This window comes from Aquarana catesbeiana, linkage group LG01 (genome assembly GCF_042186555.1).
Source record: "Aquarana catesbeiana isolate 2022-GZ linkage group LG01, ASM4218655v1, whole genome shotgun sequence".
NCBI lineage: Eukaryota > Metazoa > Chordata > Amphibia > Anura > Ranidae > Aquarana > Aquarana catesbeiana.
In genome coordinates, this window is record NC_133324.1 from 64,589,363 (window position 1) to 64,661,451 (window position 72,089).

The following is a 72,089-nucleotide window of genomic DNA, read 5'->3' on the forward strand; positions in this document are numbered from 1 at the left end:
TATAGCCCTTCATAGCCGGCCTTACCCAAAAATCCTTAGCAAAGTCCACCTGTCCTTGTAATTTAAACAGAAAAGCCAAACCCGCAACCGTCTTATTTACCACTTATTTAACAATCCTTAGCAAAGTCCACCTGTCCTTGTAATTTAAACAGAAAAGCCAAACCCGCAACCGTCTTATTTACCACGACGCAGACACGCCTTCCTACATTTTTCTGGCAATGTAATAAATCAACAACAACCTCACTTCTCGCCCCACCGGCTCCTCCCCTATTCCTTGAACAAACCCCATCCATTCGTTCCATACTTTAGAGTACGCTGCCCATGTAGACCCACTCACCGACTTCCTTATCCATCCCGCGATGAGGCCAATGCTATCCCCCACAGCCATTCGGGACAAGGTACTCCTTGCTGCTCCGCCTCCGGCGCCAACTCCCGAAACCTGTCCCACTGAAAGTGATACAACGCATCAGCTATCACATTTTCCACCCCTGGTAAGTGTACCGCATGAATGAAAACATTCAACTGCAGACAGCGCAATACTAAGTGTTGCAATAACCTGATCACTGGCGTGGATGATGCCGTAATCCCGTTGATAACTTGCACCACCCCCAAATTGTCCCCATGGAAACGCACCTTCAGATCCCTGAATGATGTTCCCCACAGCTCCACTGCCAGCACTACCGGAAACAACTCCAGCAGCACCAGATTCTTCGTGAATCCTGCCTCCACCCATGCTTGGGGCCATGGTCCTGCACTCCATTGTCCCTGAAAAATTGCCCCAAAACCTGTGGAACCTGCGGCATCCGTGAATAGTTCCAGGTCAAAGTTGCTGACTGGACCAGACATCCACAGTGCCCTACCGTTAAAAGCTTCCAAAAACATATACCACACTCTCAAATCTGCCCTGTGCGTTTCTCTTAATCGCACGAAATGTCTCGGTGATTTTATTCCACTCGTGCTAGACGCAAGCCTGCGACTAAACACCCTCCCCATCGGTAATATGCGGCATACAAAATTCAGCTTGCCCAATACTGACTGTAGTGTCCTTAACTGCACTTTCTTTAAACCTAAAAGCCCTGCAATTTCTCTCTTCAGATCTTCCAGCTTATCGTCCGGCAGCCTGCATTCCATTGCGTCCAAATCTATGACAATGCCCAAAAAACTGGATGACCGTTCACGGTCCCTCCGTCTTATCAGCAGCCAATGGAATGCCAAATCTATCTGCGATGTGCTCCAGCGTGGCTAACAGCACCACGCAAATCCTGGAGGCCGCCGGACCTATACAAAGAAAAATCGTCTAGGTAATGAATAACAGAATTCACCCCCGACACATCCCGCACAACCCATTCCACGAAGGAGCTAAAGTGTTCAAATATCACGCACGATATTGAGCAGCCCATGGGTAAGCAATTGTCCACGTAGAATTCATTGTTCCAATGACAACCTAGTAGCCTAAAACTATCCGGGTGCACCGGCAGTAGTCTGAAAGCAGATTCCACATCCGCTTTCGCCATCAGGGCCCCCTAACCGTAACGACGGACCCATCCCACTGCCGCGTCGAATGAAGTATAGGTCACGGAGCACACCCCCTGATCTATAGCATCGTTCACTGACCCCCCTTTTGGGAAAGATAGGTGATGAATTAGCCTAAATTTACCTGGTTCCTTTTTTGGTACCACCCCCAGCGGCGAGACCACCAGATCGTCAAACGGCGCCGCTGGAAATGGGCCACCCATCCGCCCCAATGCAACTTCCTTCCTTAGCTTCTCCAAAAACACATCCGGATGTTGCATTGCTGACCGCAAATTGCGTGGAACCGGTGGAATCACCGTCAACTCGCATGGGATCTTAAAGCCAACCGAAAAAAAAAAAACCTACCTCCAACAATTGAGCTGCTGCCCTGTCCGGATACCTACCTAGAAACGGTCGCATCCTTTCCACCTTCACTGGGGTCCTCCCTTTTGTTTGCACTTTCTCCTGTACGTGCTTTTCCCTGCTTGGAACCTCTGGACCCGGGGTGAGATCCCCCGCACCCTGAACACTCGTGTTTATACTTACATGCGACTCCAAACCTGCATGTCCCGGTGTTGTATTGCCAACAAACCCCTTTTCTATTTCCGACCGAATGTCCCTGGGACGAAGGTCCACCGCCCCCCCCCTGAAAAAACTGATTGGGGGCCCTCGCCGTCGTCATCAATTTCATCCAGAGGCTGATGTCCTTGTGATCCCAACGCAGAGCCGGCCTGACCGCCCTCCGTTGTCGGAATTGTTCGTCATACCTCAACCATGCTGTTCCCCCATAAACTCTGTACGCCTCACCAAATAGCATCTTGATAACAAAACAGTGCCGAACAATGCTCGGGTTGTTTTTCCCCTATCACACTTGCCATAATCGCAAACGCTTGCAACCAGTTAGCAAACGTTCTAGGGATCAAACGATATCTCCTCTTCTCCTCATCCTCCTTCTTAGAGCCATCCGGCTTAACTCTATCAAGATTAAATTTTTCCAATGGTAGCAGTGAAAAAATTTCCACCTACTCACCTTTTCACAGTTTTTTACGCACTTCTTGTTTTAAGTGCGACCCTAACGGTCCCTCATAGCAAACATAGACCTCGCATTTTGCCGCGTCAGCCAACCTTGTTATGTCCTGCCTGCCAGCTGCCTCCGCTGATTTTTCCGTCCCTTCCGCGGCCCCACTCACTGTCACCGCTGGGCTGGGCAATGCAACTGCGGCCTGCACCACCGGCCCTACACTTTTTTCTGCTCCACCTGTTGCCCCTACCGCCCCTGCAACCCCCGGCGGAACCCATGCCGCCACCGGACCCGTGCGACCCTTTTCTGCCTCTTCAAAACGCTGTAAGAGCTCTTTTATGCCTGCCAAGAAAACCCCCTAAGCCAAAGGCCCCCCCGTTTGTGTCATTCACTCTGCCAGCTTCACTCACACCTGCAACCCCCAGCCCCCCACTACTCGGCAGACCTGCAACAGAAATCATGACATTAGACTCACCAGGCTGCACAGGCGTAGCCTCATCAGCCGGACTTCTGTTCTCCACCGCTGTTGTCCTCCTGGAGGGGGGGGCCGCCTCTTCCTCTGACCCGGACCGCTCATCCTCCCCAATGCACTCTCCTTCTTCCTCCTCAGCCGATGAATGCCCACCCGGCCTGGACACCAAGGTTGCCGTGGAAACCGCGGCCGTACACCCCCGCCTCCACGTATCCCATCTGCCTGTCGTTTTTTGCTGTACCTTGCCCGGACCGGTGTTGGGAACCACAGTCCTGCCGTCAGGTACTATCGCTGCTCTACCCGGCCGTCCTCTCTCGCTTCCTCTGCGATCCCCTGCCGTGGAACCAGAAGGCCCAGGGATCTCTCTTCGTGCACCGCTGCGCACATCCGACTCCCTCACTCTGGGGGCAGGGCTAACGCTTCTCTCCACTCTGGCTGTGCTAGGCCACTGCGCCGCTCCCGCTCCATCCCGCTGACCGCCATTTGGTCCACCCTCGGTTCTCCCCTGTCCCTCCCGTTCGCTTGCCACTCTCTTTGGCGGCGGGCCCGCTGAGGGACCTGAGTGAGTCCCAGGCTGCCGCTGTTCAGGGGAAAACCTCTCTGGGGGCCGCGACCGCCGAGTCCTAGTGTCGCTCGTTACCCCCCTGCTAGATGCAGGCTCTGTTCCCCTCACTGCTTCCTCTAAGGTGTCCTGGAGCCAGGCTGCCCCTCTCACCATTGCTTCTACTCTCATCTGCTCCATCAGGCGCTCCAGGTCAGCCATGCTGCTCTTCAGGGAACTTTCTTCAGGAAAACTGTTACTCCCCCCAGGGCGGGATGAACTTATAAAGACCCTCCTAGTGCCTCCCCCTCGGTTAACTAATATACACTCCCCCTCTGTGTTAACTCCACTGCTGCCACAGTCATGTACTCCCTCCACCTATGCATTACATGCTGTGTTCCGGTCCTTTCTTTCCCCCGTTCCCAATCATCCTCAGATTTTTGCGGAGACTCCAAGAGGAAGCAGTCGAGGTGGTGGTGATACCGCCTTACTGGCCAAACAGGCCATGGTTTCCCCTCCTGTCCCAGCTCAGCTTCCGGGACCCCGTTTCTCTCAGACCGCACCTTCTCTCTCAGGGAGCAGTTCTGCACCTTTGCCCGGCGTTACTGAGACTGATGGTCTGGTTCTCGAAAAGGAGAGGCTGGAAACTCTCATGTGCGCGTCAAGAGTGATTTCCACCCTGAGCTCGAGAAAGGCAAGCACAAATAAGGTCTACGGGAGAATTTGTGCCAAGTTTGTTGAATTCTCATCCTCTATGGGTAGATCGTTCAGGGATCCAGGAATCCAAGATATCCTTGGCTTCCTTCAATTCGGCCTAGGTCTGTCTCTATCCATCAGCTCTCCCAGGGTCCAAGTCTCAGCCCTGTCGGCCTTCTCTGGAACATCATGGGCTATTCACCCTCTAATCCGGAAGTTCTTCCATGGGGCGGCAAGACTCAGGCCCCAAAGAAGGCCAAGATTCCCCAAAAGGGATCTTCTTCTTGTTCTTGAATCACTGACTGGACTCAGTACTGTGGGATCCGCTTCGCTTTCTATCAAAGACATTTCTGCAAAAGTCACCTTCCTAATAGCCATCACTTCGGCTGAAAGGGTTTCTGAGATCGGGTCCTTGGATCATGAAGAACCATTCCTGACTTTTTTCCCAGACCGGGTGGTCATCATCCCTATGCTCGGCTCAAATCCGAAAGTTACCTCAGTGTTCCATGAGAACCAAGAAATTGTCCTACCTACATTCAGGGCCCCAGGGTCCACTGAAGTTCACCCTCTGGATGTAGGGGAAATACTGAAGGAATTCCTGCAAGCTACTTCCTCCTTTAGACGTTCTGACTACCTGTTTATCCTGAAATCATCTTCCTTTCCTGATGGACTCCATGGCAGGCGGAGTTCCCACCCATTGATCAAGAGTTGGCTAGTTACGGAACGCAGTCTCTGGCTGTGAGCTCAAATTTATGGGAGGCGGGGTTAACCCACACGACATGTAGACTGCCATGGAGTCCATCAGGAAAGGAAAATTACAGTAAGTATTTAATAATAAATTTTTCATTTTTCAATCGCCGTAGTTCTGGGGTTTTTTACAGACTGAAACACCCCTGCCAAAAAATGCTGATAGCAGCCTATGTTTTGACTGGCTGCAGACAAAAAATGCCTGATGCCCAAAAAATGCCCAGTGTGCATGAGGCCTTATTGTTTCAATGCATGTACACCTGACTGCTAACCAGAAGTACTTACTTGCTTGAAACCCATCACCAGTGATGACCATTAGTGAAAGCTGGCAAATTCGCAACCGTACTGATTCCACCATCCTTGTTCTCTTTATTTATTGCACTTTTTTTTTTTCAGAATAAATTTGCACAGTAATTTAAAGCTTATTAGGAAGTGAAAATACATATTTACTGGGAAGGAGATCACTTCTTTCTTCTAAAAACTCTACAGGGCAACCTTTTGTAATATTTATTTATAATGTTTGGGTCAATTTTCTTTACTACAAGTTCACTAACTAATCTTTTTCATCATTTTTTAAAAATAAAACCTTTATCTGTTGAATACCCTTCTAATACAGAACCTCTTCATGATGCTCATGAAATGCCCAGTACAGCCTCTGTATATTGGATTACACCAGACAGACCAGTCTCTGTGTGGAGAAGGATGGTGTCCTCAATTCTCGACATTTTGGCTAAGATCTTTCTGTATCTGTTCTTACCAGTGTCCACTAAGGGTGCTCCTCCATCATTCTGGCCATCTGGCTGGGATAGCTAGCTGTATAGTACCCTTGCTGGCATGATGTGGGTACCTGTGGGAAAGAAACTAAATTCAGTGCCCACTGGGTAAGGTGGAGGTCAAGAGCAGTGGCGGCTGTTACAACTTTTGGGGGGGCGCAAACGAACTAAAAAATTCTGAAAAATACTCAAACAAAAACATCAATTGCAGCCAACTGTGCCATCCAATACAGCCACTGTGCCGATCATATGCAGCCAACTGTGCCCATCATATGCAGCCAATTGTGCCCAGCAAATGCAGCCAACTGTGCCCATCATATTCAGCAACTGTCCCCATCATATGCAGCTAACTGTGCCCATCATATGCACCCAACCGTGCCCAGCAAATGCAGCCAATTGTACACATCATATGCAGCCAACTGTGCCCATAATATGCAGCCAACTGTGACCATAATATGAAGCCAACTGTGCCCATCATATGCAGCCTCTGTGCCCATCATATTCAGCCACTGTGCCCAGCAAATGCAGCCAACTGTGCCCAGCAAATGCAGCCAACTGTGCCTATCATACGCAGCCTCTGTGCCCAAAATATGCAGCCACTGTGCCCCCCCGCCATCCAATGCACTGTGCCATCCAATGCAGCCACTGTGCCGATCATATGCAGCCAACTGTGCCCATCATATGCAGTCAATTGTGCCCAGCAAATGCCGCCAACTGAGCCCATCATAAACAGCCACTCTGCCCATCATGTGCAGCCAACTGTGCCCATCATATGCAGCCACTGTTCCCATAATATGCAGCAACTGTGCCCATCATATGCAGCCAACCGTGCCCAGCAAATGCAGCCAACTGTGCCCATAAAATGCAGCCAACTGTGCCCATAATATGAAGCCAACTGTGCCCATCATATGCAGCCTCTGTGCCCATCATATTCAGCCACTGTGCCCAGCAAATGCAGCCAACTGTGCCCAGAAAATGCAGCCAACTGTGCCTAACATACGCAGCCTCTGTGCCCAAAATATGCAGCCACTGTGCCCCCCCGCCACCCGCTGACTGCCCGGTGCTTACGCCATTGTGGTGGCGGGTCAGGCAGTGGGTGACATCGGCGAGCTGTGGGACGGGTAGGGCGGGTCAGGCGATGGCTCCTGTGTCCTCCCTGCTTCTCTTTTTCCTGTTTTGCTAGGTGGCCAATGGGATCGACTCTGCCTTCAGCCAATCAGGTGACCGGTATTAGATTTGCACCTCCTGATTGGCGGTTCAGTGTTAGAAAAGCAAATATTCATTTGCTTTGCTAACTCACCTGGGTGGACTGCGAGCGCAATGCTTTGCGCTCGCAGTTCACCTTTTTTGAAGCCTATTAGACCCTATGGCTCTAATCAGGTGCTTCAAAAAAACACCCCCGCCGCTGTAATTCAGGCGCCCAGCGTCCGAAAAGGGGCCGGATGCCTGAATAGGGGGAGGCAGCGACGGCCATGGATAGAATCATGCACTGCATGAATCTATCCATTTTACATAGAGGGGGTGGCTGGAGAGAGGGGGCGGCGCCCGTGCGCCCCAAATGAACGCACCTCCACTAGTCAAGAGTATTTCCCTGTTGTGGAGGATTCTGAGGAGCACAGTGCCTCCATATTTGAGCGATACTACCTTGCCTGCCTGAGGGCCATTGTCAAGCACCCCCTGGCATTGGCAACCCACAGGGTGCCTGAATAACACTATGGGTTTTAGACCTCACTGTGTGAAAGTGCACTAGGCCATGATAACTGTTTCATCTGAACATCCACTCAAGTGCTAGGCATTTTGGATGAAACCGAAGCAATTTTTATCACCAGGCCACAAGGCTTAGCCATTGTATATTTGCGCTGTATATGCACTGGCATGTTTTTTACTTTTTATTTATTTCTCTCCATGTGTGTTTGGCCTGCAATTTACTTGTGTGTTTTTGACTCACAAGATGGTAAGGTATGGGTCTTCAGGCCAATCCTGAAGTCTAGAGGAGGATGTGGAGCCCTCAGATTTCTTCCTCCCCTGACTTTTCTTGGGAGAGGCCCCCAGCTAGTACTCACTTGTCGGATTTGGCTGATCATAAGGAGAAGGGTCAGTCTGACTTTTTGGTTAGGTGGACCTAATGCCGCGTACACACGGGCGTACTTTTCGACGGACTAGGTCTGGCGGACTTTTCGACGGACTTTCCAAATGAACGGACTTGCCTACACACGATCAACCAAAGTCCGACGGATTCGTACGTGATGACGTACGACCGGACTAAAACAAGGAAGTTCGTAGCCAGTAGCCAATAGCTGCCCTAGCGTCGGTTTTTGTCCGTCGGACTAGCATACAGACGAGCGGACTTTTCGACCGGACGAGCGGACTTTTCGTCCATCGGAAAGATTTGAAACATGTTTCATTTCTAGGTCCATCGAACTTTTGGGAAAAAAAAGTCAGATGGAGCTCACACACAATTATCCGACGGACTCTGGTCCACCGGACCAAGTCTGCCGTAAAGTCCGCTCGTGTGTACGCGGCATGAGTGTACCTTGCCTCTGTCAAGAGTCTTGCACTCTGGGGGTTCAGAGAAGGGTCCTTCCTCTTCGGGAGGGGACCATGTGACACCCTGGTGCAATTTTTTGGTTCACCCCGGTGTTTTGTTTTTGCACACGGCACCGCTGGTTTTGAAAATAGAAGGGGTACATGGGGTGCACTGAGCATAGCTGATTGTTCAAAAAATGGTGACAAGGATGCATGAGATTGCGATGCAGTTCAGAGTATGGATGGTACATAGAGCGGTCACAGATGTCCAGGCTAGAATCGACCACATGGCCCCCTTCCCAATCAGGCAGGGGCTGGCAGGAAATGCGGCTTTAATCTTTTGAAACCACCAGCTGGGTGTACCTCAGTCTGTGTCACTAAAAAATAATGATTCAATTCCTCCCAGACAATCTAGAGTGACCCAAGAGTGGCCCGACCTAGACACTGTAGTCAAAGATGGAACAAGTATGGTCAGTTGCCTCTGTATACTTTCAGAACAGCTCACTGTGTATATTCATGCTTTAGAAGTGGGGTGCCATCTTTTCTGGGGTTTGGTAGTGTGGCATGCTGGCTTTCTTAGAGGTTTTCACCCCAATCTTTTAATGAATTTGTAATAAAAATATGTTTTTAATGATGTGAACTCACGTGGGTGTAATCATTCTGGCAGAAGTGGTCACTGCCTTTAAAATCCCATAATCTTCTCAGAAATGGTTTTCTGAGTTCCAATGATATCCAGCAAACGGGGCTGGACTCAGTGGGGTTGATTTACTTAAGGAGTAGAGCATGTTCTCTCTGCAAGGGAATTTTCACGTGTAGCTGTATGGAAAGAGTTTATTTGCAGATAGAATAAGAACAAGAACTACTCATAAATGTAGTTTAAAATCAGGCATGTACAGTAGCTCATGGCACTGTGTGGGATGGTCCACGGCAAACGCATTCCACAGGGGGTCCACAAGGGACGTTGTCAAGCTGTGCAGGTGGATTCCGCCAGAGAGAGATTTTTTGGATTTATACTATTGATTCTCTCATGCCTGGGGGCCTCAACTCCACTACTCTCCTCTACTGAAACGTCGCTCTTCCATTCTCAACAGGCCGCCATCTTACTTACACTTGCACAGTGCATGCCGGGAAGCCGAAGGAAAATTTGCACAACACAGTTTTGGTAAAGTAAGTAATCTATGGAGAGGTCATTATATTTGACCAGAGGGAAAAGGGAAAAGCCACCTGTTTGTCTTGCAGCCTATAGACACAGGCCTACTGTGCCAAACCATAAATTTGTACCTGCATAATCTACCCGTATCTACAAAGGGCATTTAGCTTAACTTATGGTAACAAGCTGTCTTATTTGCATGGGAAGGTTTTAAAATCCTGACCATGTTTGGATATTTCTCCAAATTTCAACTTTCTGTTACATAAAAGTTTCTGTTTCATGCATTCAGCAGGAATTTTGCTGAGGCCACTCATATCTGGCCATATATAATGTCTTAAAGTTTCAGAGCAGCATTGGCACTCCATTCTGAGCTATATTTTAAGCCATGGGAGTTATTGAGCTCTTCTTATTGGGTAAGTCTTCATTATTCTCTTCAAAATATGTGTTCCTAAAGCAAAACCAAAAATGTAATATATTGCAATAATAAAATAAAAAAATGGAAAGAATTCCCCAAGGGTTTTTTTAGGCAGCAAAAAGTTTGTAAGAGGGTAATTTTGTAAAAATCTTTTATCGTGTCGAAATTGCATACAGATGAACGGAATTTCCGATAGGAACTTTTTCCGACGGGAAGATAGAGAACCTGCTCTTAATCTTTTGCTGGCTGGAATTCGGCCAGCAAAAGTCCGATGGAGCATACACAAGGTCGGAATTTCTGACCAAAAGCTCACATCCGACTTTTGCTGGCGGAATTTCTAATCGTGTGTATGGGGCTTAAGGGTTAGTGGTTGATATTAGGTTTAAGGGTTGGAGTTAGGGTTTTTTATTTATTTACTATTATTATTTATTATTTTTATTTAATTATTGCATTTGAGTAGAAAAACGTGTGACAAAATGCTTGGATCAAGCGTATCCATGCATTTCTATGGAACAAAAAAACGCACCAATCTGCCCGATTCCAGCAACAAAAAAAATAATTGTTTTTTCCCCCTCCAGCTTTTTTGAGCTTTGAGCTTTAAGCTACAAAAGGCTGAGGTGTGAATGGGGCCTTAAGGTTTTACATAAACAAATAAAACTGATCGTTGTTAACACCCCTGCCAGTGCTGAATAGTTTTTCTCATTTCTGTAACTGATACATCTGGAGAGCTTGTTCTTTTGAAAAACCACAGACTTACTGGCTGGATCACCAGGTGAAAATAGAAGAAAGAAAGCCTAAAATGAAAAGAAATGCAGCCATCATCTGTAAGAATTGGTAAGCTGCAATATAATAAATGTTTGCTTTTGGGTTTAATACTGCTTTAACGCAGAAAAGTCGCTTCTATTGCTCTCAGCCTTCTCCAAATTTAAAAATCCTTTTTTCTTGTTTTTGCTGCTGTGATCTGACTTCCTGTTAGAGAGTGACTACGTTTGTTCTCCATGGTCCCACAGTATGAAGGAATGTAGCCACCCTCTTGCACGCTCCTGAGACGGACTATGGGATTTGTCGATTTGTGTAGTGCACATGACTGCAAATAACGTGCACAGCTCATTCCAAACAAATGGTAATGAGAAGGAAAAGGAGAGGTTTGTGAGCTCACAAAGTCAGAAAAAAACAGTAAAGATTTCAAGAAAAATAGAATACAGGGCTATTAATTGGTGGTTGCGTAAGGATTATTTTTGTAGAATAAGGATATTGTTTGGTGAAAATTTTTATAATACCTGCACTGGCAGCATGCATGCCGAGCTGGACAGCTGGTCAACGGTGCATCAGTCTAGGTTACCCGCAGTCCAACGCACCCCCTACCCAGTGCCATGATGAGCGGTGCACTCCTCAGTGATGTTGATTAGAGCGCTGGGCAGGAGGTATGTACGGCAGCAGGAGGCTCAGCCTGGTGCGCTCCTCAAGGAATATAAGAGCCATGGCTTAGAGCAATGGGCATTTTAAAACTTATTTCTGGGGAAAGCAAGAGTCCTCCCTTACGATGGAAAAGCCCCTGTAAGGGTAAACTGCTTGTTTAGGTCTAGATCAGGGGTCTCCAATCCTTCTAAACAAAGGGCCAGTTTACTGTCCTTCAGACTTTAGGGGGCCGGACTGTGGACAGTGGGAGTAGACCATGCCTCAAGCATGGTGGTCATTGGGTGTAAAAAAAGTTTATAGCACCTCTGTGGTTAGGTGGAAGATGAATAGTTCCCAATCACTGGTATCAGTGGGAGGAATAGTGTCCTGTTGATGGTATCAGTGGTAGGAATGGTGCCACATCATTGATATCAGTGGGAGGAATAGTGCCCTATCATTGATATCAGTGGGAGGAATAGTGTCCCATCATTGGCATCAGTTGGAGGAATAGTGTCCCGTTGTTGGTGTCAGTTGGAAGAATAGTGTCCCATCATTGGTATCAGTTGGAGGAATAGTGTCCCATCATTGGTATCAGTTGGAGGAATAGTGTCCTGTTCTTGGTATCAGTGGAAGGAATAGTTTCCCATCATTGGTATCAGTTGGAGGAATAGTGTCCTGTTGTGGTATCAGTGGAAGGAATAGTGTCCTATCATTGGTATCAGTTAGAGGAATAGTGTCTGGTTGTGGGTGTCAGTGGGAGGAATAGTTACACAGTTAGTCAGGTTGAAAAAAGAAGTCTATCTAGTTCAACCAAAAAAAATAAAATAAAATACAATCCCATATACACAATCCTTCACCCACAGTTGATCCAGAGGAAGGTGAAAAACCCCATCAGAGCATGCTCCAATTTGCTACAGCAGGGGAAAAAAATTCCTTCCTGATCCCCCGAGAGGCAATCAGATTTTCCCTGGATCAACATTACTTATAAATGTTATTATGTACATTTAGGAAAGAATCCAGGCCTTTTTTTAAAGCAATCTACTGAGTTTGCCAGAACCACCTCTGGAGGGAATCTATTCCACATTTTCACAGCTCTTACTGTGAAGAAACCTTTCCATATTTGGAGATGAAATCTTTTTTCCTCTAGACGTAAAGAGTGCCCCCTTGTCCTCTGTGATGACATTAAAGTGAATAACTCAACACCAAGTTTACTATATGGACCACTTATGTATTTTTACATGTTGATCATATCCCTCTTAATCTCCTCTTCTCAAGAGGGAAAAGATTCAGTTCCTCTAATCTTTCCTCATAGCTGAGTTCCTCAATGCCTCTTACCAGTGTCCCATCATTGGTATCAGTTGGAAGAATAATGCCCCATCAGTGGTATCATTAGGAGGAATAGTGTCCCATCATTGGTATCAGTTGGAGGAATTGTGTCCTATCATTGGTACCAGTTGGAAGAATAGTGCCCCATCATTGGTATCAGTGGGAGGAATAGTGCCCCATCATTAGTATCAGTTAGAAGAATAGTGCCCCATCATTGGTGTCAGTGGGAGGAATAGTGTCCCATCATTGGTGTCAGTGGTAGGAATAGTGTCCCATCATTGGTATCAGTCGGAGGAATAGTGTCCCATCATTGGTATCAGTGGGAGGAATAGTGTCCCATTGTTGGTGTCAGTGGGAGGAATAGTGCTCCATTATTGGTATCAGTGAGAGGAGTAGTGTCCCATCATTGGTATCAGTGGGAGGAATAGTGTCCCATCATTGGTATCAGTGGGAGGAATAGTGTCCCGTTGTTGGTATCAGTTGGAGGAATAGTGTCCCATCTTTGGTGTCAAGAGGAAGAATTTATGTTCCATCATTGGTGGCAGAGGGAAGAATAATACCCCATTGTTGATGTCAGAAAGATGAAGAATGTCCCAAGGGCCAGATAAAGGCAAGAAAAGGCCCACTGGTCTAGGGTACTGCAAAAAGCAGTTTTACTTATCAGATTCCCTGCTCCACCGGCAACTGGCGCTTTCCCCTAAAGGCAACAACCATTTCAACCAAGCAGTACAGGGACAGCTCTACTGCAAAAAGGAGCTTTTTGTTTTCCCCAGATTATAGCCTTAACCCATACTTTAGCAAATCACACTGTTTAAAAAATAAAATTAAACCCCTAATTAAAGTGTTAATAAACTCAGGATCCTGCATTCACTATATCTGGTCTCCCACAGTACACAGAACATGGAAATGCAATTATTTAAGGCAGGGCTTTTTTCTCAAAAAAATAAGTGCAGGAACTCCCCCCTTCTTGTCTCTGCCCCCTTACCACCTCTGAGCAACATCCCTTGGTTTCACCCCCTACCCACCTCCCAGTACCGCCCCTTTTAGTGAATACAGAAGCAACTTTCATTTTGTGAAGATAAGTAATTTTGTATGAAATTGGTTAATAATAAGAAAAGCAGTAATGTAGATCCCCTGCAGCCAGCAGCAATAGACCCTCCCCAGCAACAATGGTCCCCAACGATAATAGAACCCAGCAGCAACAACAGATTTTCCACCATCAGCCCAGCATCAAAATATTCTCCAGCAGCCAGCAACAGTAGACCACTCCCTCAACAGCAGATCCCTTTCGGCAACAATTCACCCCCAGCAACATAAGCCCAACCAACAACAATAGTTCCCTCACCAGTAACAATAGACTGCCACACAAAAATAGATGCCCCCCGGCAACAATAGATCCCCAACAGCCAGCAAAAAAGACCCCTCCCTCAACAGTAGATCCCTTCCAGCAGCCAACATTAATACACCCTCCAGCACACCCCAGCACCCCTTGCCATTACATACATTCATGTATGCGTTCCTGCTGGTTTTAGTAAATATAAACTACTAAACACCGCTTCTCATCAGCAGCATATAGCAGTCCTGTGACTTCTATCAATGTCTATAGGAGGAGTTTTCATTCTCCCCTGATTGTCCTATGAGGCTGCAGGACTCCTGGCCCTCTGTCTGGACAGTGCTGATTGGCCCTGTGCTGATCACATGCACCCTCCCAAGGCTCTGCTCTATCAGGAGATGGTTTGAGGACAGTGGAAAAAGGGGAGTATCAGCGAAGACCAGATCGAACAGCATTTTTACATAATGCGGAGGATTTACCCCTTAGGTTCTACAGTGAGTATAGCAAGCATGCTTTACTGCATATACAGATTGATTTTACTGTTGTGGATTTAATAACACTTTAATATTGTGCATGCAGCCTGGTTGCATTACCATTACTGATTGCCACTTTGTTCCTTGACATCTAGCCTAACTGTCCAGTACATTAAAGTGAAGAATGGATGGAACAACCACCAGTTTTATATGGCAAATGGCTTTGTGTGTTCCTCAACCACACAAAGTAAATGCATACAACTATTTTTTTTTTTCTATTTCAGGTTCCATTGTTGGATTTTCAGTTTCTGGTAAGTGTTCTTTAACACAGAGCTAACTAACTAAACAGCTGTACAAAGTCATCTGGCTCATATAAGAGGTCCGTGGCTGCCCCGACAGGGTGCCAACAGACTGACAGCATAGGAGGTTACCCTAATCCTCGTTAAAGGGAATGTATCTACAGATTTTCGTTCTTTAACCTCTTAAACGCCTCCCGGCCCTTTAAGAGGTTTGTGATGCCGGGAGGCTGGGCTTAAGAGCACGTAACCGTCGTGATTGGTCATGTCATCAGAAAACTCACAATCACAAGGAGCGATCGAGAGCTCATGGTTAGGGGCTGTGAACTGTGTCGGGACGCATGCTCTCGACACAGCTGTATGCACAGCAATTCGCGCAAATACAGTGCTGTGCATTAATGAGTACACCCCCACAGATTTGTCAGAAAACCTTTACTTCCCTTTCAAAATCAACATTTTCTATGGGACACTATACAAAATACTCCCACAAATGTGGGCCATCGATTGCAACCAAGATTTGTTAATTTGCACACACAAAAAAGTATCTTTCCTAACAAATTTATTCAAGACCATTATGCAAAAATTAATACACCCCAATAAAAGTTTTATGCCGCGTACACACAAGCGGAATGTCCGATAGAAAAAGTCAGACGGGAGTTTTTCATCGTATATTCCGATCGTGTGTATGCCCCATCAGACTTTTACGTCGAAAATTCTGATGGACCTAGAAAGAGAACATGTTCTAAATTTTTCTGACGGAACCAATTCCTATGAGGAAAACCGCTCGTCTGTATGCTTTTCCGACGTACCAAAAACGACGCATGCTCTGAAGCAAGTACGAGACGGAAGCTATTGGCTACTGGCTATTGAACTTCCATCTTCTAGTCCCGTCGTACGTGTTGTACGTCACTGCGTTCTGGACGGTCGGAATTTGGTGTGACCGTGTGTATGCAAGACCGCTTGAGCGGAATTCCGTCGAACTCCGTCGGAAAAACCTTCAGAGTTTATTCTGACGGGAAAAATGGTCGTGGGTACAGGGCATAAGTAGCAAAGCTAAATTTTAGACAACAAAATCCAAATTAACAAGAATTCAACTACAGATGAGTCTAATTATTCATTAAACAGGTGTCCATTATAAAGAAAACCCCTTCCCTTTTCATGCTGTCAAGAGAAGAGAGTCAGTTCATGCTGTCAGAAGAGAAATGTCATAAGGCCTGAGAAAGAAAATCATTTCTTTAAAAAAGAAAGGTGAAGGCTACAAGAAGATCAGCAAAGCTTTACTTATCAGTCAGAATATTGTAGCAAAGTTGATACAAAAATGTAACAAAGATGAAAATGCAACCATCTCACAGAGACATTCAGGCCGTCCACGGAGTGGGCGTCTTCTCATGAGAAGGGTTGAAGAAAATCGCCATGCAAGATCACTGCAGTTAGCTAAAGAAGTAGACAGCCAAACTGGGGTGATTGTGACACAATACGGCGTAAACTGCAGAGGAATGGCATGCATGGGTGTTGTCCACGAAGGAAGCCTCTTCTAAAGCCCATGCACAAAAAAGCCCACCTGGAATTTGCCAGGGCCCATGCTGAAAAAGAAGAAAACTACTGGGAATCTGTACTCTGGAGTGATGAGACCAAGATAAATGTTTTTGGAACTGATGGCTTCAAAACTGTACGGCGTCACAAAGGTGAGGAGTACAAAGAAAAATGCATGGTGCCTACAATGAAACATGGTGGTGGCATTGTCTTTCCGTGGGGCTGCATGAGTGCTGCTGGTGTTGGGCATTTTATTGATGGAATCATGAATTCACAGATGTACTTCTCTATATTGAAAGAGAAGATGCTACCATCACTCCGTGTCCTTGGTCCCCGTGCACTTTTCCAACATGACAATGATCCAAAAAACACATCTAAGGCCACTGTTGCATTTTTGAAGAAGAACAGGGTGAAAGTGATTCAGTGGCCAAGTATGTCTCCTGTAGGGATGGACCGAACACCCCCCTGTTCGGTTCGCATCCAGAACATGCGAACAGGCAAAAAATTTGTTCGAACACTGTTAAAGTCTATGGGACACGAACATGAAAAATCAAAAGTGCTCATTTTAAAGGTTAATATGCAAGTTATTGTCATAAAAAGTGTTTGGGGACCTGGGTCCTGCCCTAGGGGACATGTATCAATGCAAAAAAAAGTTTTAAAAACGGCCATTTTTTTGTTAGCAGTGATTTTAATAATGCTTAAAAGTGAAACAATAAAAGTGAAATATTCCTTTAAATTTTGTACCTGGGAAGTGTCTATAGTTTGCCTGTAAAGTAGCGCATGTTTCCCGTGTTTATAACAGTCCGAGAGCAAAATGACATTTCTAAAGGAAAAAAAAGTCATTTAAAAGTGCTAGCCATAGTCCCGGCTATTAATGAATTGTTGGTCTCGACAATACACATAAATGTAATTGAAAAAAAAAAAAATGCGTGGGGGTCCCCCAAAATTCCATTACCAGGCCCTTCAGGTCTGGTATGGATATTAAGGGGAACTCCCAAAATAAAAAAAAATGGCGTGGGGTTCCCCCAAAAATCCACACCAGACCCTTATCCGAGCATGCAACCTGGCAGGCCGCAGGAAAAGAGGGGGGGGCGAGAGAGCGCTCCCTCCCTCCTGAACAGTACCAGGCCACATGCCCTCAACATGGGGGCTTATCGGAATCTGGAAACCCCCTTTAACAAAGGGGACACCCAGATCCCGCCCCCCCTATGTGAATTGGTAAGGGGTACATTGTACCCCTACCATTTCACAAAAAGAAAGTGTCAAAATGTTAAAAAACCACAGGAGACAGCTTGGGACAAGTCCTTTATTAAAAAGAAAAAAAGAAAAAAGAGATTCCAGCGATGTAACCCAATAAATCCATGCTCCTACTCCAGCGATGTAATCCATCTGGGTGCCTCCGGTGGAGGCAGGATCCTGTGCGTGTTCCTCGCTGGAGTCGCTGGAGACCATCCATCGATGGAGATCGAGAATTGGATTACATCTCTGGAGTAGGAGCATGGATTTATTGGATTACATCGCTGGAATCTCTTTTTTATTTTTTATTTTTTTATTTCCTGTGGTTTTTTTACCCCTTACCAATTCACATAGGAGGGGGATCTGGGTGTCCCCTTTGTTAAAGGGGGCTTCCAGATTCCGATAAGCCCCCTGCCCGCAGACCCCCACAACCACCGGGCAAGGGTTGTGGGGATGAGGCCCTTGTCCCCATCAACATGGGGACATCCTCCCCATGTTAAGGGCATGTGGCCTGGTACGGTTCCCGGAGGGGGGGCGCTCTCTCGTCCCCCCCTCTTTTCCTGTGGCCTGCCAGGTTGCGTGCTCGGATAAGGTCTGATGTGGATTTTTGGGGGAACCCCACGCCATTTTTTTTTTAAATTTTGGCACGGAGTTCCCCTTAAAATCCATACCAGACCTGAAGGGTCTGGCATGGATTTTTGGGGGGAACCCCACGCCATTTATTTTTAATTTTGGTGCGGAGTTCCCCTTAATATCCATACCAGACCTGAAGGGCCTGGTAATGGAATTTTGGGGCACCCCCACGCATTTTTTTTTTATTTTTCAATGACTTTCAATGACTTTTATGTGTATTGTCGGGACCGACAATTCATTAATACCCGGGACTAACGGTAGCACGTTTAACCACTTGCTTACTGGGCACTTAAACCCCCCTCCTGCCAAGACCAATTTTCAGCTTTCAGTGCTGTCGCACTTTGAATGACAATTGCGCAGTCATACAACACTGTACCCAAATGATATTTTTATCATTTTTTTCCCACAAATAGAGCTTTCTTTTGGTGGTATTTAATCACAGCTGGGATTTTTATTTCTTGCTAAACAAACAAAAAAAGATGCAAAATTTTGAAAAAAAAAAAAAATCATGTTTCATAGTTTGTTATAAAATTTTGCAAACAGGTAATTTTTCTCCTTCATTGATATGCGCTGATGAGGCGGCACTGGTGGGCACTGATAGGCTGCACTGATGGGCACGGATAGGCACAGTTAAGGCGGCACTGATAGGCACAGTTAAGGAGGCACTGATAGGCACAGTTAAGGCAGCACTGATGGGGACAGATAAGGCGGCACTGATGGCCACTGATGGGTGCTGATGGGTGGCACTGATGGGTGGCACAGATGGGTGGCACGGATATGTGGCACTGATGGGCACTGATAGGTACCACTGATGGGGGGCACTGATGGGCGGCACTGATGGGTGGCACTGATGGGCAGTGATGGGCGGCACTGATGGGCACTTATGGGCACTGGTAGGTGACACTGATGGGCACTGATAGGTGGCACTGATGTGCAACACTGTTGTTGCACTGATGTGGGCGCTGATGGGTGGCACTGTGGGCGCTGATGGGTGGCACTGATGGGTGGCACTGTGGGTGCTGATGCGTGGCACTGATAGGTGGCACTGTGGGCACTGATGGGTGGCACTGTGGGCATTGATGGGTGATGCTGGTGGGCACTGGTAGGCGGCACTGCTGCCTATTGCTGTGGAAGCAGATGATCGCTGTGATCTGGACTGATGTCCCTCTCACGGCCGCCGGTGATCGGGTTTTTTTGTCCTCCTCACGCTGTCAGCGCGAGGAGGAAAAATAGCCGATTACTGACTCTGTTTACATCACATGATCAGCTGTCATTGGCTGACAGCTGATCATGTGGTAAGGGGTCGGGAACGACCCCTTACTCTGATCTGTGATCAGGCGAGTCTCATAGATTAGCTGAGCACCGAGCGCGCCGCTCGCGCCCTGCAGGGGGCGCGCAGGCCGCTCGTGCACGGGACGACGTCAATAGACGTCGTCCCGGCAATGTAGATCCGTGCTGTTGCCGTCATTTGGCAATAGCGCGGATCTGAAGAGGTTAAATGACTTTTTTCCCTTTAGAAATGTCATTTTGCTCTCGGACTGTTATAAACACGGGAAACATGCGCTACTTTACAGGCATACTATAGACACCCCCCAAGCACGAAATTTAAAGGAATATTTCACTTTTATTGTTTCACTTTAAGCATTATTAAAATCACTGCTCCTGAAAAAACTGACTTTTTTTGCATTGATACATGTCCCCTGGGGCAGGACCCAGGTCCCCAAACACTTTTTTATGACAATAACTTGCATATTAACCTTTAAAATTAGCACTTTAGATTTCTCCCATAGAATTTTAAAGGGTGTTCCGTGGCTTTTCGAATTTGCTACGAACACCCCAAATTGTTCGCTGTTTGGCGAACGGGCGAACAGCCAATGTTCGAGTCGAACTCATGTTCGACTCGAACAGATAGCCCATCCCTAGTCTTCTGGTCTGAACCCAATCAAACACATATGGGGAATTTTGAAGAAACAAGTTGAGCATCACTCTCCATCCAGTATCCAGGCTCTAGAAGAGGTTGTTCTTGTAGAATGGAAAAACATAGATGGTGCAATATGTCGCCAACTTGTTCATTCCATGCCTAGAAGTCTTGGTGTTGTCCTTACAAATCATGGAGGTCATACAAAATACTAGATGGAGTAGTTTTTTGTTGTGGGGTGTATTCATTTTTGCATCAATTAATTTGAATAAAACAGAAGATTTTGTAATCTAAGTTATATTATTAACCTTATTTTCATGTAATGGAGCTAAACAAATGTTCTAAAAAAAAAACTCTGCTTTGTCAAAATTTTGGAAATTGTTCTTGTGTTCTTTGAGATATAGAGTAAAATCTTACTTTTCAAAAGGCATGTACTCATTTATGCTGAGCCCTGTATGCAGCCCCTCTGTGCCAAGGAGCTAATATGGTCATGAAGAAAGAAAAAAAATGTGTTTCCATTTTTTGGTCTGCCAAATCTAAAATATTACATATGAATATTATATATTTTATCTAGCTAGTAGGTGAAGCTATAGGCTCCTTTTAATAATCTCTTCCTCATCCCCTACCACCCACTGAAAAACAGAAAATTGAACTTAAACACTTACCATAATTTTATTTCCTGACGAGCTCCATGGCAGCACAGCTGGGTGAGGCCCCGCCTACGCCCTACGTAATCAGGACTATAAATGTTTCACTCACCTCAGCCTCAGCGTTCCGTAGCTCGTACTACTTAACTTGTGCTGCCATGGAGCTCGTCAGGAAAGGAAAATTATGGTAAGTATTTGAATTCTATTTTCCGTTTTCAGCACAGCTGGGAAATAACTAGCCACACATGGGAGGGTAATGCTTGAGAAAAAATTGTAATCTACACTGGAGGCGGAAGCCAGAACACTCTTACCAGAATCTACAGTAGTCAGAGCCGCCGGCTCCATGCAGTAGTGTGCCATTAAGGTATGTATGGACGTCCATGTGGCTGCCTTGCAAATCGTCTCCAAGGAAACTTGTCCCACCGCTGCCCAGCAGGTAGAGACTCCCCTAGTGCAATGCGTTGTGACCCCCTCAGGCACAGACAAACCCTTCGTTGTGTAGGCCGGCGATATAGTCTTGACTAGCCACGAGGCGATCGCCCTACCAGAAACCCTCAGGCCCTTCCGAGCACCACTCGGGATGACGAAGGAATGGTCTGACTTTCTAAGTTGGGCCGTCGCGTCCACAGGCTTTCAGTGAAGATCCCACATCGAGTGGATTTGGATTCTGGGAGTTCTCTGCTAGAAACATTTGGAGCGTGATTTCTTGTGTCATATGAAAACTAGAGGCTACCTTCAGGACTAATCCCAGCATTGGCCTGAGCACCACACTATCTGGGAAGAAGGAGAGGAAGGGTTCTTTAAACCCATGCAAATTAAGGGAATCTTTTGGGGACTGCCAAGTCACCAGAACTAGTGGCCCCATTGGAAGATTTCCGCTCTAATACTTTTCTGGGGACAAGCCAAAATTTGAGATTTTCTTTTTCTTTCAATTTCAATGATATTGGTAAAAAGGACAAAAAGGAAGGATGAATTTCTATAACAGGGATTCAGACAGCAATAAAAACTGACATGGCTTCTAGTCCATCTCCCCTCTATCCAAAACAAACAAAAAACAGAAAATTGCACCATACTTACCATAATTTTCTTTACCTGCTGCCTATCCATGGCAGCATACCTATGACAAGCTCCACCTTGGCTCCCTCAGAATCAGTGAATATTATAAAAAAATTGAGTCAGAGCACCCCCAGCATTCTCCGTAATATAGAATACCAAGGGTAGGTTTGTATACTGCCATGGATAGGCACCAGGAAGCGAAAATTACGGTAAGTATGGTACAATTTTCTGTTTTCCTGGTGCCTCCATGGCAGCATACCTATGACAAATAACTATCTGAAAACGGGTGGGTTGATGCTTAGAAAGAAATTTTATTTTGAACAAAAGGTTACTCCCTCGAGTAGGTAAATGCTGACTTGATGGCCTGCCTGACGAATTCTATCAAAGAGAGAGCCCCTGGGTCTACTCTGTAGTGCTTCAAAAACGTATGTTGAGAAGACCAGGTTTCTGCCCTTCATATAGTTTAGTTTGACATATTTGCTCTCGCCACCAAGGAGGCAGAGACAGATCTGGTGGAATTAACCTTGAGCGATGAAGGGGGTTCGAGGCCCCTTGCCCTGTACGCCTTTCGAATTAGCTTCACTATCCAGGAGGCTATCATCCTAGAAGTTGCCTCCTTACCCTTATTTTTACCCCTGGGTATAACAAACAGTGTGGAAGACTTCCTGAAGGGAGCTGTGGCCTGCAGATAGCATGTTAATATCGATGCGATATCCAAATTATGGAGAGAGACGGATTCTGGATCTGAGAATGTTGGTAGAGCCCAAGGTTCCGAGATACTAACGGTGGAGGCTGTCTTGGGGATGAACCCACAAACTGTCCTAAGCTCTACCCTGTCTGAAAAATACTTGATATGATCATGGTCTGCACCCAAGGCCTGCAGCTCTGACACTCTTCTACCTGACGCCACAACGATTAGAAAAGATAACTTTAGGGTTAAATTCCACAGAGATGTTGATTCGTTTGGAACAAACGGTTGGTTGGTTAAGGAATCCGGGACGACCGAGAGGTCCCATGTGGGAAAGTTCTGTCCTTTAGGTGGACGTATTTTCTTGATAGCCTTAAAAAACTGATTTATCATAGAATCTTCGGCCCATCTTCTGTTGGTGGCTGCCGAGATGGCTGCTACTTGCACCTTGAGAGTGCTTAATCCTAGACCTAGGTCTAGGCCTGCCTGTAGGAAATCGAGTATCTGAAAGGGAGCGGGTAAGGTTGGATCAAAGTTTTTGCAACCCGCAAAAGATTGAAACTTATTCCACACGCTATCGTACAAGCCGTTTGTTGATGGCTTTTTGGCCTTGAGCAAGGTTGAGATGACCCTAGACGAGCATTCTAATGCCTGGAGCCTCTCCCTTTCAGCATCTAAATGTGAAGGTTTAATCTGAGTGGGTCCGGGTGGAAGTGAGGACCCTGTGAAAGAAGGCGAGGTAGCCATAATTATTATGGAATCATGACCGGAGGTTGGGTACTCAGGGACATTGCAGTCGGGAACCAAGGATGCCTTGGCCAGTATGGAAGGACTGCTATTACTGTTGTGTCCTCTATTGTAAGCCTCCCAAGGAACCTGGAGATGAGTGGCCGGGGAGGGAATGCATAAGCTAGACTGCATGCCCATGGGCTGGAGAGGGCATCCGCTGTCTCCGCTGTCTTCGCCAGAGGGTGTGGAAGTCGTGAGATGAATCTCGGCAGCTTCATATTGCTCTCTGCGGCAAAGAGGTCTAGTTCTTGAAGACCCCAGAGGTCTGCTATCCCATCGAAGGCTTTCGGATGCAGTGTTCAGATGACCTGGGAGATAAACTGCTCTCAGATCGAACAGATCCCTCTCCGCCCACAGGATGATGGGCTCTACCTCTCTTGGGAGGGAGCTGCTGTCAGTTCCCCCTTGGCGATGAATGTATGACACTGCAGCCTTGTTGTCCATTCCTTAGTAATATTGCTTTCCCTCTGATCTGTTGGGACAGAGCAATCAGGGTGAGGTATGCTGCCCAGACTTCCAGGATGTTGCACACTACTCCTGCTGAATTGAAGGCCCATCTCCCTTGTACTGCAGCGTGGTTGCAGTGAGCCCCCCAGCCTACTGCACTGGTGTCAGTGGTAAGCGTGATCCAAGAGATGTGACCCAAAGGGGGTGATTTTACCAGCATCTCCCTCTTCGTCCACCAATGTAGGCCCCTGTGCATTGGGTTTGTTAAGCGTAAATGTTGGGAGAGATAGGATTCCTGAACCAATGGAACAAATCCTAATTGGAAGTGCCTCAGGTGGCAATGGGCCCAAGGGACCATTGGAATACTGGGTGACATCGTCCCCAGTAGGCTCAGACAATTCAATGCCGACAGATAGGACTGTAGTCTCACTCTCTTCATTTTCTGGCTGACAATTTCTGCGGGGGCAGGGATACTGTCCCTTTGACAGTATCAAAGTGGGTGCCCAGGTAGATCATCTCTTGGGTAGGAGTGAGGTGGCTTTTGGCTTGATTTATCACCCAGCCGAATTCTGCCAGGGTTGACAGAAGGAGTGCCCTGTGTTCTGTTAACTGAGCTAATCTCCCGCTAAGAGCAGAATGTCGTCTAAGTAGTGATACACTCTGAGACCTCTTTCCTGAAGTGGGGCCAGGATGGAAACCAACACCTTCGTGAAGACTCTGGGTGATGTACAGAGACCGAAAGGGAGGCTCTGGAACTGCAGGTGAGTGTTCCCTACCAGAAATCTGAGGTACTTTTAGAATGGTGGAAATATGGGGATGTGCAGATATGCGTCCTGTAGGTCTACTGATATAATCCATTCCCCTGGTTGGACTGCACGGATTATGGTCTGTAAGGACTCCATCTTGAACTTCTCCTGAAGTATATGGTAATTTAAACATTTGAGATCTATTACAGGGCTCCAACCTCCAGTCCTTTTGGGTAGTAGAAAAAAGGCGGAGTAAAAACCCGAAATTCTCTGGGACGAGGGTACTGGTATGGCTGCTTGCTGTTCCTGTAGAGAATGAAGGAACTGATAGAGGGCCTCTGCTTTTTGTGGGGTCTCCGGCACCCCGGAAATCTTTTGGTGGCTGGCTTGAGAATGTCCAAAAATGACCATACTTTGAGTTGTCAAGACCACCCAGGGATCCTAACATCTTTTGATCCAGGCCTCGGAAAAGTGTTTGAGCCCGGTTCCCACTGGGCTGACATGGCGTCAAAAGGATTTTGTGGAATCCTGTGAGGTAGCCGTAACCCCTTGTCTGCAAGACTTCATGAATGTGGATTGTGTACCTTTCCAATTTTGTCTCGAGCCCCTTCCTTGACTAGACTGTCTGAAATCTCTGTTCCTGAAATGCTGAAACCTGGAAGTGATAGTTCTGGTGCACCTGGTTCTACTGTCTTGTGGGAGTAAGCCGGACTTCTCTCCAAACAGGGCCTTCCCGTCAAATGGAATTTTGCACCAGTTCTGTTTGGATGCAACGTCTGCTGCCCATGGTTTTAACCATAATGCGCATTTTGTCATCACGCTGTGTAGCATTGCCTTCGCGGAACACCTGATTGAATCAATTGCTGCCTCCCCGATAAAGTCTGCCGACAGCTTCATCCAGAGCCTTTATTATATCATCTTTTAGAACATTTTGACGAATTGCCGCTTCTACATTTTCTGTCCAAACACGCACCTCATTGGACACGGATGTTAAAGCTATTGATGGCTTACATGTGTTTCCAGAAATTTGGTAGGCCTTTTTCAGATCCATATCTATCCTTCTATATCCAAAGGATCCTTAAATGAAGCTAAATCAGCCCCTCTATCCAAAACAAACAAAAAACAGAAAATTGCACCATACTTACCATCATTTTCTTAGGGACAGGGAACCGAGGAACCTGCAGAGGGGAGAAAAAAAAGGAAGTAGGAAAGAATAGGTAGCTGCTTTTTCCATGCCCCACGAGCTGAAGCCTCATCCTCATAGGCAGAACAAATGCCCCTGGTTAGGGGACCGCTGCATGTCCCAAAAAACCCTCAGAAGAGACTCTCTTGCTTTTTAGAGCATTTAGCAGCCTGAGCCAAGGGGCTGCATCCGGGAGAGGCTGAGACCGGCTGGAAGCTGCCGACTGCAAAGGTAAGGACACCCGACCAAATATTCACTGAGCAAAGGTATGAGGAAGAAAAGGAGAATGCTGGGGGTGCTCTAACTCTATTCTTTTATAATATTCACTGATCCTGAGGGAGGAACCAAAGTGGAGCTTGTCATAGGTATGCTGCCATGGAGGCACCAGGAAAAAAGTTTTGCCTTTAGATATACTTTAAGTTGCAGTTTTCACATACAGTCAGAGCAGTGATCCCCCCACAGCAGCATCTGAGGTTACAGTCAGACAGAGTCAGCCTAAAGGCAGGCAGCAACTGGCATGCTCTCGTTAGGAAACCCATGGTGCTCTACGAATTCTTTGTCCCAGGTTTTTTTCTAAGTTTTTTTAAAATAAAAATAATTTAATTGCCAAGCAGCTTTGAAAATAAAATATGCAGCTTTTGCTATAAAAGTTACTCCGGTGCTGTCCCCCACTGACACTCCACTTTATACTGTTCCTGTCATTGCTGTTTAACCCACTTCTTGTGAATCTGGGACATTATCAATCAACCCTCTGAGAATGCATTTTCATGCCAGTTTTGTTAAGCTAAAATGAAAATCAGTTTAACCACTTGCCATCTGCCCTATAGCAGTTTTACTGCTACAGTGCGACCACGGTGCACCGGATCACGTATTTATACGTAATCCTGCACTTCTGGGTAGGGGGCACGCATGCGCACCGGCGGCTCGTTCCCGCTGTGTTTACACACAGCGGAAGCAAATCAGCACGTACCGCAGACTCGATATGCACCAGCCGATCATCAGCCACAGAGACGAAACTCCAATCTGCCTATGTAAACAAGGCAAATTGCCGTTCTGACAGGAGGGAAGGCATGGATCCTGTGTCTCTGCAAAGCAGGGACTAGGATCCCTGTCTTCCCCTAGTAAAAGCACCTCCCACAGTTTAGAAAAGCACTGGTCAGGCACACAGTTAACCCCTTGATCCCCCTCGATGTTTAACCCCTTCCCAGCCAGTGTCATTAGTACAGTGACACGGCATATTTTTAACACTGATTATTGTATTAGTGTCACTGGTTCCCACAAAATGTCAGGTAGTGTCCAAATGTCCGTTGCAGTATCGCAGTTCTGCTATAATTCGCTGATCATCGCTATTACTAGTAAAAAAAATGTAAAATAAATTAAAATAAATAAAAATATCCCATAGTTTGTAGACACTATAACTTTTGCAAAAAAAAATCAATATACGCTTATTGTGATTTTTTTTTTTTTTTTTACAAAAAATATTTAGCAGAATACATATTGGCCTAAATTGATGAAGAAATTAGATTTTTTTTTTTTTTATTGGATGTGTTTTATAGCAGAAAGTAAATTTTTTATTTATTTTTTTTTCAAAATTGTTGGTCTTTTTTTTGCTTATAGTGCAAACAACAAAAAAATGCAGAGGTGATCAAACACTACCAAAAAAAAGCTCTATTTGTGGGAAAAAAAGGACATACATTTTATTTGGGTACAGCGTCACAATTGTCATTTAAAGTAACACAGTGCCGTGGTGCAAAGTGGCCTGGTCGGGAAGGGGGTAAATCTTCCGGAGGTCAAGTGGTTAAAAAGTTATAAAATGACAGAATTATGGATTTTTTTTGAAAGTACAGTGGCAGGGGAAACATAAAACTAAATGCAATCTTCCCATGTGTATGTGTGTCAATCATAACAATGCAAAACCTCAACCCTCAGCCCTCAACAATTTACAGATATATGTTGATGGTGGTACATGTCTTGGTACCAACAAGGTATGGTTCCTACCAAAATCAGAATACCAACACTGGTATAAATGCAGGAATTAATAAACTGAGAGAGGGTCTGGCCTAGAAGTTACTCTTGGGTATGGTATGACCATCCTTACATTACACCCTGTGCCTACATGGCCTAATAATTCTGCAAGTAGTTAGGTCATTCTAAGGATAAACTAAAATTGAAAGGTTTGACATGCCAAACTCCCATTTCTCGGTAATTTCAGAAGAGTCACTGAAGATCAGATTGGTGGATGGACCCCACCGCTGCAGTGGGAGGTTGGAGGTTCACTATGATGGAGAATGGAACTCTGTGTGTAGTCGTACGTGGCTTGGATGGGACTCCAAGGTGGTGTGTAAAGAGCTGAAGTGTGGATCCCTCGTCAGAGGTAAGCCATGTGGCTTTTTGAAGAAAGGAAAAGGCAGAATCTGGCAGAAAATGGTGCAGTGTACTGGAGATGAAGAGGCCCTGTCTGAATGCCAAATTGAACCGATTAAACCACATCATTGCCACCACAGGGAGGATATCTGGATCACTTGCAGAGGTATGGGATCATTTACTGTCTTATCATTGGTTGTCATTTAACCTGAACAAGAGAACCAGTCCTGACTGGTATTATAAAAGAACCTAAAGATCGAGTCTTCAATATTAAAAATGTGCAGGTGAAAAAGTATATATTTCCCCCCTCTTTTTTTTTGTTATTTGTTTTATTGTTTTATTTTGTTTGTAAATGTTTTATTTTGTTTAACCTAGGGTAGGGAATAGTGGGAGCCTCTGAGATTTTTATTGCTGCCTGTGTTGACAGTGTTCCATGTGTTCTCTGTATGCATGTGTGTTCTCTGAATGTGTGAAAATAAAGGATTGGGTGTATTGGCGCTACCTAAAGAGAGTCATATATTGACCAATATAATTAAATACTGAGATAGCCAATAATGTGGCACCTCCTACTTTTAGTTGTGAATCTAAGAGGTATGCAGTTTATAAAAGCCCCCCTTATTTACAATATGGGTAGTGCCACAACCGCTAAGTAGGTACGTTTCTAATGCTCAAATGTTCAAATGATTATAATGGGTAACAGGTGTCGCACAGCTTACTGGATCCTACTGTATCTGGAAAAGGGACCAGAAACTGGATTCCATATAGTGCATTTACTAGGAACCATATAGCAATACGGTGATGTATCCTAATCTGATACGTTACATATAATCATCCTAGGTTACAATTACATAGACCAAAAACTACTCAATAGCCCAGGAAACAACAGCAATTAAATTTTCAACAAATATTGTAACAGTCCCATATATTGATGTTCAATAATTTGTGTAGATTCCCACAGGTGACTTGGTGCTGCAATAATTTGTCAGGTGACTCTCGTGCTCCCCCTTTGGTTGCTTACTCACCAGCTCCCAAAACCCCAGCAGGGGTATAACGCTTATGGTATGATACGCGGGGTTCTTCCGTCTGATAGATCCTTATGTGGTAATCAGCTCCCCAAGCCCCCCAGCGGGGTAATTCACCTGTGTTTGGGAAATGGATCGCCTTGCTGCCAGGTATTATGCTGGATGTCTCCTGTGCTCTTGAATCCTTGAAGATATTGCTTCCACTCCACTGCAAGAGCACAGGAGACATCCAGCATAATACCTGGCAGCAAGGCGATCCATTTCCCAAACACAGGTGAATTACCCCGCTGGGGGGCTTGGGGAGCTGATTACCACATAAGGATCTATCAGACGGAAGAACCCCGCGTATCATACCATAAGCGTTATACCCCTGCTGGGGTTTTGGGAGCTGGTGAGTAAGCAACCAAAGGGGGAGCACGAGAGTCACCTGACAAATTATTGCAGCACCAAGTCACCTGTGGGAATCTACACAAATTATTGAACATCAATATATGGGACTGTTATGCCGCGTACACACGGTCGGACTTTTCGTCTACAAAAGTCCAACGGACGCTGACGGACTAAAGCTGGCTGGTAATCCGATCGTGTGTGGGCTTCTCCGGACTTTCAACGGACTTTTTTAGCCTCAAATCCGACGGACTTTAGATTTGAAACATGCTTCAAATCTTTACGTCGTAAGTACGACGGACCCCGAAATCCGCTCGTCTGTGTGCTAGTCCGACGGACAAAAACCCACGCTAGGGCAGCTATTGGCTACTGGCTATGAACTTCCTTATTTTAGTCCGGTGTACGTCATCACGTACGAATCCGTCGGACTTTTGTGTGGTCGTGTGTAGGCAAGTCCGTTCGTAAGAAAGTCTGCCGCAAGTCCGCCGAAGGTACGTCGGAAGTATGTCGGACAGGCTGTCGGACTTTTGTAGACGAAAAGTCCGACCGTGTGTACGCGGCATTACAATATTTGTTGAAAATTTAATTGCTGTTGTTTCCTGGGCTATTGAGTAGTTTTTGGTCTATGTAATTGTAACCTAGGATGATTATATGTAACGTATCAGATTAGGATACATCACCGTATTGCTATATGGTTCCTAGTAAATGCGCTATATGGAATCCAGTTTCTGGTCCCTTTTCCAGATACAGTAGGATCCAGTAAGCTGTGCGACACCTGTTACCCATTATAATCATTTGAACATTTGAGCATTAGAAACGTACCTACTTAGCGGTTGTGGAACTACCCATATTGTAAATAAGGGGGGCTTTTATAAACTGCATACCTCTTAGATTCACAACTAAAAGTAGGAGGTGCCACATTATAGGCTATCTCAGTATTTAATTATATTGGTCAATATATGACTCTCTTTAGGTAGCGCCAATACACCCAATCCTTTATTTTCATACTTTTACATAGTACCCCACCAGGTACTTTGTGTAAGGGAGGCAGCAACCTTAATTACTTACCCTATACACGCATCCTAAAGCGCAGTTTTTGTTCTATCTATTTCTCTGAATGTGTGTGTGCTCTAACTGTGCATGTTTCACGTGTTCTGTGTATGTCTGTGTGTGCTCTGACTGTGCATGTTTCACGTGTTCCGTGTATGTGAGTGTGCTCTAACTGTGCATGTTTCACATGTTCTTTGTATGTGTGTGTGCTCTAACTATGCATGTTTCACGTGTTCTGTGTATGTCTGTGTGTGCTCTGACTGTGCACATTTCATGTGTTCTGTGTATGTGTGTGTTTGTTCTCTGGTTGTGCATGTTCTATGTGTTCTTTGTGCATGTGCTCTGGCTGTGCACGTTCCGTGTGTTCTCGTGTGTGTGTGTGTATGCTCTGACTGTGCATGTTTCACGTGTTCTGTGTATGTGTGTGTGCTCTAACTGTGCATGTTTCACATGTTCTGTGTATGTGTGTGCTCTGACTGTGCACATTTCATGTGTTCTGTGTATGTGTGTGTGTGCTCTGGTTGTGCAGGTTCTATGTGTTCTTTGTGCATGTGCTCTGACTGTGCATGTTTCACGTGTTCTGTGCATGTGTGTGTGCTCTGACTGTGCATGTTTCACGTGTTCTGTGTATGTGTCTGTGCTCTGACTGTGCACATTTCATGTGTTCTGTGTATGTGTGTGTGTGTGCCCTGGTTGTGCATGTTCTATGTGTTCTTTGTGCATGTGCTCTGGCTGTGCACGTTCCGTGTGTTCTTGTGTGTGTGTGTGTGTGTGTGTATGTAAGCTCTGACTGTGCATGTTCCATGTGTTCCCTGTCTGTGTGTTCTCTGTAGAGGTGTGCGCTCTGGTTGTGCATATTCTGTGTGTTCTCTGTATGTGTGTGTGTGCTCTGGTTGTGCATATTCTGTGGGTTCTCTGTATGTGCATGTGTTCTGGCATGTGCATGTTCCATGTGTTCAAGGTATATGTGTGAGGTCTGGCTGTGAATGTTCCATGTGTTCTGTGTATATGTGTGCTCTCTGGCTGTGCATGTTCTGTGTGCTCTATGTATGTGTGTGTGCTCTAGCTGTGCATGTTCCGTGTTTTCCCTGTATGTGTGTGTGCTCTAGCTGTGCATGTTCCGCGTTTTCCCTGTATGTGTGTTTGCTCTAGCTGTGCATGTTCCGTGTGTTCTCTGTATGTGTGTGTGCTCTAGCTGTGCATGTTCCATGTGTTCTCTGTATGTGTGTGTGCTCTAGCTGTGCATGTTGCGTGTGTTCTCTGTATGTGTGTGTGCTTTAGCTGTGCATGTTCTGTGTGTTCTCTGTATGTGTGTGTGCTCTAGCTGTGCATGTTCTGTGTGTTCTCTGTATGTTTGTGTGCTCTAGCTGTGCATGTTCCGTGTGTTCTCTGTAGATGTGTGCGCTCTGGATGTTTATTTTTTGTAACACTGCAAAGACGTGGAAAGTACAAAACTTATAGATTGTAGAGAGAAAGGGGACGCTCATGGTTCCGGAGGGTGTAGTAACCCTCCAACATTCCTTACAGGAAACAGGAAGTGGTATTCTGTAAATGAGAACCAAGATTGGGGGGGGGTTGTTAACTACGGAGAGCAAAAAGGTGGATAGGACATGGTCACTGAGAGTGAAAAGCTAAATGTGTGTTCTAACCTGCACAGAACACAGGAATACTATATACAGAACGTCGATCCAAGGAATATTTTAAAATAAATAAATGACATACTTAGATAAACAAACAACATTATGCAGAATAATTTTCCACAGCTTTACATCTCTTACAAGAAAGAACCCTTTCTGTATGTGAAGGTCAGACCACTTTTCCTACAGTTACAAAGTAGCCTTAAAGTGACACTAAACTCTGGTTTTAAAAAAATCTAAGTACAGTGCCTTGAAAAAGTATTCATACCTCTTGAAATGTTCCACATTTTGTCATGTTATAATTAAAAACGTAAATATATTTTATTGGGATTTTATGTGATAAACAAACACAAAGTGGCACATAATTGTGAAGAGGAAGGAAAATGATAAATGGTTTTCAAAATGTTTTTACAAATAAATATGTGAAAAGTGTGGTGTACATTTGTATTCAGCCCCTCGGAGTCAATACTTTGTAGAACCTCCTTTCACTGCAATTACAGCTGCAAGTCTTTTTGGGGATGTCTCTACCAGCTTTGCACATCTAGAGAGTGATATTTTTGCCCATTCTTCTTTGAAAAATAGCTCAAGTTCTGTCAGATTGGATGGAGAGCGTCTGCGAACAGCAATTTTCAAGTCTTGCCACAGATTCTCAATTGGATTTAGGTCTGGACTTTGACTGGGCCATTCTAACACATGAATATGCTTTGATCTAAACCGGGGGTCTCCAAACTTTCTAAACAAAGGGCCAGTTTACTGTCCTTCAGACTTTAGGGGGGCTGGACTGTGGCCATGGAGAGTCAAACATGTCCAGGTGTCCAGTGGGATTAAACAATACCATATCTTTGGTGTCAGTGGTGAGGACTAGTGCCCCATCTTTGGTGTCAGTTGGAGGAATAGTGCCCCATTGTTGGTGTCAACAACAAAAATGATTCCCCATTGTTGGTGTCAGTGAATGAAATAGTGCCCCAAGGGCTGGATAAAGGCAAGCAAAGGGCCACATTCGGCCCCAGGGCTGCAGTTTGGAGACCCCTGATCTAAACCATTCCATTGTAGCTCTGGCTGTATGTTTAGGGTCGTTGTCCTGCTGGAAGTTGAACCTCCGCCCCAGTCTCAAGTCTTTTGCAGACTCTAATGCCGCGTACACACGGACAGGCTTTTCGGCTACAAAAGTCCAACAGCCCATCCGACAGACTTTCGACTGACTTTTGGCGGACTTTCTAATGAACGGACTTGCCTACATACGATCACACAAAAGTCCGACGGATTCGTACGTGATGATGTACACCAGACTAAAATAAGGAAGTTGATATCCAGTAGCCAATAGCTGCCCTAGCGTGGGTTTTTGTCCGTCGGACTAGCATACAGATGAGCGGATTTCTGGGTCCAGTGGAGTTACGACGTAAAGATTTGAAGCATGTTTCAAATCTAAAGTCCGTCAGATTTGCGGCTGGAAAAGTCCGCTGAAAGTCCGGGGAAGCCCACACACGATCGGATTGTCCACCGGATTTGGTCCGTCGGCGTCCGTCGGACTTTTGTAGACAAAAAGTCCGACCATGTATACGTGGCATAAGATTGCCCTGTATTTCGCTCCATCCATCTTCCCATCAACTCTGACCAGCTTTCCTGTCCCTGCTGAAGAAAAGCATCCCCACAACATGATGCTGCCACCACCATGTTTCACTGTGGGGATGGTGTGTTCAAGGTGATGTATTAGTTTTCCACTACACATAGTGTTTTGCTTTTAGGCCAAAAAGCTCCATTTTGGTCTCACCTTCTTCCACATGTTTGCTGTGTCCAGGGGCGTTGCTAGGGGGTGGCTATTGGGGCTATAGCCCCGAATCTGGGGCCCATAGCCCCGAGTCTCTTTCCGTAGGGTCCCTGCCTAACCAGCGGGTTGCGGCTGCTGCGGCAGGCGGGCTGGCTGCATGAGAGAGGTGGAGGAGAGGAAAGGAAAAAGCTATTCACAGCCGGGCCTCTTCAATTTTTGAGCGAGGTGCGGCGAGCAGCAGAGAGAGGACATAATCTCTCACTGTCCTCCACAAATCGGCGCTCTTCTGCCCTCACAGCACGGTCATTGTGGAGCTCCACTTTGCAGCCAGACCCCCTTGCTTCAATGTCGGAGGTGCGGCGGGGAGCAGCGAGATGACATCATCTCTTACTGCCAGCCCCGCATCACCGCTCTCCTGCTCTCACTAAAGTAAGTGACAATCTGCAAATGGAGGCAGGAGACGTCGCAAGTGACAATCCACATCTAGTGGCAGGTGACGGCGGCAAGTAATACGCTGCATCTAGTGGCAGGAGATGTGGCAAGTGACACGCCCAGGGCTCCCACTGATTCTGCAGTATGGTGAGTTGAACCACTTCATTATATATTAGAATGTAACAATAGAAATAATGCACTTCAATCACCCTGACACCATATCAACCATTATGCCATGATGATTGAAGCACCAACACCAGCCATCGCCCATGAAAAATTGCTTACCACTGGTCCCCCCCCACGGGCATGCAAAAAGATTGGTGACCGCTGCTATGGGCTCTAGCCCCAGATCTTTTGCAGACCTAGCAATTCCCCTGGCTGTGTCCCCCACATGGCTTCTCGCAAACTACCATGTCTTGGTAGGTTTACAATTGTGCCATACTCTTTCCATTTTCGGATCATGGATTGAACAAAGCTCTGTGAGATGTTCAAAGCTTGGGATATTATTTTATAAACTAACCCTGCTTTAAACGTCTCCACAACTTTATCCCTGACCTGTCTGGTGCGTTCCTTGGCCTTCATGATGCTGTTTGTTCACTAAGGTTTTCTAACAAACCTATGAGGGCTTCACAGAACAGCTGTGTTCATAGCTCCCAACTGTCTCTGATTTGGAGGGACTGTCCCTGATTTGGAGCAATGTCCCTCTGTCCCTCATTCCTCCTCATTTGTCCCTCATTTTGGTCTGATCTATATAGTTGTATATAAAATGCACTTTTTATCTTTCAAAAAGTGTTTTTCCAGCGCTAAACCTTTCATCCAAATTCTAAATTACTGCATTTGTAAATTTTAAAAGCCAATATATAGGAATAGAAGTGGTAAAAAAAGCACTTGTAGATTTAATTAACCTTTTTTTTTTTTGGTTAATTCTCCTTTAAGGGGGTGTGGCAGGTGGCGTGTCCTATGCCTACATACATTTGCTAGTAGGTGTCCCTCATGCCCATCTCAAAATGTTGGGAGGTATGGCTGAATTTATACTGAGATTAACTACTTAAGGACCGGAAGGATTTGCCCCCTTAATGACCAGGCCATTTTTTGCGATACGGCGCTGCGTCGCTTTAACTGACAATTGCGCGTTCGTGCGATGTTGTACCCAAATAAAATGTTTGTCCTTTTTTTCCCACAAATAGAGCTTTCTTTTAGTGGTATTTGATCATCTCTGCAATTTTTATTTTTTGTGCTATAAACAAAAAATAGCGACAATTAAAAAAATATATATATTTTTTTTTACTTTTTGCTATAATAAATATTAAAAAAAAAACAAATTTCTTCATAAGTTTAGGCCAATATGTATTCATCTACATATTTTTGATTAAAAAAAAAAATCGTAAGAAGCGCATATTGATTGGTTTGCACAAAAGTTACAGCATCTACAAAATAGCGGATAGATTTATGGCATTTTTATTATTTATTTATTTATCACTAGTAATGGCGATGATCTGCGATTTTTAGCGGAACTGGGACATTGTGACGGACAGATCGGACCCTTTTGACACTTCTTTTGGGACCATTCACATTAATAGCCGGTTCACACTGCTGCGCTGCGAATTTGTTCCGTTTTTTTTGTCCTGTGTGAGGTGCGATTTTACCGCGATTTTACCGCGAATTTTAGGAGTTGGTCATAGCTGCGATTGATGTTCTAGCCAATGGAATCATAATGGAAAAAGAAAAAAGGTGTTAACTTCCTGTGTATTTCCTGTTTTTTGTGGAGAGTAGTGTGGTGGAATTCGCACATATCTGAACCAACAATGCGATTCCAGAACGATTTACATTGATGTCTATGGAGGCTAAATTCGCAACGCAACGCAGTAAACTCGCACAAGACCCTTTTTTTTATCGCATCGCATTCGTAGGGGAATCGCAACGCATTTATGTGAACGACGGTCATTGAAAACAATGACTTTGTGGATGACATGCGAATTTAGAATGTTCTTGACGCATCAAATTCGTCATGAACTCGCATCAGTGTGAAACAGCACTTATACAGCGATCAGAGCTAAAAATAGCCATGATTACTGTATAAATGTCACTGGCAGGGAAGGGGTTAACACTAGGGGGCGATCAAGGGGTTAACTGTGCTCCCTGGGAGGTGTTTCTAACTGTGGGGGGAGGGGACTGACTGGGAGTAGCAAGAGATCGCTGATCCTGATCCTGAACAGCAGATCTCTCTCTACTCCCCTGTCAGAACAGGGATCTGTTTATTTACATACACAGGTCCCCGGTCTGGCTCTCTGTGGAGCGATTGCGGGTGGCCGGCGGCCATCACGGCCGCCGGCCACGCACATCAGCTTCCGGCGTTGCACCGCCTATCGCTGTTAAAGCGGCCGACGTACACCCACGGTGATTCGCGCAGCTGTGCCAACCTCCTGTGTGTTAAAGTACACACAGGTGGACTCTATTTACTAATTAGGTGACTTCTGAAGGCAATTGGTTCCACCAGATTTTAGTTAGGGGTATCAGAGTAAGGCCCCTTTCACACGGGACGGATCCGTGTTGATCCGCCCCGTGTTTATCCGCTGCTCAGCGGGGATCGCTCCGCTTTCCCCAGCTGAGCAGGCAGATGACAGGGCGGGACCCGCACACTGTGCAGGGACCGCCCTGTCAGATCTCCGCTCTCCCCTATGGGGGATCGGAGGAACACGGACCGTCTGTCCGTGTTCATCCGATCCGCTCTGCAGACGGATAGAAAAATAGGATTTTCTTCCGTCCGCAGAATCGGACGAGAGCGGAGGCGGAGACGACATCGGGTGTTAGCGGATGTACATCCGCTGACACCCGCTATCCCATAGGGATGCATGTATGTCCGTATTTCATCCGAAAACGGATGGATGAAATACGGACATACGGTCCGCATGTGTGAAAGGGGCCTAAAGGGGGCTGAATACAAATGCACACCACACTTTTCACATATTTATTTGTAAAAAAAAATGAAAACCATTTATCATTTTCCTTCCACTTCACAATTATGTGCCACTTTGTGTTGGTCTATCACATAAAATCCCAATAAAATACATTTACGTTTTTGGTCGTAACATGACAAAATGTGGAAAATTTCAAGGGGGTATGAATACTTTTCCAAGGCACTGTAGTAGGCGAGAGTTAAAACCTCTGTCTGGGTTTTTACTGCAGATCTATCCACTTTATTTGTTTGGTGGTCTTGTCACAGGGAAAGACAGGGATGAGAAAATCAAACACTTTCACACTTGTCACTGGAACAGGAACTGAGAGAAAATCGTTTCATTAATAACTAAAAAGGGAAATTAAACTCACATTGAGAGGTTTTCTTTTCATTTCCTGTTGTGCCTCAGGGACAGGAAGTGAGGAGAAATCTTAATGGGGCGCACACTGAATCCAAATCTAAAAAAAAAAAAAAAAATAGCTGTAGATACACTTTTTTAAATGAACAACTTTCCATGGAATTTACAATATGAACCACTTATATTTTATGACCTCTTCTCATGGTTGGATAAATCTAGTTCAGTATCAAAGATTTACTAAACCCACAACAGTAAAATCAGTCTGTATATGCAGTAAAGCATGCTTGTTATACTCACTGTGGAACCTAAGGGGTTAATCCTCCACATTGGGTAAAAAGGCTGTTTGATCCTGTCTTCTCTGATCCCTTTTTTTACTGTCCCCAATCCATCTGCTGACAGTATAGAGCCTTGAGGGGCACTCTGCACATGCTCAGTTTGGTGTGTATTGCTAGAGAGGTTTTTTGTTGGGAGGGTGCATGTGATCAGCACAGAGCTAATCAGCATTGTCCAGACAGAGGACCAGGGGTCATGGAGACTCATAGGACAATCAGAGGAAAATGAAAACGCCTCCCGCAAGCTTTAACCAGACACTGATAAAAGTCATAAGACTGCCATATACTGCTGATAAGAAGGGCCAATCAGCTCTTTCCAGACAGAGGGTCAGGGGTCTTGCAGTCTCATGGGTTAGTCAGAAAACCCCTCCTACAAGCTAGTGCATGGCTGGACACTGACTGCTATATACTATATACTGCCGATGAGAAAAGGTATTTAGCAGTTATATTTACTAAAATAATTGCATTTCCATGTTCTGTGTACTGTGGGAGACCAGATATAGTGAATGCAGGGTCCTGGGTTTAGTACCACTTTAAGGCTGGCACTAACCAGTAGTAACACTATAATATATATTCATTTTCATTTAGAGCCATTGCAGGCCAGACTGGTTGATGGACCGGACAGATGCACGGGGAGACTGGAGGTCTACCATGATGGCCAATGGGGCAGTGTGTGTGATGACCTTTGGGATGACAAGGATGCCAATGTCACCTGCAGTCAGATTAAGTGTGGCTCTTGCCGGCCATACACTTTGGGCAGGAAGCGGTTTGGCCAATCAAAAGGCACAATTTGGCTGGATGATGTTGAATGTACGGGAAACGAAGCGTCATTGGATAAATGCAGACACCGCGTTTGGTCGTACAACGACTGCAGCCATGAAGAAGATGTCAGTGTATACTGCACAGGTACACAGCTATCCATCTTCATACCACCACTGTATATATCTTCTATGTACTTATCTATTCTTCTTCTGTTCCCTCCTTTATCTCTTTCATATCTGAGTGGCCAGCATGGAGCCCCCGTTAGCTGTCTTAACCAAAACAGAGTTTCACATGACGTGAATGTAATGTCTCAGCTCTGTAATGTTGTGTTACCATTGTGTCTGGCCCTTTGTGAATGCCAAGAGAAGTGGTGGAAGAAGGATGTTGAACCTTCCTACTACTCTTAGGGAGTATGCTACTTTAGGTTTGATGAAACCTGATAAACATGGATAGTTGGAGTCTAACTGCTCCACACGGTGATGGTGGGGATATGTTGCCACATCTCAAAGTGGTTCTACAGCCTCAAGGTTTTTTTTACCTTAATGCATTCTATGCATTAAGATAAAAAATACCTCTGTGCTGCAGGAGCCTCACAGCCCCCCCCCCCCTCTTATTCTTACCTTAGCCTGATCCGATCCAGCAAAGTGCACAAGAGCAGGGGCCCTGCTCACCCTTTCTTGGGCACATTAGCCATTGGCTTCCGCTGCTGTCAATCAAATTCTGTGATGAGGGGGCAGGGCCTAGTCATCCAGTCTCTGTTAGTAGACCCAGACGGGGCTGCTCGGGAGTGAGCACTGAAGGGTGCCCCCAGGGAAAGTAGCTAGTAGAAAGAAAGTAGTAGGAGAATCGGAGCTACTCTGGGCAAAACTATTGTACAGAGCAGGTAAGTATGACATAGCTTTTTAAAGTAAAAACAAAAGGCAAAATTTCTTGTTCATTTTGAAAATAGCAGTGCTTATCAACCAGGCTGCCATGGCAGGATGCCATCTGGGTTCCCCCATAATGCCGCAAGCATGGAACCCAGTTTGTTTCAAATAAGCATCATGAGTTGCCATGGTTCAGGCTGGCCAGCTACCAGCACTATAACAACCAACAACACTCTAGGGCCAGGAAACAAAGCGTTCTGCATTACTATGGTGATGGCAGCCAGCTCGCCCGCACAATGCCAGTGCATGACTCTGATCCAGGACCTCTGCATGCAGGACCAACCCAAGCATTCTGGAGGAGATGTAAATCCACTTCCTCCAGACCTCCTCCATCTCCTGCCCTCTGCTGCACTGCTGAAGCCAAAAGGTAGAGCCTTTGTGATGGGTTGGCCTGTGTGTCTGTGGGGGGCTCTGTGTGAACGGGAACCTTGTGATTGTGGGGGGCTCTGTAATGGGAGAACTGTGTGGTCATGTGGGGGGACTCTGAAGTGAAGAGGGCCTTCTTAAGTGAACTGGAATATGCATTGAAAGATTCCCTGGAGGCCAGGAAGAGGAACAGACTTGAAAATGATAACTGACCCCAAGGACTGCTTAATGGATAAGTTCATGATAGGCTTAGTGTTCCTTCAAGCAAGAAAAGCCCCAAAGAAGAAGCAGGAGCCTATTCTTGAATTAACTCCTCCAGCTAAAATTCATGGATAAAACTTTCATACAGAAGGAAGAGGTGGAAGATTTCCTGGAGACCAGGAAGAGGAACATACTTGTAAATGATAGTTGACCCTAAGCACTGCTTAATGGATAAGTTCATGTCAGGTTTAGGGTTCCTTCAAGCAAGAAAAGCCCCAAAGAAGAAGCAGGAGCCTAATCTTGAATGAACCCCTCCAGCTAAAATTCATTGATATAACCTTCATACAGATGGAAGAGGTGGAAGATTTCCTGGAGGCCAGGAAGAGGAACAGACTTGTAAACTATAGTTGACCCCAAGGACTGCTGAATGGATAGGTTCATGCCAGGCTTAGGGTTCCTTCAAACGAGAAAATCCCCAAGGAAGAAGCAGGAGCCTATCCTTGAATTAACCCCTCCAGCTAAATTTAATGGATATAACCTTCATACAGAAGGAAGAGGTGGAAGATTTCCTGGAGGCCACGAAGAGGAAGAGACTTGTGAATGATAGTTGACCTTAAGGATTGCTTAATGGATAAGTTCATATCAGGCTGAGGGTTCCTTCAAGCAAGAAAATCCCCAAAGAAGAAGAAGCCTATTCTTGAATTAACCCCTCCAGCTAAAATTCATGGATATAACCTTCATACAGATGGAAGAGGTGGAAGATTTCCTGGAGGCCAGGAAGAGGATCAGACTTGTAAATCATAGTTGACCTCAAGGACTGCTTAATGGATAGGTTCATGCCAGGCTTAGGGTTCCTTCAAGCGAGAAAAGCCACAAAGAAGAAGCAGGAGCCTATGCTTGAATTAACTCCTCCAGCTAAAATTCATGGATATAACCTTCATACAGAAGGAAGGGGTGGTTATGGCAACATTAATGTAGCATCTCATCTAAAATATAACGAGCCTGGTACGCGGGCAGTGGCTACTGTGAATGAACTGGTGGATATGGTCATGGAGTGTTACATAAGCAAACTGCTCTCATAAAGAGTGTTAGGAGTACAAAAGTCGTAGGACCACAAGATGGGCCAGTGCCCTGTTATGGAGGTGCATTGCCTGTTTAATACTAGGTCATAATAAATGAGCAACAGAGAGGATTTTCTCAGAGCCCATTTAAAAATGTATGTTCATGAAGAAATTCCACCTGAAACAGCCATCAAACTTTCCAATGCGGTAGCCCCTAGGTAACATATTAAATAAGGTTATAAAGCTTTGTGGAAAGAGAATTGACTGACACTGCATTGCCTTTGTAAAGGTGGAGGAGACCAGTAAAGAAGGAGGAGACCATTAAAGGTCGAGCCTCCAAATTTTGTGCCAGGGCTCATTTAATCATAGCTATACCATTCTATCTATCTATCTATCTATCTATCTATCTATCTATCTATCTATCTATCTATCTATATCTATCTATCTATCTAGTTTATAAATCATGCACTATCTCTCTGTTTTCACAGGATAAAAGGAAGCAACTAAACGCATGAATGCCGCATATTTTGTCATTTTGGATATATTTACATGCCTCCGCCACACGCCAGATCAGATGATTCTATTAAATCCTGCATTTATACACCTTCATTTGTCGCCTGAACTTTCCATTCCCATTGTTGAGTAAATCACAAGAGAGGCTGAGCAGAATTCTTTGGATAGGAAAAACAATTGAAAAGCATTTGTTTTAACAGCGTTAAGCTATTTTCATAAATTTTCAGTCTTCAAGAGCAGACTAAAAACTGTAATTCAAATTGGCCTATAGCTTTTCTGTGGTGTTATCACTGAAAACTTGTAAGGAAAGCAAACTTGTCTACAATTTTATAATTAGCCTTCCCAGCAGGGGCGTTGCTAGGTGGCAAAAAGACCAGGGGCTTCAGCCCAAAGTCCGAGCCCGGCACCAGGGGGGAGATGTTACCTACCTGACACACACTGACCTACCTGACATGCACTGACCTACCTGACATACACTGACCTACCTGACATGCACTAACCTACCTGACATACCTGACACACCCTGATCTACCTGTCATACACTAACCTACCTGACCCACACTGACCTACCTGACACACCCTGACCTACCTGACATACACTAACCTACCTGACCCACACTGACCTACCTGACCCACACTGACCTATCTGACACACACTGACCTATCTGACACACACTGACCTATCTGACACACACTGACCTATCTGACATGCACTGACCTACTTGACATACACTGACCTACCTGACATACACTGACCTACCTGACACACCCTGACCTACCTGGCATACACTAACCTACCTGACCCACACTGACCTACCTGACCCACACCGACCTACCTGACATACACTGACCTACCTGACACACACTGACCTACCTGACATACACTGACCTACTTGACACGCACTGACCTACCTGACACACACTGACCTACCTGACACACACTGACCTACTTGACATACACTGACCCACACTGACACGCACTGACCTCCCTGACCAGACTCCAGGTGACGTGAACTCCTCCTGCAGCTCAGCTGTAGTGTGCGGCGTGCCTATCACAGTAGAGTAGTAGACAGCAGGCACTCCAGGCATCCAGAGCCAGAGCCATCACACAGGACAGGAGAGGAGAGCCGCCCGCCCGAGCGCTGAGTGGGGATCTTCCTACAGTGGTGCGGTGGCCTCATTGTAATTCCCACCTTCTGGAGCCTGCAGCGCCTATGATGGACATCACACATTCCGCGGTCCCGGCATTGGACCAGTGGGACGTCCATCATAGGCGCTGCAGGCTCCAGAATGCGGGACCTGCTATGTCACTCTGCCGTGGGGTCAGATCAGTCCCTGCTCGGCGGCGGCGCTCGGGCTCTGGGCTAATAACAGAATTGTGCATGCCCAAGACCCGGGTCTTTTTGGGGACTCACTCGGGGCCCCAGCCCCCCTCAGCCCCCCCCTCCCAACGCCACTGCTTCCCAGTATACAGAAATTCTTCACCTCGTGGGTCTAATATGAGTTGATTTCAGTCAACAGCTGAATGGGATGTATTATGTATGCCTACAGCTGTCGTGCATAATAGGAAATAACCAAATGATATATTCAGTAAGGAGCACACAAAGACATATTATATACAGTAGCTGAATATCTAAATCATTCATTTCAGCCATATCTTGGCAGTATATTAATTTGTGATCAACTGACAATGAGTATTGGCTTTTCTAATTACCATGCATTTTTTAAATAAATTGCATATTTCATTAAAAAAAAGGTTTCTCTTTTACTAATGAGTTTACTGATTTGACTCCTATTTCTACACTATATTACCAAAAGTATTGGGACGCCTGCTTTACACGCGCATAAACTTTAATGGCATCCCAGTCTTAGTCCGTAGGGTTCAATATTGAGTTGGCCCACCCTTTGAACTTTTAAAATGCCAATGAAATACATTTACGTTTTTGGTTGTAACGTGACAAAATGTGGGAAAATTTCAAGGGGTATGAATACTTTTTCAAGGCACTGTAGATGTGCGACTTTTAGGGGCCACCCCATTGTTGGCTGAAGCCTCACAGGAGCTAGCAGCGGCATTGATCACACACCCCTTAACACTGAGAGGAACACACACACACATATCCCAGGTCACAGTGATTGGCTGTCATGTCAGTCACATGATCGGATGGAGCAATGAGGATTTTTCCATTACCCGCCGGTGACTGAGCTGGGCGCGCTCTCGGCACATCGCTATTTGCACTTACACACACAAAAATGTGGCCACTCGGTAACCAAGGCCCACCTACCGAGAGGCCTCATATTTGCACCAAGGAGTTAATCACCACTGGTTTTTTATTTTTTGCCAAATCATAATAAATAATATTAGTAATAAATGAAAAAAGAGCAAACATTTTTGAGAAAAAAAAGTTTTTCATTGTTTCAGCTATAAAATTTTGCAAATAGATAATCGTTCTTTATAAATTTAGGGCAAAATGTATTCTGCTACATTTTTGTTTGTGAAAATAACCCAAATCAGTGTATATTATTTAGTCTGTAGGAAAGTTATAGAGTCCACAGTCTATGGTTTATATATATATATATTTTTTTTTTTTTTTTTTTTTAATATATACACTTTATTACCAAAAGTATTGGGACGCCTGTCTTTACACGCACATGAACTTTAATGGCATCCCAGTCTTAGTCTGTAGGGTTCAATATTGAGTTGGCCCACCCTTTGCAGCTATAACAGCTTCAACGTCTTCTGGGAAGGCTGTCCACAAGGTTTAGGAGTGTGTCTATGGGAATGTTTGACTATTTTTCCAGAAGTGCATTTGTGAGGTCAGGCACTGATGTTGGACGAGAAGGCCTGGCTCGCAGTCTCCGCTCTAATTTATTCCAAAGGTGTTCTATCTGGTTGAGGTCAGGCCAGTCAAGTTCCTCCACCCTGATTTGGACCAGTGCACAAAGAAAGGTCCATAAAGACATTGATTAGCGAGTTTGGGACGAAGGAGCTTGACTGGCCTTTATTGATCTTGTTTTGTGCACTGGTCCAAATCATTTGGTGGAGGGGGGATTATGTGGTGTGGGTTTGTTTTTCAGTTGTTGGGCTTGGCCCCTTAGTTCCAGTGAAGGGAACTCTTAAGGCGTCAGCATACCAAGACATTTTGTACAATTTCATGGTCCCAACTTTGTGGGAACAGTTTGGGGATGGCCCCTTCCTGTTCCAACTTGACTGCGCACCAGTGCACAAAGCAAGGTCCATAAAGACATGGATGAGCGAGTTTGGGGTGGAGGAGTCCTGACCTCAACCCGATAGAACACCTTTAAGATGAATTAGAGTGGAGACTGCGAGCCAGGCCTTCTCATCCACATCAGTGAATGACCTCACAAATGCGCTTCTGGAAGAATGGTCAAACATTCCAATAGACACACTCCTAAACCTTGTGGACAGCCTTCCCAGAAGAGAATAAGCTGTTATAGCTGCAAAGGGTGGGCCAAATCAATATTGAACCCTACAGACTAAGACTGGGATGCCATTAAAGTGCATGTGCGTGTAAAGGCAGGCGTCCCAATACTGTGCTGGATACCCCATTCCAACACAATGGGCATTACTATGAAGTTGGCCTCCCTGTGGGGCTTAAACTCCCTCCATTCTTCAAAAGCTTTTTACAAGATATTGGAGTATGTCTGGGGGAATTTGTGTCTATTCGGCCAAAAGAACATTTGTGAGGTCATGTAGTGATGTTGTATGAGAAACTTTGACCCACCATTGACTTTCCAATTCCCAAAGGTGCTCAGTAGGGCTGAGGTCCAGGGCTCTATGCAGATCTAAACCCAATAACTAAAATGTCATATATTCTTTAACATAGTAATGTCATTCTGAAAGTTGTTTTCAATCTTTTTAAATGTTCAGCTTTTATTAGATTTATACTTTGTGAGCCTTGCGTGAAGGCAATTTTGTTATGGGGTGACAACTGTCTTTAAATTTTGCATCTATGGTGTCACCCTGCCACATGTGCCCCTGTTGGAGACTACATTCAGTAGACATGTGCACTGCCAAAAAATTTGTTCGTTTTAGTTTCATTCGTTTTTGTTTTTTTCCGGGTCATTCGTTATGATCAAAATTTGTAAATTTGTAAATTCGGAAATTCGAAAAATCAAAAATAAGAACTTTCAATTTTCCAGATTTTCTAATTTTCAAATTTACAAAATTACGAATTTTCAAATTTTAGAATTTTCGAAAATCCGAATGTGCAACTTTCCAAATTTTCGAATTTACAAATTTTTGCATTTCCGATATTTTGAAGAAAGAAAATCTGAACATTCCAAAGAACGAAAGTCTGAAATAATAACCAACTAACTAAAAATAACTAACTATTAAATTATAGGCATTGGAATTTCCTTTCAAATTTGGCTGTTAGTCAACGTAACAAATACGAATTTATCCGAAGTTACGAATTTTCCGATATAACGAATGCCGCAGCTAAACAAATGGCAAAACACGTTGGGAGCATGGCTTGGATGAATCGAGCTGAGACTGCTTTCACCTGCTAACCACTTGGGCCAGGGCGAGGCGTGCAGCAGCTATCTCTTCCTACTTCTACATGCTTGGGGTCTGGACAAACATTTCCCCAGCCTGCACCTTCACTAGTCAGCAGGATCCAATTTATCGGACCTTGTTGGCCTGAAAAGGGCCACTAATCATTTATTGTGGGTCACACAGAATTCAGGGTTCAAGAGGAGGTAACACATAGTGCACTGGGGTCAGGAGTATGTAATGTACAGAGTGCAGGGGTCATGAGTACATAACGTACAGAGTGCGGGGGTCAGGAGTATGTAATGTACAGAGTGCAGGGGTCAGGAGCACTGACCAGGGGCCCTAGGTTCACCTAAGGCCCCATCAGAGCCAGACAAATAGAAGTAGCAGTGGGGCGAGGGAGTCAGGCTTAGTGGGCACAGGCAGTCCGGCGGGCAGGGCCGCCATCAGGGGGGTACAGAGCCCATACACTAGTAAGGGGCCCGAGCGTCTAGAAGGGCCCGGATGTCTTGCGGGGATGGGAGAAGGCAGGGGCGGGTGCAGGAGAGCTCCGTGGCCGCGCTGGATTTCGGAATGTGTGTGAGTGTCATTGAGCTGACATCGGGCTCTTTGCTGCCCACTCTGGTAAATTCCTGCATGTGCACCCCTCGTGTGTCCTGCACAAGAGCTGGGGCAAGGAACACCACCTAACAAGTAAGGGCTGTTCCACAAGTGGGGGGGGGGGGGTGCCTGTGTGTCTGTGTACGTGTGTGTGTGTGTCTGTGTACAGGTGTGTGTGTCTGTGTACATGTGTGTGTGTGTCTGTGTACATGTGTATGTGTGTGTCTGTGTACATGTGTATGTGTGTGTCTGTGTGTCTGTGTACATGTGTGTGCCTGTGTACGTGTGAGTGTCTGGGGGGGCTGCGAGCGTACAGGTGTGAGGGGGGCTGAGAGAGTACAGGTGTGAAGGGGGGCTCCGAGTGTACAGATATGGGGGGGCTGAGAGAGTACAGGTGTGAAGGGGGGCTCCGAGTGTACAGATATGGGGGGGCTGAGAGAGTACAGGTGTGAAGGGGGGCTCCGAGTGTACAGATATGGGGGGGCTGAGAGAGTACAGCTCACTCAGGGATTTTTTATACCAAAGACATGTAGCAGAAAACATTTTGGTCTACATTTATGAAGACATGTTTTACATTTTTTTAATTTGATATGTTTCATAGCAGAAAGTAGAAAATATTGCACTTTAATTCTTAGGAGTAGGTGCGTAAATTGGGCAGGCATGTAGGGGCACCATAGCATTACTTTGCCCAGGGGCCCATGATGCTATTAAGATGGCCCTGGTCAGGAGTATGTAGGTACAGAGTGCAGGGGTACATAACGTACAGAGTGCAGGGGTCAGGAGTATGTAATGTACAGAGTGCAGGGGTACATAACGTACAGAGTGCAGGGGTCAGGAGTATGTAATGTACAGAGTGCAGGGGTACATAACGTACAGAGTGCAGGGGTCAGGAGTATGTAATGTACAGACTGCAGGGGTACATAACGTACAGAGTACAGGGGTCAGGAGTATGTAATGTACAGAGTGCAGGGGTACATAACGTACAGAGTGCAGGGGTCAGGAGTATGTAATGTACAGAGTGCAGGGGTCAGGAGTATTTAACGTACAGAGTGCAAGGGTCAGGAGTACTTAACGTACAGAGTGCAGGGGTCGGGAGTATGTAATGTACAGAGTGCTGGGGTCAGGAGTATGTAATGTACAGAGTGCGGGGATCAGGAATACTTAACGTACAGAGTGCAGGGGTCAGGAGTATGTAATGTACAGAGTGCAGGGGTTGGGAGTATGTAATGTACAGAGTGCAGGGGTCAGGAGTACTTAATGTACAGAGTGCAGGGTCGGGAGTATGTAATGTACAGAGTGCAGGGGTCGGGAGTATGTAATGTACAGAGTGCAGGGGTCGGGAGTATGTAATGTACAGAGTGCAGGGGTCAGAAATACATAACGTACCGAGTTCGGGGATCAGGAGAATGTAACACACAGTAAACAGTGTTCAGAAGTATGTAATGCACAGTACGTCCCTTTTCCCACAATCTCTCCCCCCGGGGTATATCCCACTACCAATCTCAAATCTCCCCCAAGCTAAAATTGCCCCCAGCACAAATTTTCTCCTCTCTTCTGGAATGTACTCACCACACCTCAGCTACAGCAATACTTGACAGAGTTAGGAGAAGTTCTCCCAGGTCTCCCCTTGGCAGTGTCATACAACACTTCAGAGCCAAGAAGGAGCATAACAGTTCCTTCCACTCTGCAATGGGGCAAATATAGACATGAATTGGCTAAGAAAGAGATGGAGGCAGTGGCGGCTGGTGCTCAAAATTTTTGTGGGGGCGCAAACAAACTGAAAAATACTGACCCCCCCCCCACATCATTTGCAGCCTCACTGTGCCCATCAAAGGCAGCCACTGTGCCCATCAAAGGCAGCCACTGTGCCCATCATATGCAGTCACGTGTGCCCATCATATGCAGTCACGTGTGCCCATCATATGCAGCCACTGTGCCCATCATATGCAGCCACTGTGCCCATCATACGCAGCCACTGTGCCCATCATATGCAACCACTTGTGCCCATCATATGCAGCCACTTGTGCCCATCATATGCAACCACTTGTGCCCATCATATGCAACCACTTGTGCCCATCATATGCAGCCATTGTGCCCATCAGTCAGCCACTGTGCCCATCAAACGCAGCCACTTGTGCCCATCAAACGCAGCCACTTGTGCCCATCAAACGCAGCCACTTGTGCCCATCATATGCAGCCACTGTGCCCATCATATGCAACCACTTGAGCCCATCATATGCAGTCATTTTGCCCATCAAATGCAGCCACTGTGCCCACGGACCCCCGCCCCACTCGTGGGGTTTGCGGCTTTGGCAGCACCACATCCCCCCCCCCCGCGCGTAGCACTGCAGCAGCTCCTCTCAGAGCGGTGGCGGCCTCCGCTCCAGCACGTGTCTCCTTCGCTCCTCTTCCTAAGCGCCAGGCATACAATAGGGTTGCCCGGCGCTTTGGCCAATCAGGAAGCAGGTCTGCCTCCTGATTGGCGGGGAGGAAGGTTAGTGTGGAAATAGCGAAAATTAATTCGCTATCGTCACACAATTGGGTTGGATCAGAGCGCACTCTCTGCACGTTGAGCCCACCCTATTTTGAAGCCTATTAGAGCCTCTGGCTCTAATCAGGTACTTCAAAAAGTACCACCCCTCCCGCCCCCCGCCATAGGAATCCCTGAAAGGGGGCAGGCTCATGCATGGGGGGGGCGGCGCCCGTGCGCCCACAGTGTGCGGGCCGCCACTGGCTGGAGGTCAGCAGCACTGGGATGCATTTTTTTTTTAAATAAAGCACCAAAAATGGACTAAGTATCTCTTACAGTCCCTATGCAGAAGACCTCAGACTGGGATAGGGGGAAAAGCAGCACAAGGAGCCAATCAGCCAGCTGTGCTGCAGTGCTCATGTGTTAACCAGGAGTATGTTGATAGGAGAAGAGAGCAGAGTGACAGAGAGATGAGCTCATGATCCAGATGCTTCTCCTTTTACTGTCCAGTCATAGGCTTCTGGAGGGACATGATCTATAGGCTTCAACAGAGAGAATTGAGGTTTCCTACCCTGGCAGGTAGGGTTGTGTTCTTTTATTGGGTTGTGTAAATCTCAGACTGACAAAAATACAAATCTTCTGGAAGGTAAAAGCCGCTCCCTCATACGCATTTCATCCGTGTATTTAGCTTTTGCTTGGAGTTCAGCTTTAGAATAGACTTCTGTCACTATTTTCCAAGCCATCTGCAATTAGCACAGATGGATATTCCTACAGCCTGATGCTGCAACAAGCAAATATTTCACATATAAGGTGCTCAAGAAACGCGGATCCAAAAATAGCGCCCTACGTTATATGTGGATAATGTACTAATCATAGTAACACAAGACGGTGAATGGAACAAAATCTCAGCTGGGTTCAGGATCTGTAATAAGCAGCGTGTATTTACAGACACATCAAGTATTTATCATGGCCGCTGCCAGAGCCTACTGGAATTTTTGTTTCCTCTGCAGCCAGACCTTGGTCTTCTCAGAGTCATCAAGGAGATAGAGACGTTTTATATATTTTCAAAGTATGCCATTCTTTCTCTATAGAACTCCCCTGTTGTATCCCTCACACCTATTAGACCCCAGTGCCTGAAATATGTCACTGGCATCTACAGGGTAGGAAGCAGGTAGAGATTGGAGGGTGTAGTCATATATAAATACTTTATTCATCATCGAGAAAGAGCAATACAATAGGTGAGCACTGGTCACTGTCTACATACCAGCTCTGCTACCATCCCCTGCTCTGGGGCCACGCTGCCTCAGTATCCTGTCCTGGGGACAGCAATCCCCAGCTTTATTAACCTAAAGAGCGGACTTTGCCAAATAGGCTACTCCGGCACTCGTGCCACTCCATGCCCTCACACTCCCTGTCTCCACCTTCAGGAGTGCTGGGCAGGAGGTGCAAGAGAGGCCTCCACAACATTCCAGTCGTCACCAGGCATGTGATAGTTGGCTTTGCCATTGATGATGTGACCACTGCCATTTATTATGTGGTCAATGCCACTGATGATATGACCAAGCCATTGATGATGTGGCCAGTGCCACTGATGATATGACCAAGCCATTGATGATGTGGCCAGTGCCACTGATGATATGACCAAGCCAATGATGATGTGGCAGAATGTCACTAATGATATAGGAGCCCAATACTGTTTTGGGCTCCTCTAAGTTTCAAATTATTTTCTTTTTGGCACCTCAATTAGATTGCAATATCTGGGGGCTCCTCTGCATGTGAAAAGGCCTAATACAGACAATATGGATGTCAGATGTTGTGCGGTAACTCTATGTGACACGTAAGTTTTGACATACTCCTTTGGGGGCTAGTCAAACCTGCCAGCCCTGCAGGTCATATGGAATTTCTTGGTTAATAAATTTCTTGCTTACTGATATTGTATTCTGTTAATTTTAGAAATGGCAAATTGTCCCTGATGAAGACCATAATTATTCACATTTTGGAAACGCGTCGGACTGTTTTTGCCACAACTGTTAAATACTATCCTTGACTATGTTACCTTTGTGATTACCTTTTTTGTATGTCTTTTATTATTATCTACTTTTAACTTTGTACAAATAAATTCAATTTTTTATTCATTTTTCTATAAAGATTTCTTTCTAAAGTTTTTTCAATTGCCTTTAAAATCCCACTATTGAGGTTCACTTTTTCTATATATTTTAGGGATGTTGGCAATCTTTTTGCATCAATTTTTGGGAGTTTCCTTTTCTCTAAGCCATTGATAATGTGGCCAGTGCCACTGATGATATGACCAAGCCATTGATCATATGGCCAATGCCACTGATGATATGACCAAGCCATTGATGATGTGGCCAGTGCCACTGATGATATGACCAAGCCATTGATCATATGGCCAATGCCACTGATGATATGACCAAGCCATTGATGATGTGGCCAGTGCCACTGATGATATGACCAAGCCATTGATCATATGGCCAATGCCACTGATGATATGACCAAGCCATTGATGATGTGGCCAGTGCCACTGATGATATGACCAAGACATTGATGATGTGGCCAGTGCCACTGATGATATGACCAAGCCATTGATGATGTGGCCAGTGCCACTGATGATATGACCAAGACATTGATGATGTGGCCCACACCATCGATGAGGTGGCCAATGCCATAGATGATATAGTCAACACCATTGATGGCGTGGTTAACGCCATCAATGATTCCATTGATGATGGCTGCATTTTAAATCCTATTTTCTATGGATAGCTTAACAGCTCACTTTTAAAGAGCGGAAAGAACACAATAAAAATAGGGTGGAATAATACCAGGAATGGCTCCTGACAAATTCTATCAGCGGTACATGGCAACTTCATAAATGACGCAGAACATTGTTTAACGAGTATGTAAGGGACATGGTGTCCTGTGTTGGCTAAAGGCTTAAAGGGCATCGGAACGGCACATTTAAACATCAATTTGTATGGGCAGGAATACCACAGACCATGTGATGTCAACAGAGAGGCCAAAAGCTATAAACATGAGTAGAGGTGAATGGAAAGTCATGACTCGTGACTGAGAATTCTAGTAATATTATCTGGTAGGGAAGGAGGTTATAGGTTTTACGCATTAAAACAATTCGCACACGGCAGCTGACAAACACTTGTCAGTATAAGGAACGGCACCGACAATACGCTCACTGAATGTTTAGCTTTGCCTAAAGCAATAACTATGTTTATTTTGGATTTAGGAGCAAAGGGCAAAAACCCCAGTCAGGCTTTTTTTTTGCCACCCGTATCCCATTGGGGAAATTTCCCTTTATTTTCTCCTTTATGAAGGGAGTGCTCCTAATCTCAGCTTGTTACCTGTATAAAAGACACCTGTCCACAGAAGCAATCAATCAGATTCCAATCTCTCCACCATGGCCAAGACCAAAGAGCTGTCCAAGGATGTCAGAGACAAGATTGTAGACCTACACAAGGCTGGAATGGGCTACAAGACCATCGCCAAGCAGCTTGGTGACAGGGTGACAACAGTTGGTGCGATTATTCACAAATGGAAGAAACACAAAATTACTGTCAATCTCCCTCAGGCTGGGGATCCATGGAACATCTCACCTCATGGAGTTTCAACGATCATGAGAACGGTGAGGAATCAGGCCCAGAATTTTTATTTTTTTTTTATACTAGTAAAGGAGAGATTTGGGGTCTTTATGACCCCAGATCTCTCTAAAAAGAAGACCTGGCATCCTTATTTCTATTTTAAGGGATGTTTACATTCCTTGTAATAGGAATAAAAGTGATTAAAAAAATAAAAAATAAAGAGACAGTGTAAAAAAAAAAAACAATTGCAACAATCGCCATTTTATTCCCTAGGGTCTCTGCTAAAAAAAAAAAAAGTATAATGTTTGGGGGTTCTAAGTAATTTTCTAGCAAATTACCACTAAAGTGGCAAAAAAAAGTCTTCAAGTGGTTATTAAAATGCTTATGTTACCTGTACGTGATTTTGTTTCCTGGGTCTGGGGCGTGCACACGCCGCCGGCAACCAGCTCCCGCTATCGGACATAGCGGGAGCCAATCAGAGGTTCTGGTGGACCCTATGTCCGCCGAGCACCCCCCTGATCGTTCCCGAAGCATACAGAACAGCGATCTGCCTATGTTAATATGGCAGATCGCCGTTCTGTGACAGGAGAGAAGACTAAGCAGGAACACGTATCTCTGTCTTCTTACAGTACAAGCACTTCCCCCACAGTTAGTAAGCACTCCCGGTGAACACATTTAACCCTCTGATTGGCCCCCGATGTTAACCCCTTCCCAGGCAGTGTCATTAGTACAGTGACAGTGCATGTTATTTAGTACTGATCAGTGTCAGTGGTCCCCAAAAAAGTGTCAGTTCGTGTCAGATTTGTCCACCAAAATGTCGCAGTCCCGCTATAAGTCGCTGATCGCCGCCATTACTAGTAAAAAAATAAATAAATAAAAATTCCATAAAAATATTCCATAGTTTGTAGACGCTATAACTTTTGCACATACCAATCAATATATACGCTTATTGGGATTTTTTTTTACCAAAAATATGTAGCAGAATACATATTGGCCTAAATTGATGAAGAAATTAGATCTTTTTACATTTTTTTATTGGATATTTTTTCTAGCAGAATGTAAAAAATATTGTTTTTCTTTTCCAAAATTGTCGGTCTTTTTTCGTTTATAGTGCAAAAAGAAAAGAAAAAAGCAGAGGTGATCAAATACCACCAAATCAAAGCTCTATTTGCGGGGGGAAAAAAGGACATCAACTTTATTTGGGTACAGCGTTGCACGACAGCGCAATTGTCAGTTGAAATAACGCAGTGCCGTATCGCAAAAAATGGCCTGGTCATGAAGGGGGGTAAGTCTTCTGGAGCGGAAACGGTTAAAGGATATTTTTATTTTGTATACCACACCTTAAGCTTGCCAACTATTCCTTTGTATCTGTGTCAGATGATTGGAGCTTTGTGACATGGTGCATTATCCTGCTGGAAGGAGCCATCAGAAGATGGGGACACTGTAGTCATAAAGGGATGGACATGGTCAGCAACAATACTCAGGTAGGCCGTGGGGTTTAAATGATGCTCAATTGGTACTAAGGGGCCCAAAGTGTGCCAAGAAAATATCCCCCCCCACCATTACACCACCACCAGCCTGAACCGGTGATACAAGGCAGGATGGATCCATGATTTCATGTTGTTTACACCAAATTCTGACCCGACCATCTGAATGTCGGAACTGAAATCGAGACTCATCAGACCAGGCAACGTTTTCCAATCTTCTATTGTCCAATTTTGGTGATCCTGTGCCAATTGTAGCCTCAGTTTCCTGTTCTTAGCTGATAGAAGTGGCACCCGGTGCGGTCTTCTGCAGCTGTAGCCCATCTGCTTCAAGGTTCGATGTGTTGTGCGTTCAGAGATGGTATTCTGCATACCTTGGTATGACAGCTGATCACGGGATGTAAACAGAAGATCGGTAATCATTTTCTTTTTCTTCTCACGCTGACAGCGTGAGGAGAAAAAAAAGCCGATCACCAGCTTCTGTTGAAGGGACATCGGTCCCAAAAAGGAAGAGGTGCAGCCGCCTTATATGTGCCCACCAGTATCGCCTTCCAGTGCCATCTGCCAGTGCAACGAATCAGTGCCCACAGTGCCCAATCAGTGCCCACCAGTACATAAATGCCAGCAATCAGTGCCACCTATCAATACCCACAAGTGCCACCTATCAGTGCCCACCAGTGGTGCCAATCAGTGCCACCTAGCAGTGCTGCCTATCAGTGTCACCTACCAGTGCCGATCAGTGCCCATCACTGCCACCCATCAGTGCCCATCACTGCCCATCAGTGCCACCTATTAGTGCCCTTCAGTGCCAACTAGGGCTGGGAAAAAAATCGATTTAAATCTTGAATCGAGTTGAGAGGTCAAATCGATTCAAAATTTAAATAAATCGATTTTTTTAGATTTTTTTTTTTTTTTAACCACGCCGGTCCTGAAGCGCTGCGGGCATGATTTTTTTAGGCGAGGCCGCGGCTTCGGCCTAGTCTGCGAGGCCGGACGCCGCTGACTAGGCCGAAGCCGCGGCCTTGCCTAAAAGCTCATGCCCGCAGCGCCTCAGGACTGGTTTCCAAAGAAAAAAAAAAAACTTGATTCGAATCGTGAATCAAGTTTTTTTTAAGAGAATCGAAGATTTTTTTTTTTAAAGAAAATCTCCCAGCCCTAGTGCCAACTATCAATGCCCTTCAGTGCCACCCATCAGTGCCCACCAATACCACCTATTAGTGCCCACCAGTGCCACCTCATCAGTGCCGCCTATTAGTGTCCATCAGTGCCACCTAATCAATGCCCATCAGTGTCGCCTTATCAGTGCCCATCAATGCAGCCTATCGGTAACCATCAGTGCAGCCTATCAGTGCCCATCAGTGTAGCCTCATCAGCGTACATCAATGAAGGAGAAAAATTACCTGTTTGCTAAATTTATTAACAAAATATAAAACGGTTTTGTATTTTTTATTTTTTTTTTAAATCTGTGTTTTTTAATTTTTTTTAACAAAAAATAAAAAACCCACTAAAAGAAAGCTCTATTTGTGGGGAAAAAAATGATAAAAATTTTGATTTGGGAACAGTGTTGTATGAACGCGCAATTGTCATTCAAAGTGCAACAGCGCTAAAAGCTGAAAATTGGTCTGGGCAGGAAGGGGGGGGGGACTTCAGCAACAAAAATGTTCAAGAGACTCAGGAAAAAATGGAGAAGGAATGAGAATGAGGAAGGACGGACATACAGAAGAGAGACAATGAATTAAAAAAAAGAAGTGGGAGGAGTGGAAGTGGAGAGCAAATATTTGGAATCTTATCTTATGCCCATTTATCAGTGACAATTCCACCCTAATTATAAATAAATCTCAGTACAGTCGGGGTTTTTGAATAGAGGGGTGGAGCAGAGAAGTTATCGAATAAAAAAATATGGGATTTATGCCAAAAATGATTGCTGTTTATGGAACAAAAGTACAAGGTATTGCAAAGGTATTGCACATGCCTTTTCTGGACCACTGTTTTCTTTTTAGGGCAGGTTCACACCATATGCAGTCCAGTGTGGTTTTTTTTTTTTCTGCATCAAAAATATATTGATAGTAGGTTATATAGGGTTTCCAATGGCATAGTTCACACACCAGTGCGTTCCAGTTCCTGGAAAAAAAAAAAAGTAGGACATGCTGCATTTTTTTCTGAACTCAACTGTACTGGAAAGTGGTAAAACGTATCAAAAACACCGGAATGCACCTAAATACACCAGAAAGGCAGCAGAAAGCACCAAAATGCACATGACCTTATTTAAGGTAAATAAGGAAAGAGGGTGAAAAATGCACTGGAACGCTTAAAATTTGCATAAAAAACACACCAGAATGCATAAAAAAAGACCTCACTTGAACGATGGAAACCAACTATTAAGTTCTCACTCGCTGGTACCTTGTTCCATCGAGAATAGCTAAGTTTACGCACAAATATTCTGCTTCCATGGCTGTCCAGAAATGGGTACGTATATATGGTGGACCTGTGCAGTGGCCCAAGATTTCTTGAAGGCCATATTTACTTTTGCTTCTAATATGCATAGTTGCCAACAGTCCCGATTTTCCCGGGACAATCCCGATTTTGGGACCCTCGTCCCGATTGGAGGCTGTCCCGAATCAGGATTTCCATCAGGAAAATCGGGAATGTTGTTTTTTTAATTTTTGGAGCAGCTGGCTCCAGCAAAATGGCCGCCGCCGCTAGATCTTCCCCCTAGTGTTCAGTGGAGAGAGGAAGGGGGCTCGATCCGTGCAGCCAATGAATCGGCTTCTTTAGCTGCATGGATCGGCCCCTCCCCTCTCCACTGAACACATGGCGCCGGTGTCTTGCCGAGAAAGTTCCCCAGCTATTCAGCTCGGCTATTTCCGCCGTCTCGTACTGCGCAAGCGCTGTGCCTGCGCAGTACAGGGGGGTCCTTACTTACCAAGGGGAACTTTCTTGGCAGAACACCGGCCGCTCCTGGACGTGTGGTGGGGGGCGTTATGGGAGGGGAGGGTCTGCACTGGCACTGGAACTGATGGAGGGGGTGGTCTGCACTGAGGGGGGCCTGCACTAATAGAGGGGGGTCTGCACTGATAGAGGGGGGTCTGCACTGATAGAGGGGGGTCTGCACTGAGTGGGGTCTGCACTAATAGAGGGGGGGCTGCACTGAGGGGGGTCTGCACTAATAGAGGGGGGTTTGCACTGAGGGGGGTCTGCACTAATAGAGGGGGGGCTGCACTGAGGGGGGTCTGCACTAATAGAGGGGGCTGCACTAATAGGGGGGGCTGCAATGAGGGGGTCTGTACTGATGGAGGGGGATCTGCACGGATAGAGGGGGGTCTGCACTGAGGGGGTCTGCACTGAGGGGGTCTGCACTGATGGAGGGGGGTCTGCACTGAGGGGGTCTGCATTGATGGAGGGGGGTCTGCACTGAGGGGGTCTGCACTGATGGAGGGGGGTCTGCACTGAGGGGGTCTGCACTGATGGAGGGGGGTCTGCACTGAGGGGGTCTGCACTGATGGAGGGGGTCTGCACTGAGGGGGTCTGCACTGATGGAGGGGGGTCTGCACTGATGGAGGGGGGTCTGCACTGGGGGGTCTATACTGACTCTGCTGGGGGCACCTGATCCGAGGACAGACTCTGCTGGGGGCACCTGATGCAAGGAGGGACTCTGCCGGGGGCACCTGATATGAGGACAGACTCTGCTGGGGACCCCTGATGCAAGGATGGACTCTGCTAGGGGCACCTGATGCAAGGACAGACTCTGCTGGTGGCACCTGATGCAAGGATGGACTCTGCTGGTGGCAGGCGACGTGGCAGGTGACACGCTCAGGGATCCCACTTATTCGGCATTATGGTGAGTTGAATGATTTAATTTTATATTACAATGTAATAATAGAAATAATGCGCTTCAATCATCTTGACACCATAACAATCATGGTGCCAGGATGATTGAAGCGTTAACACCAGGTGTTTGGAGTATCTTTATCTGCTGATTGTTAAACTTTCGAGAATACACATATTTCTATTGTTGTGTAGGATCTGGGGCTGCTGTCCCGTCATTCCTCTCTCCCCCTTTCCCTCTCCCCCTTTCCCTCTCCATCCCTCATTCATCTCAGACTCTAACCACACCCTCTTTGAGCCACGCCAATTTAAGCCACGCCCACTGATTCACATAAACCAAGCCCATTTTTCGCCACGTCGCGCGCCGCACTTGTATTTTCAGTGCTAAGCCACGCCCACAAACAAATGCCCCGCCCCTTAATTATTGTACGGCTCCGCCTACAGCCAAAAAAGTGTCCCACGTATTTTTTTTTCAATGTTGGCAACTATGAATATGTTTGAAACTTCCACGGCCCTCTTTAATCTGAAGTCCGACGGCTTGTCTCGTAAACAATTCAAACTAATGATTTCGCTTTCCACGGCTGCCAAGCAAACCATAGTGAAATCTTGGAAGTCCCCGTCTTTGGCTGTAGCCGAAATGAAATAGAGTCAACAACACACTTACACATGCACAAATGGAAGCTATTGACAAGGATCAGATTCCCAAATTTTACAAAATTTGGCAACTCTGGATTAAACACCACCTACCTCAGGATGTTCGATGAGTCAGTCCTCATGCCATGGTAGCTAATGATTGTGTCTTCTATTCCTACACCCACATCAGTGGTCGGGTCATACCTGGTGGTCTCCCCCATTCCCCCCTCCTCCCATCTTCTTCCTTCTACCTTCTCTTCCTTTCCACTCTCTTAAAGTCCCCAACCTTGGGCTCGGATATGATCAATTATGTGTCATGTTGACTAATATCCTATCAAAGGTGGTAATTTCCCTACAACCGAGCTCTCACACTCCCTTGGTAGTTCATGGCACTAGCTCAGTTTCAGAGCCTCCGCTAGTTTCTTTATTTTATAGTGCTTTGCTCCTATTCTGAGGTCTCCTGCCCCAAATCGAATACTCCTTTTATTCTCTACCAGTTGCACCATCAGAATATAATTGATGCATAGTTTAGATTTGTTTTCCTACAGTTAGCATCCTTAAACGGTTTCTTGACCCATACCAAGAGTAAGTATGAGAGAGTGACATTTTTGCCCATTCTTCTTTGCAAAATAGCTCAAGCTCTGTCAGATTGGATGGAGAGCGTCTGTGAACAGCAATTTTCAAGTCTTACTACAGATTCTCAATTGGATTTAGGTCTGGACTTTGACTGGGTCATTCTAACACATGAATATGCTTTGATCTAAACCATTCCATTGTAGCTCTGGCTGTATGTTTAGGGTCGTTGTCCTGCTGGAAGGTGAACCTCCGCCCCAGTCTCAAGTCTTTTGCAGACTCTAATGCCGCGTACACACGGACGGACTTCCCGACAGAAAAAGTCTGATGGGAGCTTTCGGTCGGACATTCTGACCATGTGTATACCCCATCGGATGTTTTCTGTCAGCATTTCCGACGGACTCAGATATAGAACATGTTATAAATCTTTCCGACGGAGTTTAGCCTGTTGGCAAGTCCGGCCGTGTGTATGCGGCATAATAGGTTTTCTTCTAAGATTGCCCTGTATTTGGCTCCATCCATCTTCCCATCAAATCTGACCAGCTTCCCTGTCCCTCCTGAAGAAAAGCATCCCCACTACATGATGCTGCCACCACCATGTTTCTCGGTGGGGATGGTGTGTTCAGGGTGATGTGCAGTGTTAGTTTTCCGCCACACAGCGTTTTTTGCTTTTAGACCAAAAAGTTCAATTTTGGTCTTATCTGACCAGAGCACCTTCTTCCACATGTTTGCTGTGTCCCCCACATGGAAAATGCAAACAGGACGTCTTATGGCTTTCTTTCAACAATGGCTTTCTTCTTGCCACTCTGCCATAAAGGCCAGATTTGTGGAGAACACGACTAATAGTTGCCCAGCACTCCACCTGAGCTGCTCCTCCAGAGTTACCATGGGCCTCTTGGCTGCTTCTCTGATTAATGCTCTTCTTGCCCGGCCTGTCAGTTTAGGTGGACGGCCATGTCTTGGTAGGTTTGTAGTTGTGCCATACTCTTTCCATTTTCGGTTGATGGATTGAACAGTGCTCTGTGAGATGTTCAAAGCTTGGGCTATTTTTTTATAACCTAACCCTGCTTTAAACGTCTCCACAACTTTATCCCTGACCTGTCTGGTGTGTTCCTTGGCCTTTATGATGCTGTTTGTTAACTAAGATTCTCTAAAAAATCTTGGAGGGCTTCACAGAACATCTGTATTTATACTGAAATTAAATTACACACAGGTGGATTCTATTTACTATTTAGGTGACTTCTGAAGGCAATTGGTTCCACTAGATTTTAGTTAGGGGTATCATAGTAAAGGGGGCTGAATACAAATGCACGCCACACTTTTCAGATATTTATTTGTAAAAAAAATTGAAAACCATTTATCATTTTCCTTCCACATCACAATTATGTGGCACTTTGTGTTGGTCTATCACTAAAAATCCCAATAAAATACATTTACGCTTTTGGTTCTAACATGAGAAAATGTGGAAAAGGTCAAGGGGGTATGAATACTTTTTCAAGGCACCATGGATCAAACAAGAGAATACGTATCAAAAGACATCTAAATATATGCCAAAATATATGGAATATCGGAGGTTTAGAATCTTACCACATGGGGGTATAGAAATAAAATTATCTTCCAGCTGCGCTTCTAGGTTGTCATTTTTTTACATGGGTTTCTAATGCAGATTACAAGTAGTAATGGTCCTTTGTTGTCCTCTGTTCCTCTGGCAGCCAATCAGAGTCTTTCATAAAACTTGGAAGAATAAGCTGTAGCCAATTAGAGTGCTAGACCTTTAAAAAGTCTAAAATCCTGTAGGTAGGAACGTAAAAAAACCTGCAAGACGAGTCCATATTGCATCCAATCAGATCATTCCACGTCTAGCAAACATTTTAAAAACGTGCAAACAATAGGAGCATTGGAATAATTAAAGGAAAGAACTTAAATTTTTCATCAGAAAAAAATGTGATTTATCTACAAAAGGAATGCTGCTATTAAAACATGGTTACGGTTGAACCATAACCGTGACTGAGCAGCTACTATGAGCAGCTACTATAGCATGTGAGAGATGTGGCCATTGGCTATGTTCCTGTACCAAGGAACTCACATTACAGAGAACTGACATTATTACTAGGAAACTTCATTATAAGTTAACATCTAGCATGGTTATACAAATAGTGCAGAAACACGGTGAGTCTGTTTTCCATCTTCCACTGTTGATTGTTACATCAGTTACTGAATATTTGCATAAAGGAACTTTGTGCCTATGTACTGAAATGTAAAAATTGTAATATATTATGTTCTGATGCATTTCTATGCTTTTATTCAAATTTTAAATATATATATATAATAAAATGGATGGCTTTTAAAACTTGTATTTTTTGTAAAACCTCCATAAAAATCCCAGGGGAAGTTGCATTTTGACTTTTTTGTAAGTACATTTTGGGATGGAGGTACTTTGGGTCTTGGTGGTAGGTCCCTGTTGTTCTCTAGTTCTAGGATCTGGTATGGTTGGAGCAGATGTTTCTAGCCATTACTAAATCTTGATTGGTAGTTTTTAATGCTTCCCAAGCCTATAGGCCCATACACAGGATGGGACTTTCCGACGGGAAATGTTGTATGTCAGGTTGTTGGTGGACAATCCGACCGTGTGTACGCTCCATCGGACAATTGTTGTCGGACTTTCCGCCAACAAATGTTGGATAGCAGGTTTTCAAATTTTCCGCCAACAAATGTCTGTTGTCGGATTTTCTGATCGTGTGTACACAAGTCCACCGGACAAAAGTCCAAAGTACAAACACGCATGCTCGGAAACAGAAACGGTCAGTCTTGTAAACCAGCGTTCGTAATGGACAATTAACATTTGTGATGTGGCAAATTATAAAATCTCCAAATGCAGTGCACAATTCTCTTCTTCTTTAATGGGATAATAATGAAGCTGCTTTGCTGGTGATACTGATGGAGTTACTGCAAACATATTTTCAAAGGCTTTTTTTTTCTAGTGATATCAAGAATAAAGGAAAATTTATTATCAAATACTTACCGTAATTTTCCTTTCCTGATGGACTCCATGGCAGCCTACGTGTGGGTTAACCCCGCCTCCTCTCCAATGCTATAGGACCCCATTCCCATAAATGAGTGCTCACCACTAGCTACTGCGTTCCGTAACTAGCCTACTCGTTGACCAATGGGTGGGAACTCCGTCTGCCATGGAGTCCATCAGGAAAGGAAAATTACGGTAAGTATTTGATAATAAATTTTCCTTTTTTCTGACAGACTCCATGGCAGCCTACGTGTGGGAAATAACTAGCCAACCACACGGGTGGGTATGCATGATCAAAACATAAATTTTAATTTGTCCTATCGGTCGATAGGATTTGTAACCCAAAGTTTACAGAGGATAGAGAGGCAGGCTCTATACAATAATGCAACATGAAGGTATTAATAGAAGCCCATGAAGCTGCCTTGCAGATGGTATCTGGAGCCACATGTCGAGCCGCTGCCCACGAGGCTGCCATTCCTCTGGTGGAATGGGCTGTCCCCGCCTTTGGAGGAGCCAAGCCCTTAGCCCTATATGCCTGTTGTATGGTCTGTACGATCCAGGACGCGATAGACCTGGTTGAGGCTTTTCTTCCCTATATTGCTGCCTGAGTGAAGCACGAAGAGATGACTAGAACGTCTAAAGGGAGAAGTAACTTTGAGATATTCTTTAATAGCTTCGCCCACATCTAGAGGGTGATTCTCAGTGGACCCTGGGGTCCTAAATGTAGGTAAAACGATCTCTTGATTGACGTGGAATACTGAAGACACTTTTGGGTTGGAACCCAGCATAGGAATTAGGACTACCCAGTCCGGGAAAAACGTTAGGAAGGGTTCTTCGTGACCAAGTGATGCAATTTCAGAGACCCTTTTGGCTGAGGTAATGGCCACTAAGAAGGCCACCTTTGCTGAAAAGACCTTGATATTGAGCGGGGAGGGCCCCGAAGTACTGAGTCCAGAGATCGAGTCAAGGACTAATGGAAGGTCCCATTTGGGGAACCTAGGCTTTCTCTGGGGCTTGAGTCTCGATGCGCCTCGGAAAAATTGTCTAACCAGAGGATGAACTGCCCATGAAGTGCCGGAGAAGGCCGAAAGTGCCGAAACTTGGACTCTCAGAGAGCTGACAGATAGATGTAAATCTAGGCCCGTTTGGAGGAAACTGAGAACGTCCTGGACTTCTGGATGTCTAAAAGACCTGCCCTGAGGAGAGCAGAACTCCACGAATTTGGACCAGATCCTTCCATAGACTTTATTTGTACTGGATCTTCTCGAGCTCATGAGAGTGGATATTACTTCTGAGGCACAACCTAGGGATTCCAGCCTCTCCCTCTCAAGAACCAGACCATCAGTCTCAGCACCGCAGGACAAGGGTGCAGGACTGACCCTTGAGAAAGAAGGTCCGGTCTGAGAGGGAGAGGCACTGGGTCCTGACAGCTGAGCTGGACCAGGAGAGGGAACCAGGGCCTGTTCGGCCAGTAGGGAGCTATTGTCACCACTTCCACTGGCTCCGCTCGGAGCCTCTGCAGGAATCTCAGCATAACTGGCAGTGGCGGAAAGGCGTATGCCCGCTTGAACCTCCACTGATCCGTCAAGGCATCTGTCCCGATGGCTTGACTGCAGAGCCCCCGGGTGTAGAACTTCTTCAGCTTGCGATTGCAGGGGGAAGCAAACAGATCTACTTCGGGATCGGTCTTTAGTGACAAGATCCACCTGAACGTCTCTATGTGGAGAGACCACTCGTTGTTGTCCAACTCGGTCCGTGACAGGAAGTCTGCTTGAGTGTTTTGGACGCCTGGGACAAAGACTGCCGAGATGTTGGCAAGGTATTTCTGCGCCCATGATAGGATGGGCTCGACTTCCCGAAGGAGTGTGGGACTCCGAGTACCCCCTTGCCTCTTCACATATGATACTGCTGTGGTGTTGTCCATTCTCAACAGCACTGACTCCCCCATCAGGAGATGAGAGAAGAACTGTAGGGCACACCAGGCCGCACGAAGTTCCAAGACATTCGACCCTGGGTTGGGGAGACATGTTTCCCACTTGCCTTGGGCCAGGTTCGACCCACAAAGGGCTCCCCAACCGGTACCGCTGGCATCGGTCGTGACCGTCACCCAGGAGATGGGAGCGATGGAGTGGCAAGTCAGGAGGTTCTTGCGCTGAAGCCACCAGAAGAGGCTGTTTCTCATTGTAGATGTTATGCGGATGACCTGATTCTTGTCCCGTGACTTCCATTGCCGTAGGAGGCCTGACTGGAAGGGACGCAATCTCCATAAGGCCCATTTGACCATGGGAGTCGTAGAAACCATCGTGCCAACGACTTTCAGGCACTGAGAGGCTTTCATTTGCCGTGCATGTAGAGCCCGGGAGACTCTGTCTCGAACTGTAGGAATTTTCTGTAGTGGAAGGGAGATAGTGTTTGCCACTGTATCGAACTGGGCTCCCAGATATATTAGACGCTGAGTTGGGCTCAGTTGACTCTTTTCTATGTTTAGGAGCCACCCGAAGTTGGACAGAGTGGAGATTACTTGATCCCGGTGGACCAGCAACTGCTCCCTGCTCTGGGACAGCACCAGCAGGTCGTCCAGGTAGTGGTAAAGACGTACCCCTTTGGATCTTATTAGTGCCACCGTAGCTAGGAGGACCTTTGAAAAGACCCGGGGGGACGTTGTCAGCCCGAAGGGGAGGCAAATAAATTGAAGATGATCTGACCCAATGTGAAAGCGGAGGTATTTGTGAAATTCTTTTTCCACTGGAACGTGGAAATAAGCGTCCTTCAGGTCGATTGATATCATCCAGTCGCCTGGTTGTATGGCTCTCTGAATGGTCACCAAGGTTTCCATCTTGAACCTTCCATTCTCTATGAATCCGTTGAGATATGTGAGGTCTATGACTGGGCGCCAAGAGCCCCCCTTTTTTTGAACTAGGAAGAGAGGGGAGTATATCCCCTGAAACCATTCGTCCTGTGGTACATGTACTACTGCTCCTTGAATTTTCAGGAGGTCCACATAGGACAGCAAAATTTGTTTCTGATCCTCTGCCCGAGGGAGAAGAGTGGAGACGAACCTTGGGTGCGGAGTCCTGGAAAAGGCCCATCTGTGGCCTGACGAGACCGTCCTTATGACCCAGAAGTCTGAGATCGAGGCCACCCAGACGTGCCGGAAGAGGAGCAGACGAGCCCCCACCCGGCCCGCCTGGGCGGGCGTAACCCCAAAAAGATTTAGCCTGATCACGAGCACTGGACGTTTGATTTTTAACGGGTTTGCGGAAGGATGACTGCCCTCTGCTCCAATTCTTCCTAAAGTCCCGGCCAGGCTTGTAGGAGCGTGCTTCCCTGGAGCGCTCCGGACTTCGTCTTCTGAACTGGGGCTTCTTTCGACCCAGCATGCGCCTGTCCTGGGGAAGAAAACCCGATTTGCCACCTGTGGCTCGCGTAATGGCATCGTCAAGCTTATTGCCAAACAGTGAGGACCCCTCAAACGGGATTTTACACCACGCTTGCTTAGAACCAGGGTCCGCAAGCCAGGGACGCAACCAGAGGGCTCTCTTGGCCGTAACTGAGGACAGCATAATACGAGCCAGAAGGCGGATCAGGTCAATGGACGCCTCCCCCAGGAAGACCGCTGCAAGCTTCAGCTCTGCGGCTGCTGAACTTCCAGCCAGTTCTTCTGACACGCCTTTAAGGAAGGCTTCCACGTTCTCCGTCCAGGCCTCCATGGCCTTAGACATGGCCGCTAATGCCAGGGCTGGTTTACAGGCCATACCCGCGAGCCCATAGATTCTTTTTAGATCTAGGTCTATCTTCCTCTCGAGCCCATCTTTAAAAGATACTGCGTCTTCTAGAGGAAGAGTCACATGTTTGGCCAGACGCATAAGAGCTGCGTCCACAAGGGGAGTATTCTCCAAATTCTTTACTTCTCTGACTTGAAGGGGTACAATCTGGAGGTTTTATTAGACATGGAGGATTTTTTCTCTGTTTTACTCCATTCTTCCTCAATGATTTCCTTTAGCTCTGGAAGGAGCGGAAAGTTTGCGCGTTCTCTCCCCAGGTGCTTGAAGAATTTTTTCTGCTTGGCTGGGGGAGTGGAAGGGTCTTCCCACTTCAAGGCTTCCTTGATTGCTTTGATTAAAGGGGAAACCATCGCGAAGTCGAACCCTCCAATGACCTCCTCATTAATAGACTCATCCTCTGAGGAGTCAGGAGAGGTAATATAGGGCTGCGAAGTACCCGGATCATCGCGGGCCTCTTCCGCCGGCGGGCCAGACGCGGTGGTAGACTGGCTCAATGTGCGAGGTGCTTCCCTCTCCATTAGGGATTGCTGTACCACTCGTTTCACAAGAGACTCTAAACGCTGGTTTTCCGTCTCTTTTTCCCCAACCGCACGGGCAAAACAACGGTCACATAAGGATTTGCCCTCCGGAACTCGTGTCCTACATCCCCAGCAGGCTCTGTGGTCTGAGCGGCTGTCATGGCGGTGGGAGCGGTGTCTTGAGGAGGAACGAGAGCGTCTCCTCTGGTGGGATCCGGACTGTGAGTCTCGTCTGGATGAAGATGAATTGTATTGTGGCTTGGCAAGGTCATTGGCATTCTGGACCGCATTTAGCGGGTCCGACCTAGAAGGGCTGGGAAGAGAAAAAATAGGGGAAGGGGAGAGAAGAAAGGCAGAACATGGTATCAGCACGACAATAATGTGCATAAATCTCATCCCCTCCCCTCACGAGCACATACCTTGTGCGTGAGGGCTGGCCACTTAAAGGCGGTGAATTGTCCATAACCAGGGACACGAAATGTCACTTTAATAGTCTGCAGGGATAATGGTCTAAGAAAACCTAGGCATCAAATATGAAAAGGTTTTAGAGAAAAGAAAAAACTCTGCTTGCCTCATTTTTTTTTTTTTTTAATATGCACAAAGCATGTACCAATGTATATTCAAGGCAAAGGAAAAACAACTTCCAGCCGCATAAGTATATATATTTAGATAAACATATATAATGATAAAAGAACATTTTCCATTATTTTGCTCTTTTTTTTTTTTTTTTTTGCAGAGGTTTCCACCACTCACCTGGAGACCAGCAGGGATCCGCTCCTCCTTTCCCTACCAAGGGAGATCCCAACTCAACAGGACAGGAGGGCGGAATTTAAATTGCCCGCCCGTGACATCATTATCCCCTACTGCGCACGCGCAAAGGGGAACCGCCGTACGGCGCCTGCGCGGACGACGAACGAGCCGCCGTACTGCGCATGCGCGAGCCAAACCTCGCTCTCAGGGTGGCTACAGCGCAGGTGCCAGCGGCGGAGACTGCCGCAACCCGGAAGTGCCATGGTGGGCTGGAACGCACGCGAACCAGCCGCCATGAGGGGGATAGGACACACTGGACCACCAGGGAAAATACAGACAACACATAGAAATACTGCCATGGAGTATGAGAAAACAGCCACAGACCTTGCCAGTCGTTGATGAGAACTGACCGCCGGGCATACAGAGGCGACCACCCATCCACCAAGGGGGAACATTCAAGCCTCTTTAAGCTACTCGCCCGCTCATAGCTGGGCTTTTTGAGCTGCACCGCACAGGTATGCCAATCTTGGATTCAATCAATCTTGATGCGAACAGCATGTGTAGGTCCATAGAGGGGGACAAAAAAGGAACGCAGTAGCTAGTGGTGAGCACTCATTTATGGGAATGGGGTCCTATAGCATTGGAGAGGAGGCGGGGTTAACCCACACGTAGGCTGCCATGGAGTCTGTCAGGAAAATAATATTATGTTTTTTTTTTTTTTTTTGGAGAAGTTACCGCAACAACATTATCACGTAGTTTTTAAAAACAAAGATACAACTATGTTGGTGTCCCTTGTCAATTTTACATTGTATTTTTTTGAATGTAACTGCCTACTCCCAAACTGTTATTTGAAGTAAAACACATAGCCAAGTATTATTCTACACAATTTTTTTTATTGTGTATTAAAAAAAAAAATTAGACATGTTATGTGCCAATAGAACTTAACCAAAAAGTACATTCTATGCATCCAAAAATATCGAAAATTGACCAAATCAAATCATTATTCAACCAAAAAAATAATGTCAAAGCAATAACTCCAAGGCCAATAATAAATAACACGTTATCTCCTCCGATTCCGCACCATGTCTGGTTGACGAACAGCCGTTCAGAAACTAAATGAAAAGCACGAAATGAAAAGCGCAAACTGAAAAGCGCGAATCAACACTCACCAAACTTCTACTAACATGAAATTAGCAGAAGGAGCCCAAAGGGTGGCGCTAAAGAGGTGAAAACGTAGTACGTCTAGTACGTCACTACGTTCGTAATTGTTGGCCAACATTTGTGTGACCGTGTGTATGCAAGACAAATTTGAGCCAACGCCCTTCAGACAAAAGTCCACAGTTTTGTTGGCCAACAATCTGATCGTGTGTATGAGGTATATCAGTAACAATAGGTATGCATCCAATGAAGAACTCCTAATCTCCATACTTTTACTACTACGTTTCAAGTTGATGACTCAGAAAGCATTGAAGGAAGAAGATCCATATAAAATCCACACAAGAGGCCTTTTGTAGAAAGGAGCTTAGGGATAGCAAGCTACAGTAAAGCCACGTACACACGAGCGGAATGTCCGACAGAAAAAGTCAGACGGAAGCTTTTCATCGTCTATTCTGATCGTGTGTAGGCCTCATCGGACTTTTTTTTTCGAAAATTCTGACTGACCTAGAAATAGAACATGTTCTAAATACTTCTGATGGAACCAATTCCTATCAGGAAAACCCGCTCGTCTGTATGCTGTTCCGACGGACCAAAAACGACGCATGCTCTGAAGCAAGTACGAGACGGAAGCTATTGGCTACTGGCTATTGAACTTCCTTTTTCTAGCCCCGTCGTACATGTTGTACGTCACCGCGTTCTGGATGGTCGGACTTTGGTCGGACTTTGGGGTGACCGTGTGTAGGCAAGACCGCTTGAATGGAATTCCGTCGGAGAAACCTTCGGAGTTTATTCTGACGGCAAAACCGGTCGTGTGTACGCGGCATAAGTGTTTCTCTTATGGCAGGACTCCATTAAACTTTTTTGGCTGGATTTCAGCTTTAAAGGGTTGTGTTTGATTGCTGTTTAGCCGGGTCAGCCTTTGCTTTGCTGTAGGCACATACCGTGAAGTGACATAGAGGGTCCAGTAATGTCATTGATTGTTGTTCCTACAGCACTGGACACAACCACAGACTATGCCAGATTTTGTGGTTTTCTGAACACTGAATGTGTTTGTTTAAAGACCATGGGGCACATATGTGCTCAAATAGTCCTTGCTGCAATTTCAACATTGTTCCATCAACCCAATGAATTATTCAACAAGCTTTCCAATATATAAATTGTTAAAGAGTCGAGATTGCAATTCAACCCCCCTCACGATCTTAAAACAACATTTCCTCGATTCAGTGCAGAGCCGTTCTCTGCTCAGAGCTGACAGATGTAAAAAAAAACCCAAAAAACAGGCAGCCTGCCAAGTTTATCACAACATTGCTAAGGCCCCTTTCACAAGACAAGCCCGCTCGGATCCGCCTGTCCATTTTTCAGGGGGATCCGAGCGGGCCGTCCATTGACTCCTATGGGCAGGCAGATGTCAACGCAGATGTGTCCGCTGGCACCAGTCTGCCATCCGGTCCCCTTAAGACAGACGTATGGAGGTGCGTCTGCCATCCGTCTTTGCGGATCAGATGAGATCTGATGAAAATGGACATGCTGACCGTTTTCGTCCGATCTCCCCCATAGAGATCAGCGGGGCTCTGACAGGTCCCTCCCCCGCTCAGTGAGCAGACACGGACCTGTCATCCGCCGGCTCAGCGGAGATCAAAAGAGAGATCTCCCACTGAGCTGGCGGATGCCGCTGAAACGGATCCGCCTTTTGTGAAAGAGGCCTTAGGCGGAGATAAAGTGAAACAATGTAACGTTTAGTTCTTTTAGACACAAGGGGGAACTTCAGTCAGTTTAGCCACTTAAAGTGGAGGGCCACCCTAAAATAGAAAATAGCATGAAAAATCTTTAAAAAAATAAAAAAAAAACACTTGAAAAAAAAAAAAAGTAAACTTACCTGAACCCTTGTTGCTAGGCAGTCTTCCTAATCTGCCTCTTCCTATTCCGCGTGGCGTGTTCTGCTCCTAGCTGAGCAGCCCCGTTGCCTTCTGGGAACTGTGTGTGTTCCCAGAAAACCACGGGGTCATTCACAGATCGCCGCGCCACTCATGCGTGCACAGTAGGAAACTGGCAGTAAAGCCGCAAGGCTCCACTGCCTGTTTCCCTTACTTAGGATGGCGGTGCCGGGACCCGAGAGCCGAGGGACGGGTCGGCCTCAGGCGGCCGACATCGCGGGAACCCAGGACAGGTAAGTCTACTTATTTAAAGTCAGTAGCTACAGTGTTTGTAGCTGCTGACTTATAAAAAAAAATTATAGTGGCCGGAATTCCGCTTTAAAGACTTTTTCTGACACTTGTTGCTTACAAGTTAAAATCCAGTATTTTTTTGCTAGAAAATGACTTGGAACCCCCAAACATTATATACTATATATTTTGTTTAGCAGAGACCCTTAGAGAATAAAATGATGGTGGTTGTTGCAATATTTTGTGTCACACTGTATTTGCGATGGGGTCTGTCAAACACAATATTTATTTATTTTTTTAAATACACTTTAATGAATTAAAAAAAAAAACTAAAACAGTAAAGCTAGCCCAATTTTTTTGTATAATGTGAAAGACGATGTTATGCCATGAGAATCGTGATCTTTATTCTAAGCAGAAAAATTGTGATTCTTATTTTAGCCAGAGTCTTGCAGCTCTACTGTCCAGTAATACAGGCTATTCTTAGTGGAGCCAGGTTCTCCTGGAGAATGAGATGTTTCAGAAGCAGCAGCAGCTGACCTGGCACATGCAAACATACCCATGCAGGGACGTATCCAGGGGTGGGGCAACGGGGCAATTGCCCCCCCCCCCACACGAAAATATTACTGACTGACACCTGAGTCTCTCTCACATCAGTATCATCAGCAGCGGCACAGAGAGAGAGACCCTGTTGTCTTCACAACACGCTGTAGCCTGGAGAAGATGGAGGGAGGAGGTGGGTGGAGCTGCACCGCTGGCTTGGCTTCTACTGTCCGCTGCACTGGTTACTAGCGCCTGTCTGAGCTGCTGCTGAGGAGGAGGAGAGCCCCAGCATTCAGAGCGGAGCCTTCTTTCTCCTCCGCGCCTAGTGTGAGTGTTGATGTTGATGAATGAGAAGATCTGGACAGCCGCACACCGGGATAAACAGATTAAATTCTTCTTTTTATTTGTAAAACAGGATCATAGGGTACATGAGACACCACTGGAGTGGTACAGCTCAACAGCTGACGCGTTTCACACTTATACAAAGTGCTTACTCATAGCGGAGACTTCTTCCTCCTCCACGCCTAGTGTAAGTGTTGGTTCCACCCACCTCCTCCCTCCATCTTCTCCAGGCCCCAGCGTGGCCTGAAGACAGGACAAAGCAGTGGCTGTGTGTCACTGTGTGATGCTGCCTGCAATCCCAGAATCCGGATCCCGCTCATCTCTATTGCTTCTTCCATGAGAGCCCCTCCCCCCATCAGAGCACCAAAGTTTTTGAAAAAAGTAAGAACATAAATTAATGATGATGTAAAAAT

At 45.8% G+C, this 72,089-nt stretch overlaps 1 protein-coding gene across 2 annotated transcripts; it reads left to right on the forward strand.

Moving 5' to 3' along the window:
• The first annotated feature begins 9,727 nt into the window (after positions 1-9,727).
• LOC141131844 (CD5 antigen-like) lies at positions 9,728-43,445 on the forward strand. Of its 2 annotated transcripts, XM_073619602.1 has the most exons (6): positions 9,829-9,851; positions 10,605-10,687; positions 14,668-14,694; positions 27,768-28,085; positions 38,450-38,767; positions 41,666-43,445. In XM_073619602.1, exons 2-6 carry the CDS (start codon positions 10,663-10,665, stop codon positions 41,668-41,670), a joined length of 693 nt encoding a protein of 230 aa, XP_073475703.1. In that variant the 5' UTR covers positions 9,829-9,851; positions 10,605-10,662; the 3' UTR covers positions 41,671-43,445. The 2 variants fall into 2 exon arrangements, with proteins under 2 accessions (XP_073475699.1, XP_073475703.1); XM_073619598.1 differs by lacking the exon at positions 10,605-10,687 and having other exon boundaries at positions 9,728-9,851.
• Positions 43,446-72,089: the final 28,644 nt, after the last annotated feature.

Coding starts and splice junctions, on each gene's coding strand:
- LOC141131844 (XM_073619598.1), top strand. CDS start 9,824: ATGGGAGTTATTGAGCTCTTCTTATTGG. Junction 14,695..27,767: donor TGTTGGATTTTCAGTTTCTG/GTAAGTGTTCTT, acceptor CGGTAATTTCAG/AAGAGTCACTGAAGATCAGA. Junction 28,086..38,449: donor TATCTGGATCACTTGCAGAG/GTATGGGATCAT, acceptor ATTTTCATTTAG/AGCCATTGCAGGCCAGACTG.